The 72,089-nt window shown below is 45.4% G+C and overlaps 1 protein-coding gene and 1 pseudogene across 1 annotated transcript; both read left to right on the forward strand.

The window, feature by feature from the left end:
- Positions 1–8,392: 8,392 nt before the first annotated feature.
- On the forward strand, positions 8,393–34,350 carry LOC120847932. The gene is made up of 2 exons (XM_040219866.1): positions 8,393–9,016; positions 34,249–34,350. Exons 1-2 carry the CDS (start codon positions 8,393–8,395, stop codon positions 34,348–34,350), a joined length of 726 nt encoding a protein of 241 aa, XP_040075800.1.
- A 1,133-nt stretch (positions 34,351–35,483) lies between these two features.
- On the forward strand, positions 35,484–36,464 carry LOC120847933 (annotated as a pseudogene).
- The last annotated feature ends 35,625 nt before the right edge of the window (positions 36,465–72,089 follow it).

The following is a 72,089-nucleotide window of genomic DNA, read 5'->3' on the forward strand; positions in this document are numbered from 1 at the left end:
AAAGACGTCCGAGGAGCGATGACGCTATTCCCTGAAGTAAAATCATGTTTGGCGTCTAACTCAGAGAGCATATTGCCGCGTGCGTGGCCGAGAGGAAACGCGTCTCCGTACTTCTAAAAGATTCGTGTTCACTGTTCTCGAAGTGTAATAGACAAGTAGGCCAACATGACCTAGCCCAGTCTGTCTTCCGAGAATGTACGACCGCCCGCAACATTTCTGATAGAGGCACGGGGTAACTTTCTATTAGTTTTCCTAGTACAGCCCTGAAAAGCCGTGAACATAATCCGATCCCAAACCCGGCAATAAAAAAAAAAAAAAGACACATGAAGAGTAATTTTTTTTTTTAAAGAGAGCTAGCCCCGCATGCAGAACGAGCGGAGCTGGAACCCCGAGCCAGTCGTCGCAATCAAAGAGAACTTCCAGATTAGGCCTCCTGCCGGAACAGCGGAAGGGGACTAAGTCGACGATGAGCAACTCGGTGCAGAAAACCTCTACCACTCCTACCCTTGTGTTCCTGCCCGTCGCACCTCGTGCGCAACAGTCCTTCGAATGTAAAGTTTACGAAGGCCTCGTCAACTGAATCCAATAGTAGCTGAATCCAACAACTGAATCCAAGAGCCTAACCGAATGACACTAGAGCAGAGCTTCCAAACTATTTACTTCGCTCTGCGCGGAACGAGTGCCCGTCTCTGGTTAAAAAACTACAAAGCATTAATCACCTCATCAGCAACGTGCGAATAGCCGCCACGCCTTTGCGAGTAAGCAGCGCCGGAAAGGCAGTGAAGAACTACTCCAGGCAAGAAATCAAGGACCAAATGAAAGCGTTCTCAGCTTTGACAAAGACGAACCTTCGTCGAAGACTATTCAAACGCGCGAATCCCGAAGAACAGTTAGGAAAGCAGCCCAATATTCTCATGCGAGGAGTAAAGGAAAGCAGTTTCGGGGCCTCGTTCGAAACCCACATGCCACCCTCGAAGCATTCATGACAGAGGCCAAAAATATCTAGCGTGCCCTCCAAGCGCGAGCCACGCACTACGAGTGACTGTCCAACGTCGCTACCCCCGTGTCGGCTAGCCTTGACGCCGGCCGGCACTGGATTGCTTCTGGGCATTCGAGAAATGATCTGCGACGTCATCCGGAAGGAGCTCAGAAAATTGTTGGCTGCTACGGATCACCCCGTTTCACTCTCCGCCGCCGGGGTAGTAAAAAAGGAATTTCAGCGAGCCGTTCGATCGGAGGTTCCCATTAACGCAGTCACAGCACTTGAGAAAAGCCTGTCGGTGACGTGCACCGCGATCGCCAGGAAGCCACCAGTTGTTCCCCGCCAATACCCGGCGCCGCCTCGACGGGACACCCCGACACAAAAGTATGTTTGACGCCAGGACGATCGGGCCAAGTACGCCCTCTCGAAACCACCTGGGCCGTGGAAGACTGGCGTGTTGCGAATGCCCGAACGTCAGCCGCTAGCTATACTACCACTGCGAGGAAGCCGACAATCTTTACCACCCATGCCATAACAGGCAAATAGGGCCGCGCGGCTCCACCCGAAAGACCTGCGCGAAGGCTACGGTGAGCGACCGCAGGAGTATTTTAGACGACTTCAATCTCCCCCGCCTGCAGCTCGCGGTGGGTCCCGCACGCCGTAACCACGACGTGCAGCTTCGCCGATACGCAGGCCCTATCGTTGAGAGCCTCTTTCCCCTCGTAGAATAAACAGAGCGCGGCATCCCTTGGAGGTGGAGTTACCGCAGACCAATGACGCAATGACCCTCCACGAACGTCGAAGGGTCCCCACCATAATAATACCAGGCTTTAGAGCGACGCTTCTGCGAAGGTGCCGAACAACACCAACGTCATCATCGACGGTCACAGCAGATCGGCACCCAAGTACACCGCTGCGAACAATTCAATGATGAGTGGGAAGCACTCACGCCGCTTTCGGAAAGTTACTACGCCGTGGGTTGGCCTACAAATTCAAACCACCGGAGGACACCTGATTACGCCCGTCGAGAGGTGCACTGCGTGCGCTTAGATCCATGGTGCTATCTCCCCGTGAAGGTCGTCGTACTACCAGACTGTGCAGGAGACGTCATTCTCGTAATGGACCTTCTATGCGAATACGCGCAGTCAGGACTGGCCTTACACCATCAAGAGCGCTGGGTGAACTCCGACTTTGGCGTCCCTCCCCCTCCCTTCTTATATCTCCTATCTCTTAGCTATAACATCACATTGTTAGTAAAAATGTGTGCGTTGACCCATAACGAGCGTTTTGTCAGGCGAGAACCGCATTCCAAAAACGAACGGAGGTCGAGCATGTAGCGTCGTGTCGGGCGCTGTGTTCAAATAAATCAAAAAAGTAAACAAATTTCAAAAGAGGGCGCGGCGGCTCCCACCTATAGATGACGCCCTGGGTGACTGCCCATGTCACCCACACATAGTGCCGGCACTGGGAACAGCAATCGACCACGGAGAGAACCGTTAGAGGCTGCGAAAACCTGTCCTTGCTCCGGTGAAAGCCAGAACGACGTCAGCCGCTGCCGAAATCATTGCCCATCCCGTGGACTTGCCGCTGCGACCAAGTGTTTTCATAGACGACCCCGCAGTTTACTGTGAACAATCCTTTGGTTTAGCTTTGTGTTATTTTATTTCGAGTTGCATCGAGGTGATCCGCTCTTTATAGCATGGGAGTAATGCCGCGTGCATGGCCGGGAGGATGCGCGTCTCCTCACTTCCAGAAGGTTTTTTGTTTACTCTTACTTACTCTTACAAATTTGCATTTTTATCGAAGCCAGCTCTAATTTAGCTTTGGAAATGTAGCCGTGCCACAGCTGAAAAACGTTGGTCAACCTTCAAACAGCTGTACCACGAGCTCCATCATCCACAAAACACATCTATGAGGAAAGCAACTACAAAGAAAGGAAAAAGAAAACGGTAGAGGTCAAAAGAGAGAAAGAAAACTCCTAGAGACGTTTCTAGAAGACTTCGCCATCTGCGACAATATTAAAAACGACAAAAAGAAAAGGAAACACAGGAGGACACTTAAAGGGATTGTCCGGTCAAATTTTGTATTCGAGAAAACAATTGAATATCATTGATAATGCCTCGAGACGCATCGTACGTGCAATATCTGAAATTTATATACCCCTCTGCGTGAGTAATTGACTTTATACTGCTACAATCGCATTCTAGCGTAGATGCTGCTTTTGTTGGCAACATTGAAGCTCTGACGTCACAAAACACAACGCGAGCATTTCTGTCTCGTCGTTTGCCTGCGAGTGAACGTCTCAGCGTGCTTGGTCTTTGTTGTTTGTGCTCGACTTGCTTCGTGGTTGGGCGTGATATTTATTGCGCGGTTGGGTGCCACAACCACTGGGCAGCACATGCGAGCCAAGACATGACGTTCCACAATTTTCCGCGAGACGTGCAGTGACGAGCAAAATGGATAGTCGCCGTGCGGAGGGACTGGGTTCCCGTCAAGATAGGGATCCCGCTTATGCAGTAATCATCTCACAGAAGAAAGCTACGGGCTGAGCTCTAAGCAGACAGAAGGCTCGTAAGCTGAGGTCTGATGCTGTGCCAACGATATCAGAGTACGTCCATCCACTCCTCGCCCAAATCGGATAAATCAATTTGATTATGCAGCGAAACCGAAACCAATAGCTAGACCATCTGGAAACGATACCAAAAGGTTTTCAGCACGCGTGCAGCCAAATTTTGTTTGACCCGCATGTGAAAATAGAGCGTGGCTACGATTCACCAAGCTCGTCCAAGTCAAGTGACGACATTTGAGCGATTCGCGGTTTGCCTACGACCCGCCGACATCGCCTCCCAAGGAACGACCCTCAGTCTCATCACCAATTGTGTGGATCCTCCGAAATGTGTACCCAGATGCCGCTTCCTGTACCTATTGTTCGTTTCACCTTATGTACGAGCGAAGCTGACGCTACAAGCGCGAGCATGCTGCTTCTAACAGCGCCAGTAGTGCACGAGCTCACGTGCGAAGCAGGAACACTCAGAGCGTTGGGCTCGCGCTTCTAGCTTTGACTTCGCTCACACATAACGTGAAACGAAGTATAGTTGCCGCTTCAGAAGCGATATCTGCATCTTTTGCTTTGCAAGCGCTCGTAGTGCTCCTAGTTCGATCGGTGGCCGTCGCAGTTGTGTTTGCGCGAAACGGCATACGTTTGCTCGGAGCTTATGGCTGTTTTTGAGTAATATCCTGCTAAAAGGCATGAATTTTGTTGCACACGCTTGGGAACTGCGTTAAAAGAACCGTATTTCAGTAGGGTACAGCCTAGGCGACTATATAATTAGAAACAAAATACAAGACATCCGTCGACCAACGCTTGTTATCCCGACCAAACGACATACCTTTGCTGCCTTTGCGTTTTGTGACGTCATGCAGCAGCTGCGCATGTCAGCCATTGACACTGGTGAAATTCGGGGTGCAGTTTCGTACACAGGCTCATGAAAGGTTTAATTAATAACGGGAGATCATATATCAAAATAAAAATTACGTCTGTCTACATGAAGGCTCCCTCGGCGTATCGAGCGCAAAAACTTGAGTACTTCCGGTTTCGACCGGACATTCCCTTTAAGACTGCTTACGCTTACGCGAAAGTTCGTACACGTAGCGTATTCCAACAAGCTGCGCGCCCCGCATTCCTTTGCAGATGTCAGCCGGGCAGCCTCTGCGGACGCCGGCCGGCCGCGTTCTGGGCGCTGCTGCGGCGGAGCGCGGGAGCAACGCCGTTTTATGAGGTGGCGTTTCTTGGAACTATACGTCGCGGGAGTCGTGTCGCAGCCACTTGTGGAGCCGGTTACGGCGCGGAGGGAATTTCTGAGCCGTTTTTTGCAGTAACGGACAACGCCGGCTCCGGTCCATGGGAGAGTTAATGCTTATGCTTGAATAAGTGTACATGCATAACATGGCTATGCTGGCAGGGCGCCGCGTGTCTGGAGGGCTGAGACTAAAGTTTGCGCCTACTGCTTTATGCAAAAAACGCAATTTCACGTATTTCGGTTAGAGCAATAAATCGATACACAACTGCAACTATTTATTCCTCGCACGTCCAGGCGTTCAGCGCCACGTGGCGTCATGCAAGAGCCGCCATTCTGCCCTACTCGGGCTGAACCGTTTTCTCCGTTATTCGGGGTTCGCCGAAAGACTTGCTTGGGTGAAGCGGTGTCTCTCATTCGTGACCGAGCACGAGGCACAAGCTTCCCCAAATCGCCCGCCAAAAAGTCGGGCGCTGCACTTCATGCGGGTAGTTTCTTCAGGGTTACGCATACTTTATATTATGCATACAACTCGCTACGTATTATTCCCATTACCCATGAGAACGGAATCCATTGTCGCGATCGCAACGCTTGCTGTCTTTTACAGTGCGGGGAGCAGCTCCTAAGGGAACCCCATCTTTTTTCAAGAACACACTCCGCAGACTAGCCAATCAAGTCATATCAATAAAACAAATATCAAAAGGTTGGACAGTGGGGCTGCACCAGCCCCGATATATAAAGATGGACACGCAGCGCTCTCTTTTTTTAACAATAACGGCGTTATTTATAATATTTGTTTCTCAAACATAAAAGTATGTCGATAAATAAACTTTCACAACGCATGGCAATGGCTTTAAACCCAGCTTTCCAAGCGTTGATCAGATACAGCGGATGGGAGCTATGAAATATAGCTCCGTTGCTCTTATAATTTTTTAGCATAACATTTAGAAGAAATTCGGTTTATGTTTTGTTTAAAACTCAGAATAACTTCCCGCGTCATAGGCATTACGCTAAAAATGTCTTTTTTCGGGGAAAAATAATTTTGGAACTTTTCAAGTTTTCCTTTTCAGGGTGAGAAAAGGGATTTAGGTTTTCTTTTTGTTTTTTTTTTTAATGTATGTTTTCTTTAGTTAGAAAAGAACCCAAAAGTTTTTTTTTATATATTTTCTTTAGGTACTAGGTTCTTTATGGTATATTTCTAACATACTAAATCTCATATCTAACTCCTGAGACACGGATAAATATTTAGATTATGATGTCTCCTAAACCAGCTCGACTGCATGCTTTTGCTTCTTGAATTACCAAATTGGTTTATTTTCTGGGTGATAAATATCTAGGGAAAAAAAACTTTCTCGAGCACGAAGGCGCTACACGCGAAGCTTCGTTAACAGAAGCGACATCGAGTTCATGGCCGGGTTCTAGAACCGTATTTCAATACAATATTGTGGAACCTCTGACGGAACCTCTGACGGAACCTCTAAGTGGAACATCTGAGTAAAACCTCTGAGTGGAACCTATAAGTGGAACCTCTGACGGAAACTGACCCCTTCAAGGTTGGAGATTGTTTTCTGAAACTAACAATAATTCTTGAAAAGAACACTCCCACACGTTAGGAGTCAACCTAAACGAGTGTGACGCGTGAAAAACTGAGTTTTGAAGTGACGGAACCGTCCTTAGGAAGTATAAAATGCAACATTGTGGCGTGTTTGTTTAGACTTCCCCAAGTTGCGTCTGCAGTCTTCCGTGTAGATGAACAATTCAGTAAGTGTAGTAAAATTGGTAGCCCGGTGTCTTTAAGCGGCGTTCACTGGAGGGCGAAATCCGGGGAGAAATCTCTTCGGATTTCTCCCTGGAGCGCCCATCTCGAAGTAAAGAATTCAGGCTTTCGCGGTGCGGCACTCTGACGAGCTCCACATCGGAGAGAGGGGGCGATGCTCCGGCAGTACAAACCATCGTGGTTGAGCGGCAGTCTTATTTTAACAATAATTTATTTTTAAACTCTCTGATGCCGAGTGTAGATACCTCTGAAGTCGCTTTGCGGTGGTGTCGTGAGTGGGAACAGCTAAATTGAACTGCAAACGCTGACATCCCTCCCCCCCCCCCCCCCTCGTCAGTTTAAACGGCAAAACTGGGGAGGGAATCGAACCCGCTGTCGAAGTCACGTACATCTCTTCATGGACTTGTCCCCCTTCGAATGCCGCTTAACATGCACCTCAGCGTAGTAATACAGGACCTAACGCCGCGGCGGGATGCTCATTCAGTTCGAAACCGTCAGGAATGGGGATCAGCCAGCCCAGGATCCCTGGATTATGCAGCCACCGAACATCCAGGCATATCCAATGCGTAGAAATCGAAAGCCCAGCACGCGCGTTTGTTACATTGAAAAACAAGCAAACCTTGCGCCATACGCCCGAACGCTTCAGATGGTACCAATCAACAGTTTATGCAGAATGTCTTTTTTTTTTTTACGCTTTACACATTTGTTTAAACAGCCTTGAAAGTTACACAAATGCTGTAGGTGCAGGTAGGCACACAATATGGGAGGAAGGGCGGGGGGGGGGGGGGGGGGGAGACGGCTTACTACTACCTGTTAATTATAAATACCGATCGGGTAATTAACTGAAGTTTATTAGTTAACATTTTAAACATTGAGTATAAACATGTCGTTCCCATAGCAAATGAGCGTCATTGAAAACCACTAAATCCCTTAGAAAGTGCTTGAGTGCGTGGGAACGGTGGTACCACTCGTGAGACTCGCGCAAGGCAAGCAGTGCGAATATAGGCGTAAGTGGTTTTAATCAACCATCAACCAACCATCGAGTGTGTGGCGTGTACCAAGAAGAAGAAGATGATGTTTGCATGACCCGGTGATCGTTCTCACCGTCCGAGGATTTCCCTCGAAAGCAAGAAAAACGTGATCTGGCATACTCCTGCGGACGAAGACTTGATGCCTGGAGTTGTGCTGACCTTGCCATGATCATCTTCGACGGGATATCTTCAAAAGAGCTGGCTGCGGCTTTCTGTCACCGTGAGGCCTAGCCACTCTGACGCTCCAGGAAATGCCTGCGCGACCATCTATGACCAGGTATCGTGGCGTCTCATGCCTTCTCCCACCCTTCCCAGCTGCGGTCTGACTCGACTTTTTAGATTCGCCGGTAGGTTTACTGTATTGGGTATCCAGCTTCCCTTATTCTGCTCTCAACGCCCGTCGTGCCGTCAGTGTGCAGAGACCGGCAGCCATCCTGACTAGCTACCTGCCTCGTTGGCTTGGGTCATTACTTCGCTGCGCTTTTCTCGAGCCTAACGGCAGTACACGTATTTCGCCACCTTTTTGCGCGTCGATTCAACTATGACTCCAACCATCGAGTGTGTGGCGTGTACCAAGTCAGTGGAGACCGATGGAAGGCACATGTCGTGCGCAGACTGCAAAGGTGCTTACCATTTGGGCCAGACTTGTTCCGGTATCGCCGACAAGACGTTCACCACTATGGGTCAGTCTAAGCGTGACAAGTGGAGATGCCGGACGTGCCGTGGGAAAGAGAGTCAAGCGGGACCACCTGATGGGATCGAAGCCTCGCAGGGTGTGGAGAATCTATCTGCTCAGCTGGCTGCCATGACTGAGAAGCTGGATGGGCTGCTCACCCTGAAAGGAAGTGTAGATTCCCTCCTGTTTCTGTCGGCGCAGCTTAACGAACTCTTATTGGTAAAGCCACTGGTTGAGAGCCTGAGAGAGACAGTCAACGAAATTCAACAGTCCATGGACTTCTTCTCCGCTGACTATGATCGTCTTCTCAAGCTGGCAACAGCCAACGAGCAAACTGGCAAAGGTCTCCAGGACGAACTGTCGCAACTAAAGTCAACTGTGCAGATACAAGCAGCCGAAATCCAGGAGATCCGGGGCGCGCTCAACGACAACGAGCAGCACAGTCGTCTCTCCAACCTCGAAGTGCACGGACTTCCTGTCTCGCCTAAAGAAGACCTATTATCCTTTATTGAGTCTCTCGCGGAAAAGCTGAACATCTCTCACTTCCATAAAACCGATATACTCGCTATACATCGCTTGCCTGCCAAACGTGAAAAGGCCCCGCCGATTCTAATTCGATTTGCTTCGGTCAGCATGAAGGAATCGTGGATGGAAGCGCGGGGAAAGCTTCCCGCACTCAGTCAGGTTGGTCCTTTCCCCAAATTGTACCTAAACGACAACCTGACTCGTGCGAACAAGGAGCTGCTTTGGCAGGCTAGACAGAGAGGCAAGGAGCGAGGCTACAAATTCGTGTGGGTGACAAGGGCTAAGATATACGCCAGAAAGATGGAGGGTTCTCTCCCTGTGAGGATCAACCATAAGTTAGACCTTGAAAAGATTATCTAGTTGCATGACAAACTTCGCTCAGGTTTCAGATTTTTCGTCTTTAAGAAAGTTTCTTGGAGTCTCTCATGACCACTCTTTTTCTGTTTTACATGTTAATATAAGGAGCATACGGAAGCATTGGAATGAATTCGAGATAATTTCAAGGGATATTAGTTCGCTGGTAGATGTCTTTGTTTTAACAGAAATAAGCATTTCCTCTGTTGCTACAGATCAATTTTCTTTACCGGGATATAGGTAAGTTCTACACGCGGTGTTCCGCGTGTAGAACTTTGTAACCTCGTTGAGGGGAGCGCAACTGCTCGCTGCCCTCGGTGTCAACCCAACTACCGCTGAGAGAGAGGCGTGGTGTTTATATAGTCATCGCCCCCTCTCCCTCGCCGGCATGCCCTCAGCCAATCCCGAGAGGGAATGGGCGGAAAAGGTAGTGCGGAAGTCTTGAGGGCATGTCGGCGGGGTTGCAGTACGTGGGGAGCCACTTGGCTCGGAGGTCCTTTTTTATTGAAAGAAAAGATACAGTAAGTCCGAGGGGCCACGGCACGGCTCGGAGGTGGCCACTTGTTACAGCATGGCGAAGGGCCTTGTTGTCGGTAAAGATGAGGGAGGACGGTGGTGCCAGAAGCGCGGCGAGAGTCCACGCCAGGGTTTCTCGGAGGAAGATGTTGGGGTCTGGCTGTGTCAGGATGGCCAAGGCAGAGTCTCGGGTTACCACTCCGAACGGAAGCCGGGTAAAGCAAAAATACCTGCCATCGAGGCGAAAGGTGGTAAGCCGCTGAGCGGACGGATGGAGTTGAATGTGATAAAAGGCCTCCGCCAGGTCCACCTTGGTAAAAAAGGAATGGTTGGGCAAGGGGACCTGGAGGAGGACTTTTGGCAAAGGGTCCAGCCGGAAGGGAGGGGCCGGAAGATGGCGGGTAAGATGACTGGCGTCCAAGATGAAACGGGACTCTGTGCTTGACTTAGGAGCCAACTGAATGGGGCTAAGGTAGGGCCCTCTGGAAGTAAGACGCAGGAGGCCAGAGTTATGCATTGAGCGGACTGCCTGACGAAGGACTGGTAGCTGGTCAGGTTGAGGAGGACGGTTATTAATGACTGATGCTGCTGCGCAGCGTATCCGAAGAGACGAGTAATCTGCAGCAGGATGAAAGGAAAAAATGGAAGCCGTAGCTTCCCAGTCAACCGTCGGAGGGGGGGCGCTCTGGCGCACGGGGTGCCACACGGGATCTGGCAAAAGGGGTAGTCGGGAGTCTTCTTCCTCGTCTGACTGACGACCCTCGTCTTCGCTGGGAAGCTCATCGTGGTCGGGATGGTCCCGGAGCCATCGCAGTATGCGATCGGCTGCCAAGACCCAAGTGTCCTCCTCCTCCTCGGTCTCAGTAGAGGAGGCCGAGGAGGAGTGGTGGTCATGGAGGTGGCATCGCGGTTTTCGTGAATGAGAAGTGGTCCATTACTAATATTTCTTTGCACTTCAATCACGCAGAGTGTGTCGCCCTTTCTCTAGGAAACGCGGCAACCTCGGTATGTTTTTTGGCAGTCTACAGACCGCCTTCCACGAACGTTGGATCTTTTCTGGAAGAACTTGAATCTTACATAAGTAGTCTCACCATGCATGACCAGTTATGCCTTGTAGGAGATTTTAATATTGACATTTTAAGCACGACCAAATCTACGGTGTGCAAATACTTAACTATCTTGTCAACGTATGGGATAGAGTGCACTATTAATGCTCCAACTCGTGAAGAGTTTCTATTAGACAGACTAGTTTGCTCCTGCATTGACCATATCAACATCAGAACATCTGCGTCGATCGTTAAATCGGCCATTATTACAGAAAAACTCGCTGACCACTACTTTGTGGCCTGTCATTGTTCTTTTGGTAACTTGGCATCGCGCCAACTACCGGGCCGTATTAAAATAACCAGCATAGACAATCGTGCCTTTGATAAGCTAGTCTCGTCATATGACTGGATCGGATTTTCGGAGTCCGTCCACCACAGTGACGTATATAAAAACTTCGTTCTTTTGTTTGATAAATTCTATAATACCTGTCGGAAAGAGGTGTACATAAAGAAACGTAACCCTGACCTTTTATGGCTAAATACAAATATTTTGACAGCAATTAGCGATAAAAATGCTTTATGGGCTAGATGCCGTCGTTCACCTAACAACGTGCAATTGAAGTCAGACTTTAAAATCCTTCGCAACAAGTCAACGCAATGATTAGATCTGCCAAACGAAACTACTACCAGAAAAAATTCGCAGAATTTCATTCAGATGCACGAAAAACTTGGTCCCTGATTAATGAGTTCCGTGGAACTAGCACGCGCCACTCTATCGACGATACGATGAAGCAAAATTTTGGCGGTAATTTATGTCATGTTGTAGAAAATTTCAACGCTTTCTTTGCTACTTTTTCTGGAAAGGCGAGAGATCCACCAACTCCTATTGGTAACACTGTCAGCTCCTCTGCGTTGCTATTCCCACTCCAAGAGACGGATCTGCACTCGATCTTGTTTAGCTTTAAGCCAAGCAACTCGCCTGGAATTGACAACATTCGTCTCTCCGATCTTCGCAGAAATTATGTCAGTCTCAAAGCGGTCCTTCTTTGTATGTTAAACGGCTTTATTGAGGCTAAATCGATTCCCGACGACCTTAAAACATCAATAGTGCGTCCTCTATACAAAGGTGGTGCCAAAAATAACATCGAAAATTATCGACCGATTTCTATTCTACCGATAATCGTGCAGATACTCGAAAAGCATGTGTTTCAGGTAATGACGTCTTTTTTAGATAAATTTAATATATTGTCACCTACTCAGTTTGGATTCGTGCATGGGAAGGGCACGCAGCCCCTTCTGGAAGATTTTTCTGATTATCTTTACTCTGGTTTTGATAACAACGTTGTCACGTCAACACTATTCTTGGACGTATCTAAAGCGTTCGACACCGTTAGTCACTCGTTACTTTTACGTAAACTTCACAGCATAGGCTTCCGTGGCACTTTTTTTTTTTTTTTTGAGAGCTATCTTGACAATCGCTCCCAGCTGGTATCTGCTGGAGGTTTTCAAAGCACACGAACCAAACTAAAATCAGGTGTACCACAAGGTTCAATTTTGTCACCACTTTTGTTTAACATCTTTGTCAATGACATCGCCAGCTATGTACCAGGATGCAAGATCTATCAGTACGCAGATGACACTGTAATCATGTCCCAACATATTAATTACGTAGACTCGATTCGCCAGTTACAGCACCATGCGACTGCGGTCATGGACTGGTTTGAGAAAAACCTAATCGCTATCAATGTAAAGAAAACAAAACTAATGTGTTTATACAATCCACATAAAACAATCAATCTCAGCATTCCTTTTATTTTACACTCATCTGCTTGTAATCAGTGCGCCTGTGTCCCCTTAGAGTACGCTAGTAGTGTTAAGTACCTTGGTATTTTTTTCGATAGTGGCCTAAAATGGCATGCCCATTTAGCATATATTTGCAAAAAATTAAGGAGCGCCAGCTGCATCTTATATAGATCCTAATGTCTCATGCCTCTTTCTGTTCGTAAGGTTATTGCTCATACTCTAGGGTACAGTATCCTTCGGTATGGCATAACAGTTTTTGGTAATTGTTACGCTTTCTGGAGAGCTAGAATTGACAGCATCCTTAAAGCAATCCTAAAGAGTGTCTCCTATAACATGCAAATACCCGAGGACACCACTCTTTTCGACCTTCTTCAACTGCCTGACTTTCACACCCTCTATGTTCACACAGTTATTTTGAGACATTTCTGGAGCTCTGAATTCAAAACTTTAAGCTCATCATCTCGTGCCCTCCGACACGTGCAGCCTTTCCAAATACCTCTCGTGCATACCCGATACGGTGAAAGTACGCGAGCATATTACGTTCCAAAGCTTTTCTCACAGCTACCGCCCGAGCTTCTAGGCCTTACTTCGCTCCGTAAACTTAAGAAATCACTTAGAAGTATGAGTTTTTGATGATCTCTGTTTTACTTTGTTTAGTTTTTTCCAGTGTGGGTTTCACATATTTAGCCTGGACGTTCTGGACAATCGCTCGTTGGACGCCGCGTACTGCAATTTCGTTTTTCGCCTGACTATTTTTTCTTTTCTTTTACACATCAGGCGCGACACTTTGGTCTTCGTGATTATCGTTATTTTTTTATATTAAGTTCTTTTAAACCTTATCTATGTACTTGAATCAGTATTTGGAGGCGTGATTTTGTGTGTTGCATGCACCCAACTGCTGACTTTGACTTTGGGACATTCTAAGGACGTGTGTATGTCAATCTGTCTTATTTCCTTTTGTATACCGGGTAGCAATGTTTAAAGTGTTAATTTTAGGGTAGCATCACACAAGCCTTGTTTTGGCTTTGATGCGCCCGTCACGCAAACAGTGTTGTGCTCCATACAATAAATGTATTATTATTATTATTAATGTCTCTAATCATTCCCGTTTTCCCACCGCCAGCCTTCAGCCTGTTGCACGTGTCAATTTTAGTGCAGCACCGCGCTTCCCACGTACTCGAAGTCTTTCTAAAAATTACTGAACTTTTAGTTTTCGATTACATTCTGCAAGTATCTAATTAGAACCACGTGCTTTTGTTCACTGGTTAAAAAGTTAGTTAATAAAGTTCATGTAATTATGGGACCTACTCTGATAATTAACCCCCGCATTGTGTTATCCTGACCACATAACTCACTTGCATAGACAGCGTTAGTGAGTTCATGATTTTTTTTAAACGAATCTGTAGATCTTGAGAAACACACGCTGTATACCTATTACTGTGTTACAAGCATACTTAAATCAGAAAATGCGAGCTTTTTTTTTTCTTTTTTCAGCAGTGTGCGTTGCTAGTGTAGTACCAGCAAACTATCGTAAATCCTTAAAAAAATTAGGACGCACGCGTGCTTGTGAATTTCAAGCTCGGGGTAAAGCAAGCTGATCGCGAATGTCTCTCAATACGTATAAAATAACCTGGAGATTAAATATAGGTAGCCTTACATTCAACTGTATGTTAACAAAGTACCTAGGAATAAACGTTTCAGCCGATACCTATGACTTTTTTTTTTTTATTCTGCGATGAAAACTATCTATTGTATCCGGAGCAAGTAAATAGTTGAACAAATTATAATTCCTTCATGAGGCGCAGCTCGAATAGCCGGAACATTTTCACTCACTCAAGAGCAGCAGGTGCATATCTGAACACAGGAAACTCGACAGCTGTGAGGCCGCTTTAATATTCCGAACGTACAAATCTTCTTCGTCTGATTGTCGCTTGCGAAGCCTTTTTTATTGCGTTCATTATACACAGCAAATAGCAGCACTCTGGATGAGAGTTATATTCATTTTAAATCAAGTGCAGTTACTGTTGTTTTGTTTTTTTCATAGTGAGATAAATGCAGGGTCCGTGCTCTATCTCACTAGTTGCCCGCAGAGTTTGCAAAGATTATCAAAGAGTTAGCAGAGCGCAACCCAAACAGTCAGAGAGGAAGGGAAGCAGGGAGTCCCATTTTACGCAAACACTCTTTCTGTGGATCTCGGACGCCGCTTTTGTCCCGCTTCCCAGATTAGCCGTTGCTCATGATTTGGACAAAAACGGCCTTCCTCTCTTTTCCGCTCGTGTGTTCCACAGAATTGTGCGCAACTAGTGAGATATTTATACTAGCACGTACTATATAAACAAGTGAAATATGTAGGCTACTTTATGTAATTTGAGTCAAGGCTTAAAAATATTTCGGTGCATCTTAGAAGAGGAAATTAAAGGAATTAGGTTGCTTCTTGTTTGGGTCAGGTCAGGATATTTTTTTTGTATTCTGCCCAATTAACTAATGAATTAAGATTAATAATGAATTTTTGAAATATTAACTTTAGAGCGAAAGTTCCCAATGACAAAGTTGTAGAGCGTTCTCAGAAACATCCAATTGTGTGGTTTTACCAAGAAACCTCTAACACGGTTCGTTTTTCCGAGCTTAAAAAATAATTGTCTGAATTATAAAAAGAAAACACCGTAAAAACGCGAATTTGTCAAAAGCGTCCCGTCGACAGGGCTCTGTTTTGCAAGCCGGCCTAGTCTATTCGAGTCACGCCTGAAAGCGCTGCAATACAAGCTGCACATGCGCAAAATCACACGTTTTTTGTTTTGTTTTTTTTATAATTCGCAATCTTTTATGAAGCGCATAAAGAAAGAGGGCGTTAAGGTGTTAAGGTTTGACAAAGCACAGTGACGCCGCCTGTGAAAGACGTTTCTGAAGGAGCTCTGCAAAAAGACTTTTGTGGCTTGTGTGCTCAATGCTTCTACGAGAGGCAGCAGTTGCTTGTCTGTTCGGCTGGCTGCAATCGGCGTTTTTAATGGAAATTCTACAACGTTGGCCATGAAGAATACAACATCTACTTGGAAAGCGGCAAGTGCACCTTAAAGGGCTCTGGTTGTACCAGAAGATGCGGCATATCACCGAGCAATAACATCGCGAATCTCCTTCGGGAGGGTCGGTTCCTGCGTCTGAGCCGTTGGACCAGCCAGCGGACGTGCTGGATGGAAACTTCGTCCTCCCGGTCTTTACGCATCCTCTGAAGCCTGTCAAACAAGCTTGAGGAGCTAACGGCTGAGGTAAAATGAATCAACGTTGAGAACTGCCGTCTTCGCTCCGAGCTTCAACAATTACGTAAGATCGTCATGAAAAAGGTGAGGCTGCCATCTCTTCCGCCGACTCCTTATGCTTCCATCGTTGCCCAGTCGTCTGTTGCATCAAACTGTAGTAAAGTAGTAAGATGAGCGAGTTGGTAATCGTTGAACATGGGAAAAATAGCTCACAAAGAGACAAAGACAACGAGGAAGGAACACAGAACACAGACAGACGCGCGCTCAAAACTTTGATATATTAAGTAAAGAAAGGATAGATGAAGCACTATTTATGACAGGGCACAACTGCACCAGGGGGTAAGCAGTTCAGTTACAGTGAAACGTTCGCAAAAAGGCAACTTCCTTTTCGCTCAAAGCTACCGAAGGCTGACTAACGCAGCAATCGCCCAGGCCAAAGGAGGTGAACGCCTCAGCACCTCGCGCGTTTGTTCTTCTTTAAAGCGGCCAATGATTGATGCTTTCCAAAGATGGTGTGCACATAGAGGTCTAACATTGCACCGAAAGATGACTTTCTACAGTTGATGTTAAAAAAAGAAGAGCGCAAACTTTCTTTAACTTCAACTGTAGGAGGTCACCTTTGAGTGCATTGTAAGAGCAGTACTGCACACCATAGTTGTTTGTCTCTCTTTGTTGAGACCAAAAATCTGGATCACGTGACAATCACTGCGGGCCATGCCACCACACCTTCAGTTTCAGCTTTCTTGACACATATTCTCTGATGAAGTTTTTTTGACTACCGTTATCAATGACGCCTCTAGTGTAACTGCATTCATTTTTCGTGATGAGCCTGCGCAACGCAGCAGAGGCTGGTTGCACTATTTGTCCACGGGGCGCGGTGCCGTCGGGATCGAGAAGCGCTTCGTTTGCAAGCCAAAACTTAAAAACTCGTTGAAATCGTGCGGTTTTTCAGAAAGACGTAAAATGCCACGCAATTTATTGATTTATTGTTTGTCGATGATGCCCAGGAATTTTATAATTGAAATTATGCCCTTAAACGCAATATTAAATAGTTAATTACGCAAACATAGCTTACAACTTAATTATCCCAAACTTTAATAATTTTCCTAAACGGGCCCTGGCCCAGGATAAAAACGACAACAGCATTTGTTTTTGTTGCGACGTGTAGTTTTCACAATATCAGAATTGCCCACCTTTAGTGAAACACTCCGTATGAGGCGTTTTACACTTTCCCTTAGTCGATTGATTACATGAATGTTTTTATCATCTCTTGTCCTTCGACCGTTTGGGCAATGGAATTATAACTTTATCTGAAATATTGAGTCACCTAAAGCATTTGCTTTTGACATGCTATGCGTATAACATTACCAGATAAAGAAAATCACAGACTTAAATATTCATGCGGTAAATTAGTAAAACATTCTTTCACTCCCCCTCCCTTACCCCAAAACAAAGGCGACATATTGAGCTTCCGGCTCAGTAACACTTCCTTTGATTTCCTTGCTCTCAAGACTCTGACTGACTGACTGAGTAAAACATTTTATATATCGCTAAAAAAAACTCTCCTCAAAATTATCTAAGCCAGTTATTTAAAAAAAAAAACTTGTTACTGTGAATTTGCTTTTCTAAAATGAAAGACGTGGTTACTTGGGCTATTATTACATTATTTATAAATAAAAAAAATGAAAAAAGTAAACATCCGGGATTTTTTGTGGGAAAACACTTCAATACACCTTTTTTTTAAATAATAAAATGTAGACGAGGGTTCCGCTTCTACCGTGGTGTAGTCACGGTACACCTTCAGCATAGTGCAAATAAAATGTGTCAAAAAATGGCACCGCGAATTATTTTTAATGTAATTTTTAGGGCTTTATTTAAGAATCATATGCCTTGATTTCACGCTTCACAAAGTGTCCAAGGACGTATAGAAAACAATGTAAAAATTGGTCAGACGAGGCGTCCCCAGCGAAAGAATACCAATGCAGTCAACGCATCTATAAGCGAGTGTCATCAATCAGAATACATTAAAAATATTGGCTCTTGATAACACGCCCGCCTGTACCTTTATACTAAATTAATCATATGATCATACAGATATAGGGTTTACTCTGAGTTAAGTGCATCGAAAAAAAATCTAATCTAGATTAATTAATTTGCAATGCAGAATTTTGTTTGCAAATCACATTTGCTCAATCAAGTAACATATTTGCCGTCAAAAATATTGACACGCAGTGGTGTTTTGGGGGATGGGGACGGTGCTAGCACTCAAGCTCTATTTTTGTTCGTGCAGTGCCAACCAAGATATGTTGACAATCACTTTAGGCTGAACGCCGAGAGAGGTTTGAATGTAGCTTCAAGCCTTGCGTAGCTAGAGAAATATGCGTTCTTGTCTCATGTTTTTCTTTTTTTTAGGTTTGATTTGTAACCAAACAATTATTTACATCGGGCAGTGTTCAAAACAGTCCAGTCTGCTCGATTCACTGCGTGATATTTCATTATGTTGTGCAGTATATAGTCATGAGAGCCAGACATCTGATTTTACAAAACGAAGCGATTCGGTGTCGAAATCGCTTCCCATTCTTGAATAAATAAACCAGTTTATCACTCATCTTTTTTAAAGCCACCGTTATGAGTCCTATAAAATAAATTAGGGAGTCATGACACCAACAAAATTTAGGAACGAGTTTTAAATCACTGATTTCGGTAAGGCGGTGCTTATTTTTTCAAGCGTATCTTTGTCTTGTCCTATTTGAAGAATATTATATCACAAGAAAGTTACACAAACTCCTTTTATTGTTAAGGCGCCCTGATGAGGGGGCTATGAACATAGCAACACTCGGATAAAAAATGTGCTTAGGAAAGGGGTTCTTTTATCAAAGCGTAACTGAAACTAGCTTCCTGTCCTCGAAAAAGTTAAAAGAGTCCAGAAAGGGTAAACCTCAGAATTGTACTTTCAAAAGCAATGAATGACGTATACGAGGCACTTCGTTCTTAAAAATTGTTTAACTTCATAGAAAAAAAAAAATATTCGAAACCGTAGTTAGCCATCATAGTGTATTTCACTGCGTTTTTTTTGTATTACTATATTTAAGTATGTTTTGAGTGAGAACTTGAGTTTATATACGGATATTTTACTGAGTAAGTATATCACACAGCACTCCTCTCTCAGTTTTAAAACAGTTTAGACTCTTACGAGAAGCAAGTGCTCTATAATATATTGCCACTCTTTCTTGTTAGCATAGCTTTACGTCTGTTCTTACAGGTCGGCAGTTCAGTAAGCTGATATATTTTCTATAAGTGTGTCGATCCAGAACTGAACCGAAGCAAAGATCGGAACCAAACCGTTATTTTTAGTGGGACCAGAACTGAACCGAACCGAGATCTTCGCCGCCTTCTTGGAATTGAACCGGAACTAATGGTAACCTATTCAAAAGGCTGGCGGTCATTATTTTTTTTAAATTTCTTAGTGTCACATAATAAATGTATGAGAATAAAAAATGGCCACTGTATTTCTATGTATTGATGAAATTGTCATATTCTGAACTGCAATGTATGAGATATTGTGTGTTTTCGTGGCGCCTTCGTATTAGCACTATGATTAATCATGTATCACGTGGTCGTCATCGTTTTAAGATATGCTGTCGAGACATGTCACGTCACGTGTGCCTGTGATGTCACGTGACGTAGTTATGACTCACTGAGTCAAGTCGATTTAAATTGAAAACGTCACTAAATTCCGACCTTGTAATAATCGGCGCGTGACTTGTGAAAGGGGTTTATAAGAATATTGCTCCTGCGCATTATTTATTCGGATATTATAAATGTGTCGTCAATCCCCGCTTTTCCGGACATTTTTTGCTGTGTCAACTCTGGCTTTGGCGTTATGAAGCATTCAACGGCGCCGTCCACATTTTTTCAGCAATATCTGCTACTACGGTTCATGCAGTTCCGCTTTCTGTTGCTGTTGATTTTTGTGTTTGTTCAGAGAAGAACTTTTCATGGAAAAAGGCAGTCACCGAAAAAATTAAGAACTACAAATTTAAAAGTTAAAAGCTAGAGAAAATAAAAATTATGGCCATAATGTTTTATGTAGGAAAAGTTTAGAAACAAATACGTTCATGCCGTAAATTATTTTGAGTGGGACTGAACAGCAAAAAGAGATCTGCACTAAACGGCATAATTTTCAAAAATAACACAAACACATTCGTCACTACCACTATTTGAAATTACTCACACATATATGTTGACTATTTAAACTTATCTTAGGATTTATGGCGTAGAAAATCGCGTGACCATTTCTGTGCTTTAACTGCCGCCAGACACCACGACCAATGCAAGATTCTGCGCTATCAGGAAACTGCAGAGTGAAAAAAAGAAATCTGATATCCGAAGCATTCGTGCGCTGAAGTGATAGCCGTTACTATACGTTTCAGCGTAAGTTCAGACGCAATTGACGCTACGAGCTAGGGGTACCAGTCAATCAGCGTCGAAAGCGCTAGTCACTGGGCATCTTCAGTTTATAATTGGTTCAGCGGTGATAAGCACGTAAACGTATATGACAAACACCATGATGGCGCACTTTGTATACTGTCTGACTGGTCCCATTAAGTTGTAGCGTCAGCTGCGTCTTGACTTAATGGGAAACGAAGAGTACCACTCATTTTTGTTTTATTATATAACGACTACAACAAATTAGAAAAAAAAACATCGACTGCGGATATTGTATTTACATTTCGGCGAGTGTTCCCTTCAAATCTGCAGGATGGCAGGCTTTCAGCCTGAGTTGTGTGGTCATGATCCGGAGTCATACACACATTTAAACAATCTACATACTTTAAAACAAAATCGAGATTACAATTTTGCTTCGTGCTTTGATCAACTGAGTTATTTATAACCTTGCGAGGGCGCAACGCGAGTATGCGTCTAAATGTGCAATTGACCTTGTACCGGAAAGTGTCCATGGCCGTGTACCGCAAAGCTGTCCATGGCCCCGATTCATCGTACAGTGAAACGAGGTTCACCCTCTTTGCTTTTACTCTCAACGCGTTTCTCGACCCCGCCAAGGAACAATCAATGAGAAAATCAAGTGGGCCGTATTGGGATCGTGTGCTAGATGCCGAACGATATCAATGCCCCGCGGGAAGTGACTCTTCGTTGTCGTTTCCCGCCTTCACTCAAGTAAGCAAGAGATCGAACAGATTCAGAAAGGCCACATTCATGTTCTCTCTTGCTTGGCTTAAACACGCTTGGCAGTCTTGTTGGGCCAGCAATCTAATCCCCCGCCCACCTTGCCTCAGAAATTGTCGGGAGCTTTTATAGTCTGTTACCCTCAACCGACGGCCGCCCGCCCTTGTCTTCCCTCCTTGTCTTCTGCTTCGGACTTATTGAAGTGGGAGTTTGCTCTGTTTCGTTGTGTCTTCTTCCAGGCTCATTTTGAATGGTGGCTCACGCAATTTCCGCTTCCCCGCGAATTGTGAACACATATCAACGAAACATGTCTTTCTCGACTACCGGCGTTTCTTTATTTGCGCTCATGATCTTAGATTAAAGAGCAGGGTTGTGAAAACGCGAGATCGAAGTGCAGAATAAAAGCGCGCCATCAAGAGACGAGGTGGAGAATAGGCTTATATGCGATTAGAACGAAATGGTTTTGTACTCGCTGTTTCTTAAACATGTTAGGTTTACTTTGATTAGAAGGCGCAGAGTTAGTACAAATAAATACCCAGGTAAAAGGCCTTGTTCTATTCTCGTACGCGTGTCTGATTTGGGGGCTCGACTAGTTCAGTATTTTCTAAAACATCTAAAGATTCAAGAGAGTCTGTAAAGTATCTTGCAGAAAGTACGTGTTCAGCATTAACTTTAACCGCGATAAGCGTTACCTTGAACAACGCATCGTCTAGCATTAACTTTCCTTAGTAAAAAAACTTTCCGTGCAATATATTGTGATATATATACACCCAAGTATTAGGCAGTCGCCCTGGGCCGTCAAAATTGCCACTTTAAGCATCGAAAAGATATACTAATACCCGAAAGAAACACTGAAGTCGTTATTGAAAATTGTTGTCGTTCATTTTATATTGTTTAAAATGTCTTAGTTCCCACATCTACAAATTTCCATATTACAAAACCCCCTATTTATTTCAGGGCAACAGAAAAACATGTGGACTCTTTTTTCTTGCGGACTAAATTGTGTGGAAAATTGAAAGCCCTACAATACGCGCACATTCCGGATGATTTTATTATGACTTGTTTCGAAGAGAGTCTGATAAGGCTCTCTTCGGATAAGACTCCTTTTTTTCTCTGCGGGCGGAGCCATCGCTTGCAACTGGTCGACGAGTGCCCTTTGTCGATCACTTCACTCGGAAGAAAATACTTCCCAAGAAGGGCGTGTCGGAATATTTGAACACGCTTTTAATGAGGAAATAAGGTACGCACGGGTGTGGTTTTGAATTTGTTGAGGTGCTTAGAGCTTCTAGATTGAGTTTTCACTACAAAAGGAGGATCTCAATATCGACTTCAGTGCCCCTTTAAGACGCCGTCCGAACGTATCACTTACGCTTGGGGTAGGAGTAGGGCGCCAGTGTTTAAAATCTTCGCTTTATTTAATTCAAAAGATCCGCGCAGTTCTCGGAAATCTTTGACGCAAAATACGTATTCCTATTTGGCATAAGAGGCTACATTGTTTTCGTGCGTACTCGGGTTTTGTTTGTAATTTTATTTTATTGAATGCCTCAAACAACTAAATCTAGGTTTTGAAACATTTTCTTCTTATCCGACAGCTGGAGCTATTCTTGCGCAGAATGGTTTGCGCTGCTTATATCTATATTGGCACAAATAAAATCACATTTTAGATATAGCGCCGGACGCCCCGTACTACTTCATCATCTTTATAATCACGGAGTCATTCTCCATTTGCGAGCAACATACTGTAATAATAAATATTCGAAAACACTCTTTTTATCACTAGATTTCTTTTTGAATTTTAATAGTTATTGATATTTTAGTGATATTTATATTTTGTTTGATGTACGCAATAAGTACGTGGACTTTTCGTTCTCTTAAAAGTGTCGCATTCTCCTGACGAGATATTCGTGGGTAGACTACACATTCCTTTTTGTTCCAACGCAAATTAAAGCGCAATAAACACGATTCGTCCGCCTTCGCTGGAGCAGTATCATTTGCATATTCTGGTGATGATATTGTCACGAGGAACATCCGACAAGGCAGGGGTGAAATAAAGGAACGAAACGTTTAATGTGCCGAACTTGTCGCAAACTAAATATGAAATAACTGGGCGTCGCTGGCTTCGATGTACGCGTTGCTGCAGAATCGATCGCTGGGGCGAGACTGACTAAGGTTCGCCATGCGGATCCCCTATATACACGCGTGGGCTTCTGGAACAATCAGCGTAAAAGTTTAGGCGCGTAAGACATTCTAACCTCGAATAAGCAACTGGGTTCTCGAATTTACCAGAACGCGACATTTATAGAAATAACAAATAGTGCGTCGGCTACCATTCATCCAACCTTGGTTCTTTGCGTGTGAGCCAAGCGCAATCACGATTCGCTAACGGACACGCTTGCTTGAAGACCCGCGTGGCATTGCTTCCCGTTTAAAAAAAAAAAACAAAAAAAAAACATGTACTCAATGCAACGTGCAAAAAAAAATAAAGAAAAAGAGAAACTACAATAAACAAAAATTAAAACAATCGTAATTCCTACACAATCAAAACAGACTTCTTAGCTCTGTCGTAGTACGGCCCGAGACGAACGACGCAAATGAACTTGTATCGCGGCGGGTGGCATGATGAAGGACGTGTTCCGCGGGGTAGAAGTTCGTAGTTCAAACCCCCCAAGGCAACGAAGAACCTTGTAGGGTGCAAAGTAGCGTTTCAGAAGCTTCTTCCTGAGACCGCGGTGCCATATCGGTGTCCACGGTATCCATTTCCGGTTTCCGCACTGAAAGTACACGTCACGACGACGAAGGTTATACCGTCGTTCGTCGACACGCAATTGGTCTTCAATCATGATCCTTGCCAGTTGGCAAGCCTCATTTGTGCGCTGAGAGACCAGTTGAGCGTTGTCGTTGCCGACGTCGGTGGGCATGTATGGTAGCATGGTGTCGAGCATCGTGGTAACCCTTCTACCGTGTACAAGTTGGAACGGCGTCATTCCCGTGGTTTCTTGAATGTTCAGGTAAGGTTAGCTGAACTAGAATAAGCAAATACATAAAAGACCATACACACCGCTTACTTTTCTTTATGTGTATGTTTATTCTAGCTCAGCTGGCCTTCCCTAAGTATGAACCAACAAGGTCAGCTTAAGCCTGCTTCTTGAATCACCGTATTGTAAAGAAACGTAACACACGGCAGTACTTCATCCCAGGTTCTGTGCTCTACATCTACGTACATTAAAATCATGTCAGCAATCGTCTTGTTGAGGCCTTCAGTCAACCCATTTGTCTGTGGATGGTATGCTGTCGTCCTGCGATGGCTAGTCCGGCTCAAGCGATGAATTTCTTGAGTTAGCTGAGCCAGAAGAGCGGAACTACGGGCGGGTATCAAGATATCTGGAGTGCCGAGACGGAGTACAGTATATTCGATCAAGAACCTGGCAACTTCAACAGCAATTTCAAAAGGAAGGGCTTCTGTATCGGCGTATTCTGTCAGATAGTCTGTCGCGACGATAATCCACCGGTCCCCCCAACGTTGAAGTAGGAAAGAGACCGAGCAAACTCATAACAATCTACTGGAACAGAGCCCCCGGCGGTACAATTACCTGAAGAAGACCCGCTAGATGTGTGGGAGGCGTCTTTCGACGCTGGCACTCGCGGCTGGTCCGGGTGGAATGGCGGACGAGCTTCGGGATCCTGGCCCAGTGGTATTTCTCACCAATGCGTGCGAGCGTCTTACTGTAGCCGAGGTGTCCAGTGGTTGGATCGTCGTGGCAGGATTTGAAAATTCGTCTACGTAGACCTTTCGGCACAAGGTGCCACGTCCACTTGACAGTTCCAAAGTTCTTGTAGAGACCACCATAACGAAGGCTGAAAGAAGCTAAAAGGCGCATGAAAATCCGATGAACCGCGTCTCCTTGGTTTTTCGAGTGGGCGATCAGATCCCGAAGTTTCGGGTCACGTCGTTGCCGTGCTGCCTTTTCCGTGGCATCCTGTGTCACGAGAAAAATTTCCTTGTCGTCATGTGTGTCCGTCGGGGCCGACTCCATAGAGGCCCGTGGCAGACAGGGGACGTGGTTGTCCTTGCGGTCAGACTTGTAGGCGATCGTGATGTCGAATCCTTGCAGCCACAGGCTCCTCCGCGCAAGTCGTCTTGCGGCGTCCCTGAGGTTGGCAAGCCAACACAGTGTGTTGGTCGGTGATAACTCGAAACCTGCGTCCATATAGGTAAGGTCTGAACTTGGCGATTGCCCAGACAATCAATCACTCAATCAATCAATCAATCGATCGGTCAACCAATCAATCGATCAATCAATCTATCGATCGATCAATTAATCTATCAATCAGTATTTTAAGTGATTAATGATTATTAATTATTTAATTAATTAAGCAATTAATCGATCTATTGATTGATAAATTAATCAATCAATCAATCAATCAATTCTTTATTTCACATTTTATGCGAAAGCAGCTGAACTGTAATTATTAGCTTTATCTCACATCAGAAACTGATATGAAACAACCCAAAGGCATTATTTTTTTGTTCCCGAGTAGTTGGTTTCCCCTTTGAAGAGGACCCGACTTGCATACGCGAGAACTCTCTCGACGCCGTCTTGCACCTGTACAAGCAGTGTCCCAAGCCCGGTGTTGTTGGCGTCCGTGTGAATATCTGTTTCGGCATCCTGGTCGAAGTGGTCAAGTGCCGGAGCTGACTGCATACGTCGCTTTAGTTCGTCGAACGCACGCTCTTGCTCCTCGTTCCACTCGAAACGACGGCATCTTTGGTGAGGTGAGTGAGCGGTGCTGCGATCTGGGATAAGATCTGGACAAATCGAGGGTAGCAGGCATTCAGACCAAGAAACCTTCAGGCGGTCTTTCTGTGGGACGGTATTGGAAAAGAAGCTATGGCGGTCGTCTTTTCTGGAGTGGGGCGAACGGCACCATGGAAGAACAGCAGACGGCAAAACAGAACACAACAAAACACCACGGTAAAAACAGCAAGCATCAAAACAGCACAACGAGAAAACAGCACGCGTCGTAATAGCTCGCGACAAAACAGCGCAGCGTCTAAACTGCACAGTGACCGAAAAGCACGTGCCAAAACACGTGCTCTTCTGGGGCGACGTTCTACGCTTAGGAGCTAATTACGAAACGACCTGTACTACGTAACCTCACCGGACTGCCGCAAACCAGACGGCTCGTACCTTCAACTTATGGATTTCTTTTTGACAATAACGTTTCCTCTTTCGCTGGTTCTACGAAAAAATACCAGACAACGTGGTTAACGTTGATGCCAAGATATCACCTCTAACTACCCAATCTCTTCAGAGATCAGCGTAGTTAAGTAGGGTGAAGCACGATTGCGCCACGTGTAGAATCCCCAAACACCAACCTACATACCGAACACTGTTACAGGCACAGACATGTCTGCAATGCAACACAACACAAACAACTCCAAAACAACACCTCCTCAACTCTACTCTAACCATTCTACCGACCCGATTCGTATATATGTCCTACCATTTTCTGAAAATGGTTAGGCAAGTGAGTGACACTGTTTACTAGATAAATACAGAGTAATTGCAAGTATTATTGGTATACCAGTGCTCTGTGTAATGTAATTAAATTGGCACGGTAGACACCTCTCTCAAGCTAGTTTTTCGAAGGCAACATGATATGAAAGTAATCGGCTAAAGCAATGGCATAATCCTGATCAATTTCGGTTTCAAATTCACACAGTGATAAGCTCACGCAACCCATTTTGCCCCATGATCGTCCCGCGCTTGGAATTGCAGCAGAAGCTACAACAATCTGAATTCCTAGTCGTAATCGGCTAAAGTAACATCATAATGTGCTGTTTAATTAGTTTTAGAGCGCAGCTCTTAGGCGCCCGTTTCCGGTTTGAGCGGCGTCGGCGTCGGCGTAACCGCGCGGCGCATTATGGGAAATGTCCCATAATGCACCACGCGAACCCCCGGGTCACGTGCCCCCCGAAGTCACGTGACTCCCCCCCACCCCGAGGTCACGTGACCCCCCCTCCCCGAGGTCACGTGACCCCCCCCCTCCCCGAGGTCACGTGACCTCCCGAAGTCACGTGACTCCCCTGAGGTCACGTGACTCCCCTGAGGTCACGTGACCCCCTCCCCGAGTTCACGTGACCCCCACTGATGACGTCATCGGCATCCGCATCCTCACCGTCATCACTGATGACGTCAAAAGTGACGTCACTGATGACGTCACCGGCATCGTCATCACTGATGACGTCATCAGTGACGTCACTGATGACGTCACCGACATCCGCATCATCATCACTGATGACGTCATCAGTGACGTCACTGATGTCGTCACCGGCATCCGCATCGTCATCATCACTGATGACGTTATCAGTGGCGTCACTGATGACGTCATCGTCATCCGCATCGTCATCGTCATCATCACTGGTGACGTCATCAGTGACGTCAATAATGACGTCATCGGTGTCCGCATCGTCATCGTACCGCCTCGGTGGCTCCGAGGCGAGAGCGCCGGCCTACGGATCCCACAGTCGCGGGTTCGAATCCCGACCGAGGTGCCCACAATATGACGGAGGCTTATTGCGGAGAAGACGCCGTGTAACCGAGTTTTCAATTGCAGGTCAAGAGATCCCCAGGTGGTCGAAATTAATCCTCAGTCCTCCGCTGTTGCGTGCCAGATGTCCGTCGTAGGTTTGGCACGTAAAACCCCCAAATTAGACTTTTTTTCGCATCGTCATCGTCACTGATGACGTCATCAGTGACGTCACTGATGACATCATCGGCATTGTCATCGTCACGTGACCCCCCAAGGTCACGGGACCCCCCCAGTACCCTTCTCTCCTTATCCTCAAGAGCTGCGCTCTAATTGGGCTTTCACTTTTTTTTTCTCTTAAATTCAGTGCTTGGAAATAGGTGACTTCTTTCTTTTCCTTTTTCTCAGTACACTGCCTGTAAGGATCAGCTCGTGCCACAAGTTAATTGTGCGGGCAAACGCTGGCGGCACGATTTCCCCTGTTGGTCGAGTGGCCTATAAGTCTCCCTACTCGCTCCCCTTTAAAAATTCCTAAATAAAAGTTCAAGCACTTATGTAAAAAAAATTAATCGGAAGAGACTTAATCGCTGCTAGCGGAGGCGGCGGGTGCAACAAACGGCCCGCACTCCAAGGATTCATGCCGGTTACTCTTGCGTTTCCGCTCGCATGATTCACTGTGACAAAAGCTTTAGTTATATCGAAGTACATGTAATTGACCTGCCATGTTTGAAAAAAGATGGCAACGAGTCCATCATGCTCAATAGACCTTATGCGAAATTGGTTTGTAATCTCACAGCAATGAGAACCTCGCCATTTTAATGCTGGCCAGCGTTGCCGGTACCGAAGGACGGTGGAGGCATCAGAGACGACTGAACGGGCAGTGCCTATGGGGCGGCAGCTGTGTTTTCCGTCTTTCCGACCATGAAATGCGGACGGACAGTTTAAACAACCTACAGCAGCTGTTTGACGAAGCTCTCGGAGGCCGGTGCACGCTGGCGATAGCCTCGTCAAAGCAGCGGAGCAAGTCCTACGCCGTATCTGTGGACGCTTATAGACTTCGGGTTATCGCCAGCGTGTGCACAGGCCTCCGAGAATTTCACCAGACAGTTGCGGTAGGTTGTTTAAGCACATGATGTACAGTGCGCCGCAATATGAAAGACCCACTCGGAGCGCGTGGCCGAGGCGGTGGCTGGCGGGGGCGCTGCGAGCGCTCCGGGCAATTCCATTCTGCTTCGAGGGGTGGACGCTCACTCGGGGCTCAGCACAAACTGATAAGCGCGTTGCGCTTTAGCTGAGCCTCGAGTGAGCGTCCTCCCCTCGAAGCAAAATGGAACTGCGCGGAGCGATCGCAACGCCCCCGCCAGCCACCGCCTCTGCCACGCGCTCCCAGTGGGTCTTTCATATTGCGGCACACTGTACATGGTTGAAGTTACTTATGAGGGCCTTCCAAAATAAAAGATGATGGCACCTTAATTTTATTTATTAAATTAGAAAATGATAGACAGGTTTTTGCTTTTTATACTTTATAAAAAGCAACCCCATTGAAAATAACACTTCAGCCCTAATATGTTATGGAACCGTCTCAGACCTTCTAACCCCAACAGCCTATCCCTACTGAAAAAAAACCATTTGAAATTCAAACGGGTGGCAAACTGGTAAATCAAACGGGTGCAAACTTGTCGACCCGTTTGGATCAAACGTGATTATGAGATACGGCTAGCCGTTTGAAACGGTACCCGCTCGAAACGGTACCCATTTGATACAGGTGCCCATTTGATACGGGTGCCCGTTTGATACAGGTGCCCGTTCGACCTTGCACGTGACCACACGTTTGAGCGTGCCATTCGAATCGGGAAATTATTCGCTAGCCCTAAACGGGGATCGTCTGGAAGGTTGGTTATCTTAAACTTGTTTAAGACGTTCCGAAACTCATAAACCTATTTATAACATGGAGGAAACACGTCGAACAAATGTGCTCACGTAGGTGCTTGCAAATGGACAGGAAAACAGACAAAAAAGATTGTTTTCAATTCTCCTCAAAATTTATTACATCTCCTGTAGACAAGTACAAACCTGCAAGCGATCTGTGAAATGTGAGAGGAACTCTAAGCTTTTATACAACTGAGAAGATAGCAAACCAAACAAGAACCGAGGTAATTCTAGACTATGAAGGTAGACTTTCGGGAAATTATTCGCCCGGCTGCCGCGAGAATAGCGGCTGCATTATTATATAGATAATCTGGAAGAGTACGAGCAGAAGAACGGTCAATCGTTGCCAAGAAGTAAGGTTGCAGTGCACTTACCATAAAAATAGCGGACTTGAAAGATGTAATCCACGATATTTGTCGACACGGTCAAAGCAGGACAACCACACAAACAGAAATAAGAGGGAACGGCTTCTTGGAAGTTTCAACACGATGTGGCGCACAAGCTGTCAGTTGCCGAACCCAACCAAACCGCAAGAATTCCTGACTTCTTTGAAGAATCGCTTGTTGCCGATATAGACGTTGGACTTTCGAACACTGATAGGTTTGGTGCACATTAAATACGTTGTCGAGAGACACCCTTATAAGACCGCAGGGTTAGGCGACAGATCGAAGCAGGTGGACGCGCAAAGTTCGAGCTGGAACTGACAACAAGCAGACAAAGAAAAAAGCGGCTGCTAGGCGCACCCTTCCGGATCTCGATGCTTATCAGCGTGTAGCTCGCGCGTGGCTGCGAGTCACGTGATTGGTAAGCAGAGAGGAGGGAGGGGGCGAGGACCACAGGGACAGTCCCTCTCCCTATCCCCAGCCATTTCAGTAAGATGTGTTTTTGTAACCTCGAAAAAAAAAAAAAAACACGCGCGCGCGCATTTTAGCTAGCTCGAATCTTGGAAATGGCGGCGGGGCGGCCAGAAGCTCGGCTTGCGCCCGAGCGAAGAAAGTACTCAGTGCGAGCTCGTAGTTTGACTGCTGCAACGGCGGGCGTGCTCTCGCAATGCTCGATGTTCTTGCAGTAGCGTGTACGCGTGCTACCTTCGCGGCGTCTTGAATTAAAGTGAAACGGAGTCTAGACGTACATTCTTTCACGCGGACGCGTCTTCTGCGAGAGAGATTCGAGCTGAATAAGTAAATTGAGGCAACAAAGATGGACGAAGTTTTAAAGTTTTGTCAAAAATATCGGCTCACCAACGTCGCGCGTTTACGTAAAACAACAACAACAACAACAACAACAAATGTGTTAGTTTTAGTTGCAGTATAAGCGAATATCAGCGCAATTCCCTACTGAAAAAAACCATTTGCCGCCTATATGAAAATAAACGGGTCCATACCGGTAACAGTTTAACCATACCGGTCACCAGTTTGTCAAAGGGGTCGCCCGTATGGCTCAAAGGGGTCCCCCGTATGAGCCATAAGGGTCACCTATTTGGACAAACAGGTCACTCCTTTGGCAAACGGGTCGCTCGTCTGGGCAAATGGGTCGCTCGTCTGGGCAAATGGGCGACTCGCTTGGGCAAAGTTGTCGCACGTTTGCTCAAACCGGTGACCCTGTTGCAAACTGTACCGGTTGAATCAAACGGCTCTCCTTAGCCCGTTTGATACTGGACGTACAGATCGGCGGCGTGGGCACGCCTAGCGTTTCTGCCGTGGCAGCCAATGTTTCCGGAAGGCTGGGAGCGCCGGTTCATCGATTTCAGATCGTCCGCGTAATGCAAATAATTATATTTATATTTCAGTTCCGCTGATGTTCGCTTATACAGCAACTAAAACTAACACCTTTCTTTTGTTGTTGTTTTACGTAAACGCGCGACGTTGGTGAGCCGATATTTTTGACAGAACTTTACAACTTTGTCCATCTTTGTTGCCTCTACTTATTCAGCTCGAATCTCTCTCGCAGAAGACGCGACCGCGTGAAAGAATGTACGTCTAGACTCCGTTTCACTTTAATTCAAGACGCAGCGAAGGTAGCCCGCGTACACGCGGCTGCAAAAACATCGAGCATTGCGAGAGCACGCCCGCCGTTGCAGTAGTCAAACTACGAGCTCGCGCTGAGTACTTTCTTCGCTCGGGCGCAAGCGGAGCTTCTGGCCGCCCCGCCGCCCTTTCCAAGGTTCAAACGTACCAAAATGCACGCGCGCGCATGCGCGCGCGCGCGTTTTTTTTTTTTTTTTTTTTTTTTCAAAAACACATTTTACTGGAACGCTTGGCGAGAGAGAGAGGGGCTGTCCCTGTGGTCCTCGCCCCCTCCCTCCTCTCTTGTCACCCGTCACGTGACCTGCAGCCGCGCGCGAGCTACACGCTGATAAGCATCGAGATCCGGAAGGGTGCGCCTAGCAGCCGCTTTTTTCTTTGTCTGGTTGTTGTCAGTTCCAGCTCGAACTTCGCGCATCCACCTGCTTCGATCTGTCGCCTAACCCTGCGGTCTTATTAGGACGTCTCTCGACAACGTGTTGGATGTGCACCAAAGCTATCTGTGTTCGAAAAGTCCTGCGTCTATACGGGCAACAAGCGATTTTTCAAAGAAGTCAGGAATTCTTGCGGTTTGTTTGGGTTCGGCAACTGACAGCTTGTGCGCCACATCGTGTTGAAACTTTCAAGAAGCCGTTCCCTTTCATTTGTGTTTGTGTGGTTATCCTGCTTTGACCGTGTCGACAAATATCGTGGATTACATCTTTCAAGTCCGCTATTTTTATGGTAAGTGCACTGCAACCTACTTCTTGGCAACGATTGACCGTTCTTCTGCCAGTACTCTTCCAGATTATCTATATAATTATGCAGCCACTATTCTCGCGGCAGCCGGGCGAATAATTTCCCGAAACTCTACCTTCATAGTCTAGAATTACCTCGGTTCTTGTTTGGTTTGCTATCTTCTCAGTTGTATAAAAGCTTAGAGTGCCTATCACATTTCACAGGTCGCTTGCACGTTTTTACTTGTCTACAGAAAACGTAATAAACTTTGAGGAGAATTGACAACAATCTTTTGTGTCTGTTTTCCTGTCCATTTGCAAGCACCTACGTGAGCACATTTGTTCTACGTGTTTCCTCCATGTTATAAATAGGTTTATGAGTTTCGGAACGTCTTAAATAAGTTTAAGATAACCAACCTACCAGACGATCTCCGTTTTGGGCTAGCGCATAGTTTCCCGATTCGAATGGCACGTTCAAACAAGTGATCACGTGCAAGGTCGAACGGGCAGCTGTATCAAACGGGCACCGTTTCGAGCGGGTACCGTTTCAAACGGGTACCCGTATCCCATAATCACGTTTGATCCAAACGGGTCGACAAGTTTGCACCCGTTTGATTTACCAGTTTGCCACCCGTTTGAGTTTCAAATTGTTTTTTTCAGTAGGGTTGAAATATAAATATAATTACTTGCATTAAGCGGACGATCTGAAATCGATAAACCCGCGCTCCCAGCCTTTCGGAAACATTGGCTGCCACGGCTGAAACGCTAGGTGTGCCCACGCCGCCGATCTGTACGTTCAGTGTCAAACGGGCTCCGGAGAGCCGTTTGATAAAACCGGTACAGTTTGCAACATGGTCACCTGTTTGAGCAAACGTGCGGCACCTTTGCCCAAACGAGTCGCCCATTTGCCCAGAGAGGGACCCATTTGCCTAGACGAGCGACCCGTTTGACAAAGGAGTGACGTGTTTGTCCAAACAGGTGACCGTTATGGCTCAAACGGGGGACCCCTTTGAGCCATACGGGCGACCCCTTTGACAAACTGGTGACCGGTATGGTTAAATTGTTACCGGTATGGACCCGTTTATTTTCATATAGGCGCCAAATGGTTTTTTTAGTAGGGATATAGCCCTTCAAACCCCTTCAGCTCTTCCAACTCTCTCAGCCCTTAAGACCCTTCAACGTTCCATACTCCCTCAGCCCTTCAACCTTATAAACGCCCAAATTATTGTGAACCAGAGCAAAATGCATTTTAAAACGCTTTGGAAATTTATTAAAGGCCTTGAGTTTAACATGCATGCTGTAATTCGAGAATACGATAAGAACCAACGTTTACTCAAAAGCGCGCGCAAGCAGCTGTAGCTAAAAAGCGGTCAGACCAAATAGGGACAACCAAACTCCTTGTTGTAGATTATGCCTTCTGGTACCAGGTAACGAGAGGAAAAAGAGGTAGAGGAGCGCAGAACTACGAGATCATAAACGGCACGAGGGATAACGATAAACCGACACCATCGAAACGGACGTGCCCGGGATCTCTTCCTTAACACTGGTGCCGAAACCCGGGAAACGAGATGGACCGCAACCGAAGAACCCGCGGCATCGTCCGCTTAGCCGTCACCCGAACACTAACACAAATAGACAATCTTCTGCAAGACGAGAACACGACAGAGCTTGACCTCCGAATACAACTGGACTACCTGCTTCAGAAAGAAAGCGACCTAATCCGCCTTGACCGTGACATCCAGACGTCCACCTCAGATGACGATCTTGAGGACGAGCTTGAGGGAGCAGAGGAGTACCGTCTTCGCATCAGTCATAGCCTCCCGCGCGTCCGACACGCCCTCGACTCTCAAGTCTCTGCGCCACAACCCACGAATATCACGCCCAACGCCCCTCTCGACCGAACCCAGTCCGGCGGTCTTCCTCCAACTCTGACCTCAAGGAGCCACAGGACGGTCGCCCTACCGAAACTGCAGGTACCGACTTTTGCAGGGAGCCGTCGTGACTGGCAGGGGTTCTGGGATCATTTCAATTGTACGATACACACCAATTCCGAACCCTCGCCAATCGAGAAGTTTAGATACCTTCTCACGTATCTCACAGATGACGCGAAGCGAGCCGTGGAAGGAATGCGACTTTCAGAACAAAATTAAGACCTCGCGGTACAGACACTACAAGACCGATTTGGACGACGAGGCATCCTAATTGATGATCACATTGATCGGCTTCTGAGTTTGCCTGCGGTCAACAGTTCAACGAACACAGTACAGCTTTGTAAACACTACGATGCGATACGCTTCCGAACAACGTCTCTTCAAGGGCTGGATGTCCCGCCTAGCAACTACGCTGTCGTCTTACATCGTGTCCTCATGCGGTGCCTTCCTGCCGACCTGGCTATACTATAGCGGCAGAAGTTAAGGGAGGCAGCACTGACACCATCAGCCGACACATTTGATATGCGCCCGGAAGAGCAGATCCGTGTCATCATGCCATTTCTACAGACTCAAGTGGAGGTTCGAGAAGATGTCCAAGTGGAACACCCAAGCCACTCTCCCCGGTATGGGTCATCGCCGATACCACGTCAAGAATCTGTACAGGCGAGCCACCCTTCAGCACTCGCGCTCTCGACTGAGGCTATTGGCTACCGAGCGGCCACGTGCCCTTTGTGTGATACCACGCAGCACGAGGTGCAAAACTGTCAGGCTAGACTTTCAACACAAGAAAAAAGAACCAAGCTTGCGCGAGCACGCAGCTGCTTCAAATGCGGCAAGCGAAATCACATCGCTCGTGTTTACCGTTCGTGCAGGAACTTGACATGCGCCACTTGTAGAGGTCACCACGTGGCTATACTCTGCGAACTATCACGTCCCACATCAGCCGCATCGGAAAACCCAGACCCAGGGGGACTTCGTGAAGGTAGCGCAACAGTCGTGAGCGCCCCAACCACCAATTTCCGCTCTTCTGCTGTATTGCTGCAAACTGCTAGAACGTGGGCCCTAGGGACACCGAGACGCCTCCTACTGAGGCTGTTACTGGACAGTGGGAGTCAGCGCACGTTTATCCGGCAGGACATTTCTGAAAAACTGGGCTGTGAAGTTGTTGTCCAGGAGGAGCTTACTATATACAAATTTGGAAACACAGCCACCAAATGGTCCTGTCGACGAATGGTTGTGACCCTCCATAGCCATCAAAGCAACCAGAAGACATCACTTGAAGCACTGGAAGTCCCAGACCTGTGCACAGTATCACACCAGCAGCTAGATGACAATCTACTCAGGCAACTTCATTCCAGCGGACTCCAAGCTGCAGATATCATCCCTGCTGGAGCTCAAGGCAGAATGGACAACGACGTCGGCGTTCTTATAGGCTCAGACTTCTACTGGCAAGTCGTCACGGGACGGATCCAGCGCATGACAGACGACCTCACCGCCGTAGAAACCATATTTGGCTGGATGGTCCAAGGAACGTACTCTCAAGCCATCTTTCACCCTACAGCAAGTGTTACTGGGCAACGCCGAAAAGCGCCCACCGTTGACATTGGCGCCATGCATATGACCACGAAGAAACCCGTGCTCGCCGAAAGGGTGCTGGGCACCGTCCAGCGGTTCAACGTAAAGGATGGCTACAGCTTCATTAACCGCAACGACACGCGGGAAGACATCTTCGTCCACCAGACCGCCATCACGCGGAACCACCCGCAGAATCTCACGCGCATCGTTTACGAGGGCGAGACCGTCGAGTTTGACGTCGTCGTAGGCGAGAAGGGACGCGAGGCCACCAGTGTGACAGGTCCCGACGGCGAGCCCGTGCAGTGCCTAACTTATACCATGGACGGAAGACGCTTCAGAGGTCGCTGGTTTCCTAGACGAAGTCAACGCCGACCGATGCCCAACCCGCGCCACGGTGTACAGGACTCGGACGACTTCCATGACGTTGTGCTCGTGCCGGACTCGCCGCGGCAACAACCGCCACCGCAGCGAAGGCTGCAGCCTGGGAGACCCTGTTTACGCCGCTACTACCGCCGTCACAGAGGTATGACCAGGAGCTCACTACCCGCCGGAGATATAAGACCCCACTTCTAGTTTGAAGAGGAGGACGAATACAGGGACACCCGAGTCCAGCGGAAACCACATCGATTCTTCTACGCGAGGTACTACCGCAGGCGTCGCGGAAGGTCTAGGAATGATCCAGAGGAGTTCGAATTCGAGCAGGAGCCCAGGAACGCGCCGGGCTCGTGGCGAAAGCCGAGACCTCGGTCGACGTCGGCGTCGGCTTTGAGGGCGTCCGGCGGACGTAACCGGGAGACATTGTTATCATAAAGGACGATACGCCACCGATCCTGTGGAAGCTTGGAAGAATAACAGCAACATTTGCTGGAAGAGACGGCATACCAAGAGTCTGCGCGGTTCGCCTTGCAAGCGGACAAGAAATTCGGCGCCCTATGCAAGACCTTCTCCTTCTTGAAAGCAACATATCAAATTAAGAATTGGCTCAAAACGATGGACACCTCTTGTTTGCTACAAGCATTGCGTTATCATGACTTCACTTAAACTGTGTGGGGATTCGGCAGAGTGTTTATTCAACTTGTTTTGTGTATTTTTGTATCCCCCATTGATCTTTCATGAGTTCGTGTTTTCTGCGCTGCTCTGTACCGTCTTAAACTTCCTCATCTCGCGGCTCATCTCCAGGCCGGCGCGGGAAGTTGTTGTAGATTATGCCATCTGGTAGCAGGTAACGAGAGGAAAAGGAGGTAGAGGAGCGCAGAACCACGAGATCATGAACGGCACGAGGGTGAACGATAAACCGGCACCATCAAAACGGACACTCCTTGTTGCAAAAAAACAAAAAAATATTTCAAGGTATTCACAATGCTCCTGGAAAAACCCCTGAGATGTACGTTTGTCCAATTCTGCTTATCAGTACCTCGGTGTTGAACTAACTTCTAATCTTTCTTGGGTTTTCCACATTAGTGCGACAACCGCTAAAGTATCACGTACCCCCGGTTACTTAAAACGTAATCTGAAATTTGCGCCCTCACTGCTCCGAAAATTACCTATGAAACCCATGTTCGCCCGAAATTAAAGTACGTCTCCGCTACCTGGGCCCCTCACCGGACCTACCTTATTAATTAAATCGAATCCAGTCAAAATCGAGCTGCCCGCATCCTTTCTTTATCATATTCGCGTTTCGACAGCGTGTTACTGATAATCCAAAATTGTTCTATCTGTCCACTTGAAACGGGATGTAACATTTCCCCCCTATGTTTAATTCACCGATTACGCCACAGACCCGCTGGGACTTGGACCTTGCTTCTGGAACCTCTAAACAAGGAATCACGTACCTTTAACACTAACCGCTCATTCACACTGGAAGCGGATCCGCCTTCGCGAAGCGGTTGCGAACGCGGTTGTATAAAGATCCAGTACAATTGCACGCGCGCTTGATGTCATCGAGTGCGCGTGCAATTGCACTGGATCTTTATACAACCGCGTTCGCAACCGCTTTGCGAACGCGGATCCGCTTCCAGTGTGAATGAGCGGTAAGAGTTTCTGGTCGGTTTTCCTTGCTGCATACCCGACCAAGAGGAATAACACGGAGCCGACGATTTCAACAACTAGACACTGAATTTAATAAGACATCGACAAGATGATTAGCATTGTTACCAGCGGCTCCTGAGTCCAGGCAGTGACTGCCTGTGCGCCGCCTCTGTTCCGCCTTATCAAGGCGGCACACGCGATGTGCGCGCGGCAGGCTTGATTTTGCCGTCACACGGGAAACTTTGGTACCTGTACCCCGAAGTCGGGCAACTGTGCTGGGGAGCCGTTAGGGTGCCCAAACTTCCTTCCCCCCTCAAACTTCGTCCGGCATGTCGATGACAGAGTCGTCGTTGTGGGCGTGGGGTGGATGGCGCTGCTGGGCAGACTGGCTTTGCACGTACGGCTTTACGAACGCAATAGCCCGTTTGAGGTCGCGCTCGCCGAGTAGGTTGACGCGCGCGATGCGTTCGGCAACCGCCCTCTCCTCACCTCCTTGGTCACATGCTGCCCTTTATGCGGCTCCTCGGTCAGCTCCAGCTTGTCAAAGACGTCCTGCATCTCCTCCAACTGTAGCTTGAGCTCCTTGTTTTGGCTCAGGGCTCGGCTGGCGGCCACCTTGCTGCTCTGAATCGTCTCCCCACGTTATCCTCCTTGATCCGAGCCAGCTGCCGCTCCGCCTTGGAGGGGGTAGCCGCGGTCTACGGTTCCCTGGGCCGCCCCTGAGCCGCCGACGTCCTTGGTGGCCCGGTCCACCACGAAACAGGTCGCCATGTCGTTCCTATGGCGGGTGTAGTGACGAGGTTGTCCACGAATCATCTTCGTAGAAAAACAAAGGAAGCAGACGACATGGATGTTTAGTTGAGGGTTGAGCCTGACATTATCTGTGCACCCCTTACAGAAAGTTTGAAATAACGGATCTGAGCTGGGTACACAACTCCCGCCCCCCTCTCTCGAAAAGGGAGCAGACTCGTGGAAGTAGAAAACTACCCCCAAAATGCGAGAAAAGCGAAGCCGAGGATTAAAAAAAAAAAGGTTCCTCCCTCTTTGGCGTCAACGACGTCGCAGGTTATACCGCCGTCTTGGTGGAGAAAATGGGATTTACGGAACGGGACTGCCGTCAGTGTCGTTCCAGTCATTCGAGGACTCTTCGTCTTCTGCTTGAAAAAACCGTTTAAGATTGGTGGACATGAACAGGTCGGGTCTCCTCACTAGATTCACAGTGAGCTAGTTCGTAAGGGAGTGGTGAGCACTTTTCATGCACGCGAAACGGACCTTCCCACTTATTTGCGAGGGAGCCTCAAGCGGCGTCACTCAGTGGGTGAATACGCCGGAGCACAAAATCATTTACATCGAACCGCAAGCCACGTAACCCCTGGTTGTACTATTCTCACTGTTGCACACGAGCGACGTCGAGATACTCTCGGGCCTCTCGAAGGTTCTCGGAGAAGCGCTTTCGCAGGTCTTCTGTGAACTTCGCGTAGGGGCAAAGCCTTCCCCCAGACTCTGTAGAAAGGAGGTTGTTAAAAAACGGGAACGCGAGCTCCTTGCCGAAATTCATTTGGACAGGAATGAGGCCCGTTGACCGAATAGTGGTTGCACGGGTTGCGAATGCCAACTGGGGCAGTTTCGCCTCCCAGTTCTTGTGGCGCTGGGTGTAGGCCACTAACATCAGTTCTTGCGGCGGCAGCGAATCGTCCACATCATAATTTACACCCTTCAAACATTCACAGAGTCCACCGACGACAAGCACTGGAACATCGTCATTCACGGAACCCATCTGCCACGTGCCGCATCCACCAAGCGCAATCAACATCCTGCTGCGCAGCCGTTGGACGTAATTGGACGGGACAACACAGCGCCACCACCAGGACCAGCATAAAGAAGGCTGCGGGCTGTGACCACCACTTTGGCAGCGGCGGCAGCGAATCGTCCACATCATAATTTACACCCTTCAAACATTCACAGAGTCCATCGACGACAAGCACTGGAACATCGTCATTCACGGAACCCATCTGCCACGTGGCGAATCACCCAAGCGCAATCAACATCCTGCTGCGCAGCCGTTGGACGGAATTGGACGGGACAACACAGCGCCACCACCAGGACCAGCATAAAGAAGGCTGCGGGCTGTGACCACCACTTTGGTAGCGGCGGCAGCGAATCGTCCACATCATAATTTACACCCTTCAAACATTCACAGGTTGGAATCAATATCTTTCTTAACACGTTTTACCGTTTAGCAATCCGCTGACGCCGCTGCCTTTAGCGTCTTTAGCGTGTTTTTGCCTTTGTGCTTGAAGCGTTGAAATGAGTGCTGACCTTGCAAAACTCTGCGACGATCTGAAAACAGAAATTAAACAAGATCTACGCGAATTTCGTAGCTTTTTTGAAAGGGACCTACGGAAGGAATTGAGAGAGATCAAGGCTAGTCTTGAAAACTTCAACAAAGATTTTGAAGATCTGAGGAAAGAGGTAACCACCGTTAAAAAAGAAAACACTGGCTTGAAGACTGAGAACGCTGCGCTGCGATGGGAATGCGAGAACATAAAAAAACACGCTGAGCAAAACGGCCAGAGGCTCACACTCTGTGAACAATATTCCAGAAATCGAAATATTGAGATAAAAAAACGTTCCCGAGGTTCGAGGCGAAAACGTGGCCGCTGTTTTGCAGAAGATCGGCGAGCTGATCGAGGAACCGACTGCGGAAAGTGACGTTGACATTTGCCACCGCGTGCCAGCAGGCAAGCAATCAGCATGTCCCAACGTCATTGCTCAGTTCGTGCTTCGCTCAAAAAGAGACGCGGTCATCGAAAAAGCGCGGAAGAAACGAATGACAACTGCTGACCTCGGTCATGCGTCACGTACCGCTATCTACGTTAATGAGCATTTGTGCCCCGAACTAAAGAAGCTTCTGGGAATGACAGTAGCGAAAAAACACGAGCTGAAATGGAAATTTGCTTGGGCGAGGGGAGGCAAAATATATATGCGCAAAACAGAAAACTCCAGGATTGTTTCTATCACTAGCACCGATGACCTTGTTAAATTAGTGTGACATGTTTGATATTATTGTACCCGGTTAACAAAGCTTTTTTCTTTTTGTTTTGTTTTTATGATGGCTTTCTCAGCCGAACTAACACCAAATCAGATAACCACAAACTTTATATCTTGTAAAGGTAGTAAGCTATCTTTTTTCATTCGGATTTATGTTCCGCGCGGAACAAGGAAGATGAACTTTCTATACTTTTACAGGAGTTCAGTTTTCAGTATGACATCATCATGCTAACTGAAACTTGGTACCAAAATGAGCTAGAGGTACTTCAAATGAATCACTACAAGGCATATTTTTTAAACCGTGAAAGCAAACGTGGTGGGGGAGTGTTGATATATGTTAAGAATACCCTTTGCTGTGAGATTTTACCATGTTTTTCATTTCTTTCCGATGACCTAGAAGTATTATCGTTGAAATGTGAACAACAAGTGTTTAGTGTTATGTATAGACCCCCAAATGGTAATATCGAAGGTTTCTTCTCACACCTAGAGACGTTTCTCGATTTCGTAAATGTCGGTCAATATGCTCTTTTTCTTGGCGGCGACTTTAATATAGATATGCTACGTCCCTCAAGTGCGCAGTGCTCATTTTCATCTATACTTGAATCTAGTGGTTGTGTGAATGTTATTACTTCACCAATTCGCATAACAAGCTCCTCATCAACACTGTTAGATTTGTTCGTTACTAACACTGATACACGCAACACGTCTGGCGGAGTTATCAACGCACAGCTGAGCGACCATCTGTCACTGTACATGTTAACAATCCACGCCACTCCGAACAAAGAAAATAAGACTGAAGATCTACCAACGTTCCAAAATGTAAACGCAACCACGCTCGAAAACTTTAGGTCCTTATTAAACACCCCAGACTGGAATGAAATTTATAACTTGGGTGATCCTGATGACGCATACGATACCTTCATAACAAAATTTACGCGTATATACAACATAGCATTTAAATACCAGCCTATTCGCCCCAAAAGTTCCGGACAAAAACCTTGGATAACCAGAGAATGCTTAAAAATGATAAGGAAAAAGAACAGGCTATACAGAAAATTTTTGAAGACCAGAGATTCTGATGATTTATGCTGTTTTAAAGCCTATAGAAATCGGCTGACAAAGCTTCTGAGAAAGTTGAAAGAAAACTATCTTCTATGCTTATTTAATGGCCAGTCAATGTCCAGGCCAGACCAGACATGGAAAATAATCAATAAATTATTGACCCGATCAGCACAGCTAAACAATATAACCGAGATAAAGGTCGGAGAATCAACCTTACGAGAAAAGGCCCAAGCCGATTCATTTAACAATTATTTTGCAAACCTAGTACAGGGCACACAAAACTGCGATGCACCAATTTACTTAGGAACGCCGAATGAGAGCAGCGCTTTCCTCGCCCCCACTGATGAACTTGAGGTTTATCATATGTTTAACACAATTCAAAATAGCAAATGTACTGATATTGACAAGATTCAAATCAAGCCTGTAAAATATGTACTGGACATACTAACACCCATAATTACCCATATTTTCAACATTTCAATTTCATCCGGAATCTTTCCTGAAAAATGCAAATTGCGAAAGTTATAGTTATTTTCAAAGGTGGAGACAAAAACGATCATTCAAACTACAGACCAATTTCCATTCTTCCTGTGTTTTCGAAGTGCCTAGAGAAAATTATTCATCGTCGTATGACTTCTTTTTGTGACCGTTTCTCGCACATAACCTCATCACAATATGGTTTCAGGAAGGGTAGATCCACTGAACTCGCACTACTAAATCAAAAAGAATTCATTTTAAAATCATTCGAACAAAAACTTTTAACTCTTGGTGTCTTTGTTGATTTCTCTAAAGCATTTGATCGCATAAATCATACCACCCTAATTAATAAACTTCAGTTTTATGGTTTCCGTGGACTAACCCTAGACCTGTTAACATCGTATTTAGAATTTCGTAAACAATCTGTTTTTATAAACAACTATTCTTCAGCCTTTCAAGCGTTAAAAACAGGTGTCCCTCAAGGAAGTATATTAGGCCCACTTCTGTTTAACATTTATATAAACGACATTGTAACGATTAGCCCAAACACCACTTTCATCATTTATGCTGATGACACAACACTACTTTTTTCAGCTAACAATATCGACACACTTGCAGAAACCACTAACAACACACTGGAATATTTACATAAATGGGGTGAAGCAAACGCTCTACTAATTAATACATCTAAAACAAAAGCGATTATTTTTAAGCCATACAATAAATGGGTAAATATTGACTTGCGCCTGAAACTTGGCCCCTCTATCATTGAAGTCGTCCCAAATGTAAAAACCTTAGGTGTAATGTTTAATAAAAACATGTCATGAGACACCCACATTCAAAGTGTAAGAAAAAAAATGTCAAGTGTTGTTGGCATTCTCAACAAGTTCCGTTCAAGTTTGCTAGTCAAAATTAAGCTTCTCATTTATAATTCTTTATTCATGTCGCATTTGAAATATTGTCACTTGGTCTGGGGCACATCAACTACAACTAACTTGGGCAAATTAACGATTCTTCAAAAGAAGGCAATCCGAGCTATAATCAATGTACCACAATCAACCCACAGGAAACCATTGCTTAAATCATGGAACGTCCTATCCTTAAACAAACTGTACGAATACACTTTACTTATTCGATATATAGGAAGTATTAAACAAAAGACGCCTGAAATTAGTAACATAGCAGAATTAACAATAAATATTAGACCTTATAACGTACGTCACGAAGAAGTATGGAGGATACCATTCCGTCGAACAACCTATGGAACTCAAGTGCTAAAACATCGCCTTCCTTTTTTACTAAACCATTTAATTGAAAATAACATTATCATCTAACATTTAACATCTCATTCCTTAAAACTGATGTTTCTATGAATATTTCTGTCACACAATTGTATTTTAGCATATAGAGTGTATTTTTTTCCCTTGACATTGTAATCTATAGCCCGTTTTTAAACGTGTATTTTGACTATTGTTACGTGATTTTTTTTTGAGTATCTGACTTTTTTTTTTATCTTTCGATTGCTTGCCGTTTGCCAAAAAAGGGGGCGTGAACCTTGTCAATCCGACGTCTGTCGGCTTTTTGTTCATGCCTCCAGTGCCTGTACAGGTGCACAGACGCAAATAAAATGAGTCATTGATTGATTGATCTTAAGGTTCCAATTTACCCTTTCTGTGAAATTTGCTTCTAGGTGGTATGGGGAAGTTCTTTTGTGTCTAAATCCCAGCAACGCGCATGTGTCCACGAACACCTTACTCGTTAGGTAGGAAGCATCATCGCTTATAACCTGTGCTGGAAAGCCGAACCCACCGAATGCTTCACGCAGGATTTTTAAAATGTTTTGCGAATCTAGCTTCCGTAAAGGAAACAACTCAACCCACTTCGTGAAGTGGTCGGTTTTCACAAACATGTACTGATTTCCGCGGGGACTACATGGAAATGGGCCCATGACGCCTCAGCAAAAAATATGTTAAGCGCTCTAACTCATGATTGGTTGCATGACACCGGGGGGGCTGACAACCACGTAGTTTTTCTTCTGGCACACCAAGGAGCTACGAGCGTATCGCAGCACATCCTGCCTCATGCCTGGCCAGGTAGCGATTTGGGATAAATTTTCATACGTTTTGTCCCACTGCTGTGTCCTGCCAAGGCAAGTCATGCATGTATCGAATGAAAAGCTTACGTAGCTTGCGGGGTATCACGGTCCGGAACGCCGAGCCATCCGGATCTTCATCGGCCTGAGGGATGTACCGCAGCAGGAGGCCGTCGTCGCTCATCAAGTAGGAGTCGAACTCCTTGTCACTGGGGCGGTCGACTGAACCTCTCGGATTGCCTTCTTTTGAAGAATCGTTAATTTGCCCAAGTTAGTTGTAGTAGAGCCAGCCAAGCGGAAACTGGGGCAGAGTCCGTCATCCGGCTGCGCCTTGCGAAGCTCCTCGCGGCTCACGAGTCTACCCACCATGAATCTGGGGATTCTCGTGCCGTGGCCGCGACGGTCACCAAGTCATGGGTATCCTGTGATTGTTCCTCGGGAGGTGGAGTACGAGAGAGCGCATCAGCAACTTTGTTGGTTGACCCCGGAAGGTACACGATGGAGTAGTCGTACTGTTGTAGCGTAAATGCCCAACGAGCAAGACGTCCAGCGGGAATTCGTGGTCCCCTTAGCCATGAGAGCGCTAAGTTATCAGATTAAGTCTTAAACGTTGCCCATCTAGGTGCATGTTGAAGCGCTTCAAAGCATGTTTCAAACCAGCTTTAAACATCCATCCGCATGTTTAAAACTGGCTGGAGAGTTAGATAAGACAAACCGCAACCGAGCGGACTCAAACAACCCTCTGTGGCCCGCAGTCGGGCAACTGCCGCCAGGGTGCCCACAAGTTTTAAACGCATCATTGAGACATTATAATCGTTCAACAATTCTTCCCTGCCACGTGCCATCAAGCTCTGGAATGATCTTCCTGAGGCTGTTGTTTCAGTTTCCTAACCAAAACGTTTTCGCTCAGAGTTAACCACATATATTGAATGTGTAACAATATTCTTTCCTTGTGAGCTGGGCACTGTATTTATATTTTGCAATACTCAAGATGTTAACGCATGTGTGTATGATTTTTTTTGTCATTGTGTGCTTTATGTCGCCCAGCTTTCCAAATCGTTGGTTTATTTTGATGCGCGGAGTTGTGTATTATAGTTTGTATCAACGAGCTTGAGCGAACTTGGAGCCGAAAACCAGCGGCCAAAAATGGCACCCCAAGGTTGCCGACATCTTGCCCGTTCCCCACATTAGTAATCACGTGACGTTAAAATAATTGCGCCCAGATGTGCGCCAGATCCGATTGGCCAGATCACGGACAGCAGGGCCGTGTTCCAAAATTTAAGCGATCTCACTCTAGGGTAAAGATTGTGCACATTGGCGTTCGAAAACCCACATGGGTCCAGTTGCTCTGTCTTGCCACGTGACATTATCCGCCGCAGTAACTCGTATCCTATCTAGGCCGTGTCACAAGGTTACTCGATCTTACTCCAGGGTAAGGGTTTTTAACCTTGGCGTTCCAAAACCTACCCGAGTTCAGCGTTTTTCAACCTGTGTTGTCACATGATACGGCCCGCCGGAATAACTCGGATCCATTTGGGTAAGATTCGGAACACAGCCTGGGTAAGATTGGAACAGAGCCCCAGAGGGAAGATCTGCTGACCGATGACTGACCGTGATCTGGCCAATCTGATCTGGTCCACCTACGGGCGGAGTCATCTTGACTTCACGTGATCACTAATGTGGCAAACATGCGAGATGGCGGCAACCGGGGAGGAGGGGGGGATGCCATTTTCGCTGCAGGCCGTGGGTTTCGGTTTACCGCTTTAAGGTGATATCAACGTTACAGAAACACTCAGTTGGGAAACTAACCCTTCAAACCTGGGCCGCTTGCGTCCACCGAGACCAAGCTAAATACGATAACAGCGCCACCCTTTAGCGACGAGTTGAAACATGCAAGTTGCTTTATATGGCTACCGCAAAATGGCCCTGCGAGATGGCGCCACCGGCTCTTGCATGACTCGACGAAACCAGTGAGTGCAGCCGTGCAGTTCACGGACTGGCTGCTGCGGGAGAAATAGCAGCGTTGCGATCGCCATCAGCTTGGTGCTGGGGAAAGGATCGGCGCCACTTTTTTAGAGCAGGCTCTCTGGCAGTTTCCCAACTGAGCGGTTCTAGTAACGTTGAGTGATACTCAAGCTCGTTGGTTTGTTTGGAGTCGGCGTGCTCAAGGCCATTCCTTGTCCATGTTAATCAGACTGTATAGTCCCCCCTCATGTAATGCCGACAGGCCTTTGAGATATTTTAATAAATACATAAATGCCGCTGAGAACATTCCTGAGATGTATGGTTGTCCAACTCACAAAACCGAGCAGGTACACCACACACACGCATGTACACTGTCAGTATCAGGTTTAGAGAAAACCCCGAACGTGCAACCAACATCCGGCGCCGTTGATAAATCCTGAGCACAGTCGCGGTAACGACACCGGTGTCTGTTTTGCTCGCTGGATGCTTCTTGAGACGAACGGACGAAGAGGCACAAGAAGCAGGGCACTGAGTGAACTTGTTGATCCGTACACCCAGTTGCTCTAAAAGATAGGTCTTGCGCATGCAACGGGAAGCCTACACTGAGCGTCCGTTCGTTGTTCCGCATTTAGTTTGCTCTCGTTGACGGAGATGAAACCGGGCGGCTAGATTAGGACGAAGGCTGTGTTTAGACAGGATAAAGACAGGCTATCTTCAAATAAACAAAAAAAAGTTCCCCTCCCATTTCCCCCACGCACTTTCTCTCCCTCGTGAGCGAGGAGTTGGCGTCCTTGGGCGTTTCTTGTTCAACACGTAGAACATATACACAGAACACAAAGACAGCGGTGGGGCCAAGTTAGCCAAGGTTACGACAAGATAAGTACGAGGGAACGTCTCCTCAATTTAAAAAAAGATCGCAGGGGTCGCCCAATGCAAAATGGCCAAGTGGCTTGCCCGGCACATAAATCGTGATGAGTCACATGATCTCTAGAAACGTTTTTGATTGGTGCTGTGTTTTCAGGGAAAGGATTGGGACAGGCTACCCAGGCATCTCAGAAAAAGTGTGAAGGGTCTCTTACACCCTTTAGTAATTCGACGAAAATCTCTAGCCCCTTAGACATTCTTAAAGGAGCTGTGCAAAAATTTCAGGGCTTTGCTTAAATTATTGTGAAAGTTGATGCCTGACACTTCTGAAGTGAACTACAGAAAATAGATTTTGCCTGGATACCCTAGTTTTTATTTAAAAGAATAAAAAAGATCCGGGTTTTTGCCGCCTCTGAACAAGTACGTCGTCTTGCGCAGTTACGTTGATGGGGTACGCGCGGGGCTCCGGAAAAGTTTTTTCTTTAGAGCCATCAGTGAGCAGCGAGAACTCACCCGCTCGCGACCGCGTGACCACGTGCTCGTGGGCGCCGCACGAACAATATGTTGAAAGTAGGAAAGTCCCATCCGGGTCCGGTCATACCCGTCCGGCCCTCTCCCCCTCCCCCTTTGGCGTCTGGCGGCTGTTCGCGGTAGCAGAGAGCTGACGGTTTTGCGGGCCTAGGATAGATGGCGCCACTAAAACTCAGTATAATAAAAGTTTTGTCGATGATACCAGATTTTTGACGCATTTATATATATGTTGGAACGACACGATTTATAGAAAAGTTACCTTTTATCGAGCAGGTATTCGCACAACTTGTTATCTTTCTACAAGATTCCACATTGTCGTCACGCCGCGTGTTTCTCATGGCCGCCTCTCGCGGCTGCAGGTCGGGGAATATTCTAAGTTTTGCTTCACTATTACGCGGCGGAATCGCAACATTTCGATGAAAGGAGGTGTGTTTTCTGTCATTTGTGAAAATGTGGACAATATTAAAAGCAGAAGATGCCAACTATTTTAACGTTAAAATCGTTGCACACCTCCTTCAAAGGGTATGTCAAATATTTCAGAAATCCTGGTGGGCCCAATAGAGCAATTTCCAATAGGGAAAGAAGTTATTGCATTATGCGTTTTGAACAACAAAAAATGTACACCCAATGTAGTGAGCAATATTTCCCTTAATGCAACTGTTTCTGCTCTTAACAGAAACTAAGTATTCGACATTAGGACTACTGTCTTAAAAGAGCGCACAAAACTCTTTAAGTTGCTAAATTTTCATTATCCCAGCGCAATTAGAATAATTGCGCTGGAATAATTTTCTTTAGATGCGAGCCATAGATGTTTGTACCTGGATAATTGTATCTAAAATATAAAGAAAGCTTTCTTTATATTTTATTGAAAAAACCAGCTTAAGCTGGTCCCAGCTTCAAGCTGGGTTATTGCCCCAGCATGCCCAGCTTGGCATGCCGGTCATGCTGGTTGATCTGGTCATACTGGTCATGCTGGTTTATCTGGTTATACTGGTCATGCTGGTTGATCTGGTCCCAGCTTCAAGCTGGGTTATTGCCCCAGCATGCCCAGTTTGGCATGCTGGTCATGCTGGTGGACTTCCCAACCAGTTTAACGTGTTTAAATTAATACACGCGATAAACAAGCCAAGCTCTTCAGAAAAGCCAACTCGGCATCCAATTTATTAGTTTCGTACTTGCAGCCGCCTCACATGAACTCAGATGCTACATATCCTCGGCGCTGACACAGCTAGTACTAACCGACGCACAGACAGGGGTTCTCGGTACAAAGGCAACAATGTTAATAAAACCCGATTGCTTATCTTTCAACACGAAAAATACTAGACACACGCCAAAAACAGGCAATAGCAAAAGAAAATACTACACGGATGAGAGAAGCGAACCTGGGTCCCGCCAGTGATGGGGGCGAAGCGGCAACTTGCGTGGTCGGCAATGGCGAGGAAATCCGTGTGGCTTCGATGGCATTGGCGATACTCCTCGGCACCACCGTCATTCACGAGCATACACACGTTCGAAGACACGAAGCGACGCCTCAGTCGGGACGTCCGACATCTTCCCGCACTGAACGGACTGCCGCTCGCTGTCTCCTCAAAACCCGCTTCGCTTGCACCGTCGTTCAAGTAGTCTCCAAACAACGCGCACACAGCCGTCCCTTCGAAAATGTGTCCAAGATAGCCAAACGCGTCTCAAATTCTCCGTTCCTACCACTCTCTCTCTCTTTCTTTTTTCGCACACAAAGGTAGCTTGCAGCGCGCCTGACTCACCCGGTTGTCTACCAAAAAGGAGAGGACAAAGAACAGGACGTGGCCTCGTTCTAGCCTAAGCCGACCTTGGCGCGCGCGCTCCCAGCAATGCCAGTTCGGCTATCTCTAGCCGACCTTGGCGTGCGCGCTCCCAGCATGACCAGCTTGACCAAAACGATTATTAGTTCGACCAGATTCACCAGCTTGTCTCCCAGCATGACCAGCTTGTCTCCCAGCTTGACCACATTGGCTCCATGGAAAACCAGTTTGATCAGTTAGGACCAGACTGGCTCCCAGCTACACCAGATTGAATCTAAAACCAGATTCTAGTTAGACCATGCTGGTTTTTACTTAAACCAGACTGACCACCTTAAATTCTAGCTTGCCCAGCTTAAACCAGCTTGATTGCCAGTTAAACCAGTTTGGCTACCACATTGACCAGATTGACCAGCTTAGTTACCAGCATGGCCAGTTTGATTTTCATGCTGGTTTTTCCAATAGGGAGGTTTAGGGACCTAAAGTCCAGACGAAGTGCCAAAGTTTATTCTTGAATTATTTCGATTGCAAGCCTTTCACGGATAGTAATGCGTCAGATATATTCTAAAAATGTTCCGGATAAAAAAAATATTTGAAAAGCATGTGGGACTAACTTGACATCTTGAATGGATAACGTTGGCAGTCCGTGGTCGAAGGAATTCACCCAGAGAAACAAAGACACGTTACCTGATTGATTGTTGTAACAAGACTCTCGGTTTACCAATAAAACGAAACGGGAACGCAAAGGTTGCGCGAGCGCAAGACGCATATAAAAACCGTTTAATTACTTAATCAATGGCTGACAAATATCAACGTATGCCCCAAATAAATATAAACGCTCCACGTATAGTTATATCTTCTAATGGGCAATCTGGCTAAACATTAGAGATACGGAAGGAGCAATTAAAAATTTTATTTTTTGCTTGCGCTCATACTATTACTTTTTGTGTGTATGTAACGGTCTTCTGCAGGCCCATAGTTCAGAGGATTTGTAGTCCATGTTTAAACGCCTAAACATTTCCGCTATTGCTTGCGATGGATAGAGCGGTCGGCAAAAGTTAAAGAAAAAACGAACACTAATTATGCTGGCGCACCTGCAAGATTTCATTCTCAATTTACTTTGTGCTATGCCCTCTAGGTACTATTCCCTTAGGCTCAGTAAGATCAAAATATTTATAATAGTGCAGATACTAGATTGGCTAATGCAGAGTTAGTGTCGTGCAACAAATCAAGACTCCTATGGCCCACAAGAGTAGGATTGTAGAGATAAAAACGCAATTCTGAAAATGTGTTATAGATTGAAAAAAAAAGGCGCTGCTATTAGACGTCAAACAAAGAATATAAGTAAAACAGAATAACAGCCCTAAAACCGATTTTGCGGGAATGACACATAACAAACAGTACTGAGAGTACGGCGTGATAAATAACCCAAGACGCGGGACTCGTCACGCAGCATTAATCGCCGCTAGGGAAGAATGAAGCCGGAAGTCTATTTCGAAAAAAAGTTCTGTACAGTTTTTTTTTTTTTTTGCGATTTAATCACACACTAGGAAAGCAAGTCAATTCTAAATGTAATGTGTAATCGCATAACCGTAGTGATTTACGTATTTTTTTTAAATTATGGTAGTTACATATTTTGTTGCCTGGAGACGGTTCTAATGACAGGTTGAGTTAGTCACCTCTGGGTAGGGAAAAAGGTCACGACCATAAAGAAGAAAAACACTTAGCATTTCCGCCTGCCCTCAAGATAAAAACCAAACCGGTGAATACAAGTATAGTAATATTGTTGTAAGAAGCTTCCCAGCACCCGAGTTTATCCTAGTGTTTGCGATAACTCGCGCCACAAATATTTTCAATTTAGAGAACAGATTGTCTTATCTGAACGAAGTAAACACATCACTACAACTGTTTATTGCAGGCATAAATTGAGCCACAGGTGTTTCAAATCTCCTCATGGAGCACTCTGAGACCTTTTTCTTGTACGGTGAGTACAACAATCGCCTGACATTACCAGCCTAAGATTGAAGTTTCGGCAGGTTCCAGCATCTGCAGGAAAAGACGAGCGACACTCAATTATGGCTGTGCACCGTGTAGGCTAATAAGTGGCGTTTACCAACAATTTACACCAATCACTCGTATTATCTAGCAAGCATTTTTTTTAAATTTATTTTATGTGAGTGTGTGCTCACTAGACCTTTTACGACGCACTGCAACCCAAAAGAAGGTCGACGATTGTTTTGGGGGCTGTGATCCTTCCTTCTGGAGTAAAAATAAGATGTGGTTATTGCATATTTGACAATGACTGCAACAGTATGCCACGTGATTTACCAAATAAATTTTGCGTACGCTTAATAAATTCACACATAGACACTAAGACAATTACAACATTGTGTCAATAATAGTACACATATTGACCGATATATTGACTGCTTACCTCTGCGCTGCGCCACTAAAAAACTAAACATGTTACATCAAACAAAGATTAATTTAAGTTCTGATAAGTTGGTGATAAAGCAATTTAGTGGTCATAAATGTCCAATTCACCTAAACATGTCCATCCACGCAATGAGTTAACATATGAGTGATCTGTGTTGATGTGTCACCATACAAGATATTACTGAACAAGGCATTTATAGATCTATATATTAGCGGCCTGAAAGGACGCATAAGCTATACGCAAGTATACGTAACAATATTGAAAGTATTTTTAGTTTATGTATTTTCCGTTTATGAATACGTCTTTTCAGTGCGTAAACTTAGAAACAATTGCATAGCTGCCACGCAAAAGACTTTCACTAATATAATTGATTACATGTTAAAGAAACTGCCCTAACTTTTTGAACTTATAGGGCACCTTGCTGTCGTCAAATAAAAAAACACATAATATTCAAACTTGAAATATTTCTATTCGTGTGTTAATACCAGTGCATCAAGCCAAATTTAACTGTTATTACCGCCAGTTTAACGCAGTCACTTCTGCGTGTTTGAATGCTGACAGGCATGTCTATAAGAACCTAAAATAGTAATACTTGTGTCCTCTGCGGCCTGGTTTTCAAATTGTTATTTCGCGAACTGTTGTAAATAAACCATAGCGACTTTTGTGTATTCTATAGTTTGCTGCTATGAACAAATCGTTCGAAAAATTTGTTGACCTCCATGCCCCACATTATAATCGGATAGATTATTTCTTCATCGGCAGTCGGGACGTCTTCTCTCGTTTTGCTTAAAGACGCATGAGGACTTCGGAAATCCGGTAGAGACCCCTGAAGTAAATGAAACCTAGGAAAGCTGGTATGATACATGATCCAAAAAGATAAATGCCCACAACTTTTTTACGCAGGAAATTGTGCAGCTCACCATGACATAAAAACTACATTGGTAGAAAACTTCAGGAGGTCTAAGCGAGAGGTCACACTGGTAAACAGGTAGAGAGCGATCGAGTCTCAGCTTTTCCTGAACACACAAACGGGCACATTTTTTCTCTGTCTCTTGGAAAGACAGGTCCACCAACGGGAAAATAGACACAAAAGAAACATCCAATCTGATGGCAGTGCTCTGCCAACGGGAATTCTCTACCAATTACCGCTCGTTATCGATTAGTTCGCCCACCCTAAGGTTTTTGTGTGTTCTTAATTTGGCTCTTGTTTATTTTTCCTTATTTTTATTTCTCCAGATTAGGGTCTATATCACCCTGTTTTTACGAGCTGGCTTTCACACTAGCAGGAAAGTAAAACTGAGAGTAAAGAGGTTTTTCTGACATGGGGTGCTCCATTCACCAATCAGATAAGAAATCACAATTTAAGCGATCGGGAATCAATCATAGGGGTTGAAATAATATTTGCACTTCCTACTTTACACGACTGCATGGACATAGGTCATTGTATATTAAGTGGTCACAGGAAAGATTTTGTTTTGTTTTACGGGAAACGATCTCTAATGAATATCGAAATTCAGTTTTTTTTCCAGATGCAATAACTAACACTGTATAATACTGAATGCATTTTTATTTTAATTTATCTTCCAACACTTTATCCAAACTCAAAATATTAATGTAATTATTCATTTCCACCGTTAAATATTATGATTTCAGGCTTCTGTCCACAGTTCCACAATTATCTCTTAATCAAGTCGAAGACGTTGCCTTATGGAAAGCACGTAAAAATACCGAAATATCCTACAGAACATGGAACTGGAACTATTCACCGCAACTCTTGGTTCATCGTCAAATGCTCAGTTTATGCGGTCGGCTATCAACACCACCAGACTAAGATATACGCAACCACGATGACGCGCGCCCTCCGTTAATGACCTTTAACATTTCCATCGCCCTCTTTTTGTATTGTTTACACACAAAAACACGGCACAAGAGGAGCGGCGAATAGGGGGAACGAGTGCACAAACCATTACGAGCAGCGGTCGAAAACACACATTAGGGGTGGGAGCGCTACGTTATGACTTCGAATGAAAACGAGAAGAAGCATGCACCGAGGTCCCTAGTGAACTCCGCCCTCCCAGATAATTACGGACACTCCCCCTGAAAACGAACCTCGCGGGATTGTAACTCACATTATTGACGTTCAACTGCAACATCTAGAAGAAAAAAAGACGAATTAATGGAGAATATAAGCCTTCATTTGGGGGAGGGGGGAGGGTTAAAGAGGGGGCTTCATTATATCATCCAAATGGATCTAGGACATTGTGTTATCAGATCGGCGTTGTTGAAATATTCTTGAAATTGGATTTCTGCTTAGAGCTCGCTATCAATGCACGACAGAGTGTGAGTGGTGGTACAACTATTGTGGTTAATAGAGAGTTTTAGTGAGTTGCTCCTAGACGAACGGTTTGCCCCCGACCGATTCGTCGACGATATTCTGCATTCGCGCTCTATCCGCGTTGGAACTCGGTAACGATTCGACCTAATCGTAACGACTTACGGCAAGTGAACTAGCAAGCCCGAGGAAGAAAATCCTTCCAACACGGCGGGTGGAGCAGGACGAACTCGAACGAGTGATGCAACGAAATCCTCTAGGCGGACCATTAAATACGCTGAGGTATCGTTTCCAAACGAAAGGTTCGGCTACGAATGAGTTGACGCTCATCCGCGTATGCCGTCCTCGAAAATCCTGGCCATCTTTCCATTCATTTGGCCTCTTCGGACCGGCGGTGTATTGCGGCCGCCAACATGGCAGTGAGTTTCTAGCCGGTGTATTGTAATAAACGCAAATACCCGGTAAAATGGCGCTTTAGCAATATGGAATAACATAGTTTGTTTTTTTTACTTCAGTTTTATAAGAAACCATTTGCGGCAGGCATTGTACCAACTAAAACTAAAATGGTGTGCTTCAATCAAAAGCTTTGAAAGCAACCGTCCAACGGCAAACAAAAGATGCAATTCGAGAGCCACATTTCAGTGCTTGGGAGTGAGTAGGATAAAATATATACTTGTGAATGCGATGATGTTCTTTGTGTGCCGCCGTTCTGTTTTATTTTAAGTGGGCGAAAGTTTTAAAAATAAAAGTTGAATGAAACGCTTCGAGACTGAACTGCTGTCATATCAATGACGGTATCTATTCGAGACGTAGTTCACTTGAAGTTTTGAAACTGGCGGGAAAGTATGGGGAATCGCTTGTAGACGAACCACCAACATTAAGTTGAAGCACCAGCTGCCTCTTTAGACGGCCTTGGCACCCGATCGCCCAAGCGCCAAAGCGCCCAAGCTCGTCCTGCTCTATCCTAGTCCGTCCGCCATGTTAAAAGGCGTTGAGTTTTACTCGTTCAAGCTAGTTAGGTGCCCCAAATCATAACAATTATTTTGAGCCCTTCCCACGCTCCTTTGACGACGAGTCTGTCGTCTCGAAACAGCTCAATACACCTCAATTTTCTGAAAGTCCCGAACGATTCACGCACAGATGTGCTGTGACGACGGCAAATCTTTTGGGGACTTTCGCGTCCAAGCGACCAACTAAAACTCCCTAATAGAGCAATATACTGGAGCAGGAAATATCATACCGGAAGAGTAATTTTTGTCATCCTTCTTTTGAAGAGAGGAGAGCTGGCTTTGTCTCACCTAAACTGCTATACCTTATGTCCGCTGTGCCAGATAACGTTATTCTGAGGAAAGTATTTCAATATTTGAGGTGTTTTTATTTATAAAATTATTTTCTCTTAAAACCGGCTTGTATAGTTGCTTAGTGACTCTATACGAGTCGATGTAACACGCCTTTGTTTGAAACTGACAGTGGTGTATAATGTTGCATTGTCACATGCGGAATTATCGTCTTCTGGATCGCTGCAAGTGATTCTGATACGCGAAGAAATAAATAATAGAAACACTAACTCATCTTGAGCCAAGAAAGCCACTAATAAAATATTACCATGTAAGCAAGTTTTTATTTTCAATGTTTATATAGTCACAGCAAGCAACACCCGTAAAGTGACTGCATCGGGGAAAGTAGCGCCATTGCCTTGCCACCTGCTAGCCGGATACAAACAGAAACCACCATACAGACGGCAACACCTCTCGAGGTGATTGGCTTATCGCTGTTGGTTGCATGGTGATCGCCATTTGGGACCGTTTCAAAGCTTCGAAGCATCGAAAGGGTGGTCAAAACCAGAAGCACCAGGATCGCTTTGGAGCATCATCGTGCTGAAAGAGTTCCTCGGCCAATATTAGCGTCTGCATGCAATAAGCTTGTGACCCATGTTTATTTCGCCAGATGTCTTGCAATTAGGTTGCTCCTCTTGCGTGTAAAAGTATTTTTGAATGCCTCCAAGCACCGACGCCGCGTGTGATGCTGCACATCTTCGTACCGCCATCACACGCAACGGTGCGTCAGTGCTTGAAGGCATTTAAAAATAATTTTAATATCTTGAAACACGCAAGAAGAGTAACGATGTTATAAGAAATCTGGAGAAATAAGCATGAGTGATAAGATTATTGTTTTCACAGTGCCAAAGACGCTGATATTGGCCGAGGAAAGCTTTCAGTACGATGATCCTCCGTGGCGATCCTGGTGCGACTGGTTTTGACGAGCCTTTCGAAGCTTCAAGGCTTTGAGAGGGTCCAATATGACGATCACTATGACAATTTGAAAGCGATGAGCCAATCACCTTGAAAAGTTTTGTCGTCTGTATGTTGGTATTTGTTTGCATCCGGCTAGCAGGTGGGAAGGCAATGGCGCTACTTTCCCAGATCCAATGACTTTACCATATACTAGGAAAATACTGATATAATAAAATAGTCACTGGCCTTTAATGCGTATACAGCCAAATCATCAAAGCAACATTGGGTAATGTTCAAACAAACAAAACAAAGAAAACTTTACAGAAATGCAGCGTTCTCATACTATTTCGTGATAAAAAGTTTCGGCACTCGCTGTCCTGAATTATTTACGCACTGTTTTGATATGTGCTGTTTCACCCGGTTCTGCTATGTCGTTTTGTAGTGATTATCTAGCACTATGACATGTGACAGCTTGCAGCGTCAGTGTAACACGCCCAAGTTTATGAAATAATTTTTCACTGTGATATCCCACCGGGCACGTTACCGTTATTTTCCATCTTTCAGCGAGATTTGCTACGGCTACACTTACAATTCATACCAGTAGAACTTAACTGCAAAGGGATACGGAAATATGTAATATCCTCGCACTTAAGCCGATCGACACGGCACCACAACATGTTTGTGATTTCTACTCCCATAAGGTCGGAAGCCATTGGTTGAAATCTCAGGTTTTATAGTCTGCACTTTACGAGGGGTTAGGCCATGATTGCAGTCATCTGCAAACACCTTACTTCGAACTTCTTTTTAATAGGTCTCTTTACAAAACATTTATTTTCATTCCCTGCCTTGCCGCGCTTGTATATTTTAGCTTTCAGACATATAAATAAGGTACTTCTCGATCATGTTCACGAAACAACACCGCTCTTTCCGCAAATAAGAGTAAGCTCCGCCTTCTCCGAATCGCAGCTGTTTAATGCTTCGTTTACTTAACCGTATTTACTAAGGAGTTCTGATTTTACACTGTTCTGTGGCTGAAGCCCTCGTCTCTCTCCTACATTCTACATATAACTATTCAACCATATCCATAAGCGTTCGCAAGATCCCATGCGTTTTACACTGCCGCATAGAGCTGCATCACCAACTTATACGATGTAAGCATCCCGTCCTCATTGTTGTGTATCTCATGAGAGTGATTTTGAGGTGAACAATCAAGTTAAAGACTGCTGAAATACATTTTCTGGTAAAATGCATTTTCTTTTCTCTTGTGTTTCCGGACCCATTCGTTAGAACAATGGACTTTAGTATTGACGCAGAGTTAGGGGGGATCGGTGGCCGTGTGGGCTGAAGCTTACACCCAGCTCGACGCGCCTACAGCGAGACCTCGCGCTGCACAACCCAGGGATCCTGGGATCGAGCCCCACCCTGCCCGTTTCGACCTGGATGAGCATCGTACTGTCGTGTATCGCTACTGCGTGAGCATGTTAAAGACCCCGGGTTAGCGGTCATAGTGCACTAGAAAAATTACTCATCTGCTGTGTAAACCAGTGTTGCCCCGTTCTGGCAGACCGACCTTAGGCTGTATAAAGACTAAACGTGCAGTTTGACTTTTGACAGTATGTATTCCCTTGAATTTCTAACGAGACTCATAACGCAGGGATGTACCACTCTAAATCCACTTGACAAGTTTCAAGCCGTGTTTTTTTTTAATGTTTTCCATGTTAATTCTAGATTTCGCTGAACACTTTTTAGGGGTCGCAGTGCTTCTAATTATTGCATTACGTCATACACAGTTTTGTTTTTAAATAGGGGAACAATTTAGCGAAACGACCTGGTCATAAGGACTTCGCTTATACTTTATGAAATGAAGTCATCATGTTGAAGCATTTCATTCTTTATTACATTTTTAAAGAACAGAACTTGATAAAACTTAAGACACAAAAACGAGAGGCGAAAGAGTTAGGAAAATAACGTCATCAGCTCTCGTGATTGTGCAAGTTATTAGTCCCGTGTTTAGACAGGTTGTTAGTTACGAAGGCTGATTATGTCATTTATGTGTACTGTACCAACTGCAAGACAGATGAGGGATACTACAAATAAAATTTCAGGACTCAGGTACTGACAAATATATATCTCAAGGCCAAATTACAGATACAAAAGTCAAAATAATGAAACTGAGGTAGATTTGTCTTTTAACTTACGACATATGCCTGGGATATATATTTTTTTAATAATAGCGAGGACGTATCCCGCCAAAGAAAAACAAATACACAATGTATACCCTCAAACTGGGAAGACCACATTGGTACTGGCGACAGCACAACACCAAGTGGAAAATACATATGCACTTTAAATTTATCAAATTATAATGGAACTTGACACAGTAAAAACTATCAATATCACTAGTGTCAGACCCTTTTAAAAATATTTTGTTCTGTCTGTTTTATTGTTTTTATTTTATCTTGTTCGTCTCAGGGTTTGCAATTATGTATTTTCCTAATTCGGTGGCCTGCACTCTCCCCTTTCTGACATGTACAAGCATAATATTTTTTTCCCGGAAGGTGATTGTTCGGAAGGTGGAGTTCGGAGCGTGTGCAAATGGTGGTGTCTGTGTTCCTTTTTTTTTTCGGCCAGTTCATGCACCTTCCGTTACCTCAAACCCTTCATCTACTCAAGCCATACCATCACGAATTCCTTTAAAAAATCGTTATCGCCCGATTCAACCACATTGGTACTGGCGGCTAACGACAGCTTGTCATGTTTAAAGGTATCTGCCAAAATCGGACCAATTATTGTCGTGAGGTTGCATCTCAAAGCATCGCCTTTTTAGAGGCACTCAGGCGGGAGGTAGGACAAGAGTGTCGGACCTGCTTGCACTAAGGAACATTTGCCCGCACATACACTGTTCTAATATTAGAAGAGGCACACGTCCTCTACTCCAGAAGGCATCTACACTTCAAGATTGTCTGTTTAACCCTGTCCATATACCTTATTTCCAGCGCTCTATCTGCTAATGTGGATTGAGTCGAGGACTTTCTAGGAGGAGCTTATCCTACCATTCATCCTAATAATCTTTCGTGAAGCCATATTATTTTTCCTAAATTTCGGTGATTGTTTGCGATGCACACGCACTCATGTTTACAAACAAGCCAAAGTGCCCCTAGCGGCTCGACATCGGTGTGTGGCGTGCGCGTTGGGGTGTGGGTAAGAGGCGCCACGTCCCTCATGAACAAACCATTAGAAACCACTAAGATAAAACAGCGCACAAAACGTCGGAGGAAGAGAAATGTAGTAGAACGAAAAAGCGCTGTTTTATCTTAGTGATGTACCAACTAGTTCAAACTACCACTTTACTACAAACCATTGGAATCTGATTTCGGCTTCGGTGTGAGTCGCCGTGTCCTCTTTTGCGTTGGAACTGTTGAATCTACGTCTTTTTAGCAATGTCTTTCTACTTTAGTGACCTGAAAAAAAAATAACGAGGCTCGTTACACCGCAAAACTCTGCGTCATTGTTGTGACGTGCGGCAGTTAATTCCGCGTGAACACCGCAGAATGGACGCCAAAGCTTGTTTTACATGATGAGAGTCTATTCGCTATTTTCTGTCGCGACGTGCCTTGGGCTGCATAAGCTTGGACGGTAGCTGCGATGCTAGACGTTGATCCTAAAAATAACAAGCAAAATCAAACCAAGTGAATGAGTCATTGTCGGTGATGGCAACTGGTAACAACGATTAACATCTCCTTGTATATACTTTTTACTCCATGCCAACGTACCCCCAAAAAACCTTTAAACGTAAACGCTTTTGAGGCCCGCACTTTGTTTTTATAGCCACGTTTGGTCTACTGACCGCTGTCGTTTGAACAAGCAGACGACAGTTTGAACGAGATTGAAAGTGCAGGGGACAGTTTGAACGAGATTGAAAGTGCAGGGGACAGTTTGAAAGTTCAGACGGCCGTTTGAACGAGATGACGAACTGAACGGTGGTCCGCGGGTGGCCCGGACAACCGGACGATTTTCCCGCATTTAGGTTGGAACAAAACAAAAAAAGGGCCGAAATCGCTGTTGTCGCAACGCTGATTTTAGGACAAATGCCTTATCTTTCCTCGCAGCGGTTATAGATAACACAACATGGTGAATGCAACCACTCAGCACTTTTCCACGTGGTGAACATTCCCGAAACCCCTATTCTCCGATGTGCAAGCAGATCAGATCGCTTATAGCGTTGACATGAAGGACTACGGTCACACGGGGCTGGCTAGTTATAGAGCGACGGCGTGACTTAACGCATTGCAACGGAGGTGCAGCAGGGGACAGCGGAGCCAGGGCTTATTTAGGCCTCCGACGGGGCGCCGCGAGGCGGTGTGTACTGGTGGTCTAAGGTGTGTAAGGGTTAATGTTTTCTAATGAGCGATTCGTAGACTGCCGCCGCAAAGCGGCGTGAACAGGGAGGTGGGGCAGGGGGCCGGCGTGGCTTAGCACGCGGACCAGTGATACACCCCCCCGCCTCCGTTGCATGGCGCCGAAATTTGGCGAAGGGTGACGACGTCAGCGAACTTGAGTTCATAGGTGTTACGTCGCGGCATCGAAGCGTAGAACCAGCTAATTCAGTGCACCATCCGTTGCTACGCGTCCTATCGCCTAGGCTCTCGAAATATACACCCCGCCGCCATCTGTCTGCACTTGCAGAAGGCGTTTCATAGCCAGTTTTGACAGCCACAGCGGGGGCACCATCCGGTGGTGACGTTACGTAATTTATATACGTGTCCTCCTAAACAGCCCAAGGTCAGCGTATGTAACAGGGCGCTAATGCTAAGGCATTAAAATCTGACGACTGCAAGTATCTATGAATTCAACCCAAAGAGCTTCCGGCGCAAGCAATCGTGGTCCGATGGTGTCATGGTTCTCCCTTTTCATTCCATCTTTCACGTTTTCGGTTGAACCGAGCAGGCGGCGTTTGGACGAGAAGGCAGGTTTTAGCCTGGTTTGTTCCAAAACAACACAGAAATGTCCATCTCGCATGGCGACTTCCGTCCATCGCGGAGTGAAGTAACAAAGTAGATATGGCGTATACCAATCGAGCAGGATTGCCACTCTAGTGAGAGTTAGGCGGACGGCTCATATTATAAATTCGCACCAAAAAGGTGGTTTTGAGTTTATCGTAACACTTTCGACAGCAAATGTAACATTATTACAATGCCTGTCAGAATATGTCGACGCAATGAATGCATCATTAATGTACTTTAGTACAGTGATACAAATACATTTTCAAGTTTATCTCGTTACCAGCTATAGATCTCTCAGATAATATTTCGCTACATTTGTATCGCGAAATCGTACAGCCCCGCATCGCTGCAGCAGGGCACCCTCTCTGGTTGGATTTCACTCCCATTTGCTGCCGTTAACAATTTTGCGAGCTTAGGGAAAATCATCGGCGTTTGTCTGAAGTTGCGCTATGAATTTCGGTACTAAAGTAACTGCACCGAGATTTACCGACATAAAAATGGTTTCTAAGCGTGACCATTCTGACAAGTAGAGCCACACTACAGCGCAAGGATAGAAATAACAGAGGAGATGCAGAAGAGCTGGTGATTTTCCAACATTTTCAACACCCAAGACTATGAACAAAAAGTGGACAAGACACAGACAGGTTAAGACCTGTGTGTTGTTAACTTTTTTGTTTCTAGTCTCGGGTGTTCAATGTGGTGCGCTGCCGCATTTCTTCCTAATATATATATTTCCCGTAAAGCAAAGAAGCACGCATTATCTGCTCGCGTCTGAAATATGTATATGAGGCAAGTGCATCAGAAGGTTGAAGGAAATCGTACTATAGCTCCTTGTACAGACACGAGGGTAAGAATATGATCGAACCTGTCTAAATTGAGGACTACTGTCGGCATTCTTCGGATTAGATATGATTGCTAATGGGTACCTCGCTTTGCAAGATTTTAATGACTGTGGCATCTAACATTTCAGTTAAACAGTTTAGATAAAAATAGCTTCACTGCATTTATATTTAAGTGTAGTTTGCGTTTTTTTGGCAAAATACATATGGCCTATAATTATGTCGAATTGTAATGGAACTTCACGCTTTAAAGAACTATTAATATCACTACTGTTAAACGGGGTTCGAGACATTATTGTTTTTACTATAGTTTTTTTTAGGACGAAATAATATAAATTTTTAAATTCCAAAAGCGGACATTACATATGTATGTTGAGAAAACTCCTTGTCATGTTGTTTACTTTTTCTAGGTTTAAACTGTATTTCGCAATACATAGACATATGTAATTTAGTACACTTTGTTTCGTTGAACTCCCGTCAGCCAAGCACGATTTTTTTAAATGTATTCAGTCGCAGTCTAGTGTTGTGATATGATAGCCTGATAGGCAACAGAAGCCTTTCCAAGTATTAAATATACACCTACAATATTTGTAGCCTTAAAAACTTAAATTTGCTTTCTTACATGAAAAAATAAAATGCATATGGCAAACTATCATAAATCTTCCCAGGCAAGTTAAACCTCATCGATATTGACCCTACCCAAACCCCATACATGCCCTACACATTTCTTTGTTCCCGTAATCTGCATCTTCAGCATCTGTCCCTAGCTGCAGAGACGACTCCATACGCCTCTGCCCATGGGAAAGAACAACAAAACGTGTACTCTCAAGAGGAGCGAGATTTTTCTGACTCACATGCCCCAAGAACAGAAAACAAGAAACCCTTACCAAACCCCCAAAAATATTTCGTCTTTTTTTCTTTATAATCGCCAGCTTTAACGCTAGGATATATCAGCGCGCTTTAGTCGGCGCGGCCAACCATAAAAGTCCCGATCGTCTCTACAGCAAGGTGTCCCGGATTAGATTGTTGGCGGGACCCCTGCTATAAAGCCAAACATACCGAGGGAAAAGAAAGGACAAGCAGAGAAAACAACGGAAAAGGGGGGTGGGGGTAGAAAAGCGCCCTGCAGGCAACCGGCGCTATCACCCGCGCTCCCGGCAACCTGTTCCGGACACCGGGCAAGGCGGCGGCACCGGGCAAAGGCAGCGTGACGGGAAGTGGCTCCTCTGGGCGCTTTCTCGGTGCCGTTGGATCTGGTTCCGGTTCTCGGTCCTCCCGCCTGTTTGCTCCCCGGAGGGAAAGCGGCAAGTGATGAGACGGAGATGAAAAGGAAGGCGCAGATCTGGCTTTGTCTTGGCTGGACGAAAAAAAAAAAAAAAAAAAAGATCGCCGTGTTTTTTTTTTGTTTTTTGTTTTCTTTTTTTTTGCGCTTTTCATTTTGCATTTTTCTCTGGTTGAAGTGGATGCCTGTGGCTCTGGCTATAATCCGCTGCCCTTTGTTTGCGAAGTGTTCAAAACCAGCTTTTCCTCCAGTGTGACCGTGAAGTTGCCGTACCCATGCGACGGGGAAGCTTTACCTGCCCTTCCGCCCTGGTATTCATCGATTCATATGTTCATCTGTCTTTAATTGTGGATTTGTTCAAAATGCTTATAGTGTTGAGAAACTAGGTGTAGATATACATTCATACCGATACAAGCAGATTCTAAAGGGATTCCTTCTTCGACGTTGTGTATTGTTGCGGGTAAGAGCAATGTGTTACAGTTCTATCTTTCCAAAATGTAGGAGGTATGATTACCTCCTCCTCTTTCGTGAGCTTCTGTTTTATTAACGGTCTGCTATAATATAAAGTAAGTGAATAAAAAACATTCAGAATGCTACCTCTCATAATATAGAAAATAGCATACATAAAATTATCGAAAATCGAAAACACTACAAATCTGAGTGGCGAACAGTAGGTACAAATAAAGACTCCTCGGACAAGTATATATACTTATAACGATTATAAAAATAACATGAAATGCGTATTGATACAAAAAAACGACACTTAATTCAGGCTCATTCACAGGGGAATAATTAATTTAGATTACGCCGTTTCCATCTCAATTCAGGCGCGTTTCTGGAATTACATTTTTTACTTGAACTTAAATTTAAAATATTTTGGGCCCATTTATAAACTAAAAAAAGGCGCATAGACAAAGTTAACTGAATCCTTGTTTTCAAGTTATTGACCATTGAGGCGCCCCATTGCCAGATTTGTGACAGGCAATTCTAGTTCACTTATTTGTCCCCACGTGGCGTATTCACCTTTAACTTTTACGCCGTGCGCAAATTCCCGCGAATGCGGAGTGTGTGCCGATGCAAAGAAAGAACAGTAACTTCGAAGATAAAAGAAGGACGAGATAATGAGTGTATTGCGGTTGCAACATACTGATAACTTTTTCATTGTCGTTCATTATTTCATGGCGATATTGCGATCAAAGGAAGGACATCGGAACTTTGAAACAATTTTGGAGAAGTCATCGCACTGATTTCTATATTTTTCTTGCACCTGACTTCACTTCCGGTTAGACGAAAATTATAATACAACATTGTCGTCTGCTATCAGTGCCTGGGTGCAATGTTGGAGACATTCGACGTCTTATTTCATCCGGAGTATGTGTCTAGAGCCATTAAGCCGTCTTTGCATTACCACATTTCAAAACTTGTTTTTTGTCATAGAAAATCGCGAAGACCTTCCTAACATGACACAAAGTGCAGTCCACAAACCTTTAGTTGTGGTACGGAGCTTTTTTGTCGAAATCGAAGAGTTAATATAATAATCTAGAGCGAAATGTTTCACGCATTTGGCCGCTTCGCGACGTCGCGTGAACCAGCAGACATCAGCTATCCCAGCTGGCGATTGCGATGAGCCCATATCGCCGATAGCGCTTTAATATGCACAAAAGAACAGCGAAGCATCAACCGTAAGGACCTTGTTCTTTTCTCTCTCAATTTGCAGAAAAACACCGGAATCGCACATTGATCAAATTAAATAAAGATGACAAGCGTTCGAGCAAGTTAAGCTTGTCGCGGCAAAACGAACACGCCTATCCCTTCGTCTGGTTTCTTTTTCACTGCTCTTTTTCTGCTTTCTTTCTCGCTCTTTCCCTCGAGACCGGAGATGTTAGCGCCCAGGATTTGCCAAGTTCTGCTCCCGCAATTGCCTTTATCCGTCGTAACCATTCATAACGCCGGCGAGCCGACTGTTCGAGGAGCCAGTACTTCTGGCCGTAGCTTTGTTCCGGCATATTTTTACAGCTGGAACAGTTATTTACGGCAAAACTAACAATTTTAAACCTCGAGCAAGAGGTCGAACTACCGTGCGAACACGGCCCCAAAGCACAAAAAAATTGGAATAACAGCGACGGACGCCTCCAACATGAATTCCGGCGGGTTCCGGTAAGATTAACGAACTGGTTGGAGCGTTGCATCATGTTCTCGTGCGAGAACACTTGCTATTTACTTACACCTCCTGCACCAGTGCAGAAAAGTCTAAGGCAGTCTGCTTCCGGTACGTGTATTTAGATAGGACCGGAAGTACAACGCCCTACACTTTTCTGCACCGGTGCAGGAGGTGTAAGTATATCGAACGCTGCTACCATACGCCGCGCAAGTTCGTCTGCTCTTTGCGCAGCTGGTGAGTTTGTTTATCCTCCAAATGCGCCCGCGTGAGCTTTTTTCCCAGCGACTTCGACCCATGACGGAACAAGCTTGGCTGCCGTGTCATCGCGCATTCTCTACGCGTTATCTATTTTGCTCTTTGATGGGCGTACCGCGCTTTGTGTTCCGAAGCTCTAAAAACGCCTTTTAGAACACTTGCTTGCCGCATACTTCTCATAGTTTTCTTACAGTGCTGTATAGTTAGGAACCTTCAGAAATTACTGCTTTGGGGGTGAATATATATGGCATTAAAAATGTGCTGTTTTTAGTGGTTAATGCCACGCAGGACCTTGCTATGAATGAATATCCAGTTATGTATTTCAGACACATAATGTTTTACGCGCTAATTTACGTCCCTTCTCTGCGTGAGGCAATATGGTCACCGCTAAAAATAGCATATTATTGTGGAACAGAAAACAAAGTTTTAATGAGGCGATCATTTTGTTAAGTGTTTATTTTCTTTAAAAAAGGAGGAGGAAGGGATGGTAGAGAAAAAGCTGCCATTTCAACTTGTCGAGGCCTCTACCTCCGGCTATAGTACAGCGCAAAATAGGACACATACAAATGCACATGCCGAGCAAAACAAATAATAAGAAACACTTGTTCCAGATCGATCGCGATTGAAAATAATACTAGCTAAGTCTAAAATAAGTTTGCCACATTTTCCTACTCTATCTAAAACGATATCGCTATCCACCAGGAGTTCGTAAATATTTCTCTTGAAAATCTAAAAAAAAATAATACACTAAAAGTTTAGTTTGTTTTAAATTCATTTACCAAGGAGGAAACTTGAGAACTGAAATTGTTGCTTTCCGTAACTAAAAGAGCAAGGTGCCAGACATCTTGCGTCGCCAATGGAATAGTGAATGACCCGAAGCGGCGCCTTACCGTTACTCTCAGGTATGTTCCGAACAAGAACACACCATGACAGCCGTGAATGGGCTGAAATTTCTTAGAAGAGTACATAAATAATAAAATAAGTATTCGGGCCAAGGGGGTTTGAATCTGAATCCTCTGCGTGGAAGTCGCATGCATTGCCAACTGCGCCACGAATGTTTGTTTGTTTTTTTCTTCTTTATTGCCTGTTTTAACAATTGCACTAATTACACACATGGGAATGTTAAAAACAAAAATAACGCCGATTTTTGCTGGATTAGCGAGGTTACTTTTAAAATACTTTAAGGCACACCAGCTTTTTTAGAAGCGGCAGCCAGTGAGCGGGTCCGGGTTGTGCAGCAATAACGGTTCAAACGTACGCCACGCTCAAGATAAAGTTTTTCCGCACTGACCGTACTCTGACGTCCGCATGGTGCCGCTGCCATTCTCGTTTTCCAAATACTGCGAAGACCGAGTGCCGTATTGATGTCGTATGGAACACCACCCGCATTTTCCATGGGTGAAAACCAAATACTATACGGAGTGTGGGATTTCCCCTTTGGGGGGTACCACTTAGAAACAGAAAGAAGGTTCCTTGGGTCCGGATAAAAACGTGTTTATTGACTGAAAGGCCAACACGCTTCGCTCTTAGACAATGCAAAGTCTGGGCGCTGGCTCAATTGCCAGTATCACCCGGTCAGTTTCCCGCGCTGCCGCGTTAGACAGATTCGCGGAAAGTCGGAGGCCCACAAACAAAAACCGAGCTCCGTAGAGGCAGGGCCTTCGCCGACGAGAGCCCCTGGCCCTCCTTCGGGGCCAGCTTATGTAGCCTAGGAGAATGGACGCGCCCGGGGAGGCCGCTAGCAGTCGCGTCCATTATAACTCTCAAGGGTGTGCCGAAGGCGCGTTCACTCAAAATGGGCAAGGGAGAGCCGGCCCCTTCGGGGAATTCGGCCTCGTGGTTCCTTGTATCCGGGAGGCCGACGCCATTGGTGACGACGACTCCCACGGCCTGCTTGAAGCTAGGCCTAGATAGGGATAGAGGGAACTCCATGGTTCCCACAGGAGTTAAAAGAGGGTCCTTCCTTAGTGTGCGTTGGAGAATATCCCAATAGAAAACCACGTCCCAGCATTCGATGAAGACATGTTGTATTGTCTCCGTTTTTTTACAAAGCAGGCAGTTGGTTTTCCATGAAACATATATCCCTTTACTCTCAAACCACGACCTTACACGGAGTGTGCCGCTATGTAATCCAAAGGAAAAGGATTTAAGCACTGGTTTTATCGGCGGTCTTTTAACTCTTTTTAGTACATCCTGGCCGGTTCTCTGCGAATACAGAGATCTCTAAAGTTGTACGGGCACTAATATGGCAACTAAATCTTGATACAATGTTTTCCGCGTAACATTACTAATCTATTCTGAAGAAAAACGCACTTTCAACATCATAAAAGAGACCAGCACTTTTTGCAAATAACCACGAACATTGCCCCTCGCTTCGTTACTTGACGACACCACATACTCTGGTAGAATAGTTTGCAATCTCACTTCAGTAACTGTGCGCAAAAACACAAAATTTTGATCACAAAGAAAAATAAACCGAGACAGAATTTGACTGCTAAACAAGTAAGACAGTCCTAACCCACCGCGTCGCACTCTACAGAACAAAGTCGTTCGGGAAGGGCACTCACGAACTGAACTGCGCCCCGAACGTGATTTTTTTTCTTTAGTATTTGAACGAATGCACAAGGCGGTGATATACAATCCCAACAAAATATTAAACGACACCAGCTATCTTGGCTAATGCCAAACTTGCTACTAGTCATTGAGGGTAGTCAACATATCAAGAAGTTGCAGCCACTCAGGGGGAGGTATATTTCCTACATGTCCTTCACAAAGCACATGTGCTCATCAAGACACGTAAGGAAAGAGCCTCGGTATCCACGTGGCGCACAGCCATGCGGAGCTGCCATATGCTGCGCAGGGCCAACAGCAGGATTATGTCGAAAGAAATGTCATTTTTATTTCCTACCGCTCAAGAAGATATGTAATAGGGCGTTAGTGAAAAGTGTTTTTAAGGGTCTTTTCACGACGTCGCAAAATAAAACCCTGTCGCAGCAGTCTAGGAAAAAAACGTGAATATCCGTTTTTTTTTTATTTTTCCACAGTATGCAGTTGTAAGTCCGAACTACTGCAATACCCTTTTCAGTTAAACAGCATTTAACTAAAAACGCTTGACAATGCCACTTAAAAAAAGATATTTGTGTAAGGGGGATACCACTATTCGCTTGACTCGCTTAAAGACACCCTGCCTTGGGCCTACACTGTACAAAAAACAATACAGGATAATTGGATAAGAACATAATTTAAATCTTCATTAGTAGCTTGCGCGACACACCAGACAAGTATTCAAGCGAGGAGCGCTTGACTGAAAACCAATATGCGCCAAGAAGTTCGTTTATGCACTCGTGTACGGAGTAGAGGTGCAAAACTATCGATAGTACTATCGATAGTACCGATAGTCGCCCGAAATCTGACTATCGATAGTAAAAAAAACTTTCAATAGCACTATCAATAGTTGACTATCGAAAAGCTATGGATAGTACTATCGATAGTCGACTATTGGAAAATTATCGTTTTATCGACTATCAGAAAGCTATCGATTGTGGACTATCGTAAACCTATTGATCGTACTCTCGACGGTTTACTGTCGATAGATTTGCTGCACTAGTAGTTCGCGTCGCTCCCCCTTCACTTTCTCTCGATTTCTTTTTTTTTTCCATTGGGACACCAACTAGCCCAAGCACTTACCATCCTAACTTTGGTTCAGCTTTCAGTGATGACGAAGACGGGAGTTTGAGCGAAGAGGGGAGGAAGGGAGGCGAGCGGCGGTGCGGCGACTGTGTTCGCTCCGCATGCGAATACTACTACAAACGAGTAGTGCAAAACTATCGATAGTACTATCGACACTATCGATCGTCGCCAGAAATGTGACTATCGATAGTAAAAAGACTATCGATAGTCGACTATACTATCAATAGTGGTCTATCGATAGTTCTGCGATAGTGTCGATAGTTTTGGAAACACTATCTATAGTTTCGATAGTCAATTTATTGATAGTTTAGCATCACTAGAACACAAGCACCTACGTCTTAGCTTGGCTAAGCAATACATTCAGTAAGCGCACCACAAAGCCCGCTCGCATAACGGTTTCTTAAATTTGATCTTTTTTGTCTTTCAGAAAAATATATCTAAAAACAAGTTGCCTCAGAAACAAATAAAAAGACCCCCTCCTCCCTCCCTTTTGGCCTTGACTCTATGAAACGGGCTTATACGACTCGAAAATGCTTAAACTGTGCACTAAGTATAGTAAAGACAGCAAAACTACGGTTTATACTTTGTAGATGAATTTGTGAAAAATAAAGCAATAGCAAAACATACGGCACATTTCCGAGAAGAAACGGATTGCAAGCCGATGCACGTGCAAAAATAGACATCTCGTAACCTCCCAACTTGGTTGCTTTTGCGCTGAAAACTACAACCTCATCACGCCGATAGCCGTCAGTGTTACGCTAGTGTTCAAAGGGAACTCCAAGATAACGGGTTGGCGATTCCGTCGAAAACATACGTTTGAAAACAGTCGGCGTTGATGGCCAATCGCCGTGCCAAAGACCCAAACACTTATCCCTGCTGACGAAGCCACTCGAACTTTTGCAAACAATCTCTGTAAGCTCAACGGTGTTTCGACTCTCGGAGTCTACGCAAAAAATCGTCACTTCGTTCGGGTACGCTAAAGTATGAACCTCAGTAGTTCCCCACTTAAACTCACAAATAAAACTACTCTGAATAATACTTATACAAAACGGCTCAAGAAAAAATACAAAAAGCAATGGCGAAAATGAACTCGCTAACACACTTGTTTACAACATGACTAGTGGCGCAGATTTGATACGGCAGACGAACACCATCACCCAAAACAAATCACAGGTTAACATGTTCTATTTTTTAAAAAAAATAATAGAAAAAAATTGTGACACACGGTCGAACGCTTTTTCCAGGTCGACCTGTAACCAGGCAACTCTTCGCACAAAAGAGTCACAACATTCCAGAATGCTCAGGACGACATGCACATATGTTGCAATACTCTTCGCTTTAATTCCACACGTCTGGTGTGCGCCGATAACAAAGTGTATAACGCTCTGCTAACGCTCCGAAAAAAACAAAACATACATAGGTACCTTATAGTCTTCGTTTGTTAGTGTAATCGGACGGTACGATACCACAATACACTTTTGAGAGGACCTCACTTTTGAGTATAAAAATTGTCTGAGTGTACAAAAAACGACCGGGCTAGAACCTTAAAACGGCACATTACACTGACCAAGACACTCCTTTGCTGCAGTGTAATCTCAAGGACAAAGGGGAGAATTTTCTTTCAATCTCTCCTTGTCAAAGGTTGACGATGTAGATGGGGGGTTGCAGTACCCCCAGTGACAATATTAGGGGCGAAGCTCCTTAGGGTCTAGCCTTGTCCGGCGCCCGTGCTCACATCGATTGCACTGCCTCCGGAATCGGCCCACCTAAAAAAAACAAACCCGTACGCTTGCACGGGCGGTCGAACTCAGGACCGCTTGCTGACGAGGCAGACCTCTTAACCACTACGCTACACTCCAACATTGCAGGTATCCGCTCAACGTCTATACAGGAGAGGGCACCGCGGTCGAGTGCGAATATAATCGCGTTAAACTTTGCATGCATTGGCTCAACGTTTATAAACGAGAGGGCGCTTCGGTCAAATGCTCAAATGCGTATATAACCACGATCCATACCACACATTCTCTTTCTGATATGGACCGTTGACTTAAGGGGTGGAGATCCGTTCCCGCGGCTTCTAGCGGATCCAAGCTGATCCGCTAGAAGAACCACTGGCTCTGCATTTCACCGACCATAAAGCAGTAATAATGAAGTCAAAACGCAGCCCGAAACTCTGCACTTCCTATGACCAATAAAAAAAATCCGCACCATCAGCACTACCTATGAACAATAAAATAAGTATCATCAGTACCACCAGAGCTTTGCCGCAATCAACATCGTTCACCATGTAGAGGTACGTCCATTTTTGTTAATGCTAATGTTGATGTTTGTTAATTGTACTCGAAAATTGCGTG

The sequence above is a fragment of the Ixodes scapularis genome, unplaced genomic scaffold (assembly GCF_016920785.2).
Source record: "Ixodes scapularis isolate PalLabHiFi unplaced genomic scaffold, ASM1692078v2 PGA_scaffold0__279_contigs__length_252992795, whole genome shotgun sequence".
NCBI lineage: Eukaryota > Metazoa > Arthropoda > Arachnida > Ixodida > Ixodidae > Ixodes > Ixodes scapularis.

Excerpts from the sequence above, each read along its gene's own strand:
- LOC120847932 (XM_040219866.1), top strand. The coding sequence starts at position 8,393 with ATGACTGAGAAGCTGGATGGGCTGCTCACCCTGAAAGGAAGTGTAGAT. Across the intron at positions 9,017-34,248 it reads ACAAGGAGCTGCTTTGGCAG|ATGACGCGAAGCGAGCCGTG; the intron begins GCTAGACAGAGA and ends CGTATCTCACAG.